A 72,089-nucleotide genomic window follows, 5' to 3' on the forward strand; every position below is an offset into this window, starting at 1 on the left:
GAAAACAAGAAAATGAGAAATCTATTTAAAGGTTACGATTGTGGATATAATATCTTACAATCTCTTCTTAAATATCGAGAAGAAGATGTGCGTTCAAATAATTCTGAATGTGAAAATCTTCGTCGAAATCTTTTTTTTTTGAAAGAAGAATTTGCTGAATCTGAAGCTAAATGTAGCTCTCAACAATGTTGTTTTAAAGACAGAGAAAACGTTTTTCTCTCACGAGAGAAACAATTGGAGGATGAGCTTTCTGCTGCTCTAAACAAGGTAATTATGCTGGAGGAAAACTTGAAAAAGTTTAATCTTAGTTCAACAAAATTATTTACAATGCTGGGAGCTTGTAAGAAACATCGTGATACGCGAGGTTTGGGCTATGAAAGAATAGACGCTCCAAGCAGTAGCAAGATTAATTTTGTTTGTACTGATAGAAATTTCCGACAGAGAACTTGCACTAATGGCAAAAATGGAAAATTACCTTATACGGCAGAAGCTTCAATAAACAAAGGAAGTCAACCTCCTACTCATATGAGAAAGATTAATAACATTCCCTTCGGATGTTATTATTGCGTAAACAAAGGTCATCTTGAGAAGATATGTCGTTTTCGTTTGCAGAATGAAAAACTTCATAGCATTATCTGGATGTCTAAGGAAGTAATAAAACCGGTTTCTCATATTACTAGTCTGAAACGTCCAACTCTCAGAAAAGAAAAGTGTTATGATGAGCCAAGTCTTGCATGTAATGATGAAACAAAGTCTTTCTACAATTGTAAAAATAATTCTGGTATACGAACAAATGAATGCCTTTCTGATCCTGTGAGTATGGAAAACTCTTCAAAACTTTCTTACATGACTAAAAGAAGTGTTGGATCAAAAGTGTCAATCATTCTTGAATATATTCATATCAGTAATCGTGTTTCAAAAATGATGACCAGTATAAATAGACTCAAGTGCAGCATTAAGAAGGCAAGGAAGGCAGCTGCTTGAGGTATCTCTTGTCCTTCTCTTGTTAATTCTCTTGAGACTAACCCTATTGAACTTCATGATGATTTTAAATAAAGAAAAAGGGGAAAATGTCAATACCCTTGATGATCTATATGCTCGTCAAATTAGAACTTGACTGCTTACAAATGTGCATCCTTTTTGAGACCATGTAAGGATGCTCATAATTATCAATAAGGTCTTCTTCTTGACAAAGTGGTCTTTGTTGTATCTTTTTTTTTTCAGTTTAAAAATAAATAGATCATCTTACTGCTGAGCTTTGCTATAGTTAATTATTACACGGTGTAATATAAATGATCATTAACTCTTGAGAAATCTCTCTTTGTTGTTCACTTTGAAAATCGTCATTTTGTTTTCTCAATGACAGTTGATTTGTTGACTATCAACAATTACCTTGTGCTCTATTTCTGAGCTAAGATGTTTAGTCATACCTTTATAATTTTTTTTGATATTATCAAAACATACTTCTAAAAATAGGCTCCATGGGTTCTTGGTGTTGAACCTGGTTCATAACCACGTACGTTATTCCTATGGATACTCAAAAAGGTTTAATCTTATTCCTATGGGATAAGAAACAACGAAGGAGGGTAAGTAATATGAGGCTCAAAAATTCAGATGGTATTTACCCCGCATCTCTCAATATTCATTATGGGATTACATATCACTCAGCTACCGAGCTCTAGGTAATTTCATCCTTGTATCTAACTTGAGAGTTGCAAGGATGAATTTCTGCCAGATGCTCAAGTCTACTGTAGGTTACCATATGTCTTGTGTTTGATTTAGCTGTATTCTTCTGTTGTGAATGTTGAGTCATTTCTTGACTCCTAGTAACTAGTGTATCTTTGTCATATGCTCTGATTTAAAGTAAATCTTTTAATTATTGAGTTATGAAGGAAAGAGATATCTAAAAACAGAGTGTATTTCCTTCTTTTGTTTTTGGGATCTTTTTTATCCATTAACCTTCCACATCTGGACCACGAACGTCTGTGTCTTACTTAGGAGTTCTTCTAGGGTTTTCTTAACAAACTTCTTCTCTTGTTTACAAACATATATATATTATTATTTTTTTCTTTCCCTATAAAAAAAATGGAGAACTCCTCAAGACCTCAAGAAGTGGTGAATCTTGAGATGGAAGAAGACATTAAAGGATGCGATTCAGTTCAAGAACTTGTCTTGAAAAATATGATTGCAAGGAAAGAGTACAAATCCTAGATTGGTGAATCTGTCAAAGATTTAATTCTTTTTCAGAATGACTCAAAGGTCAAATTTGCAAATCTTCAACTGCAAATAAATCAGCTCGTTGATAGCCACACCAAAATCCTTGAAAATCAAAATGTCTTGATACGGAATCAGAAGAAACTCATCGTGGACTGCATCAAAGCTAGGCATCTTTCCCATATTCTTGATCGAAAATTCAATGTTCTAACCCATGAACATGGAGTCTTCACGGTCAAAAGAATCAAGGATATCAGTGATACCTTTTATGATGGAGCCTTCCAAAGGTATGAAGTTATCAAACAAACTTGATTTTTTGTCTAGGAAACTTCTTATGAGAATTTATTCTTGTGTTTTAAGAAGGATAACTAGGGTTTGGAATAGCTTATATTGTGATTACACATAACTATTGTCAACGATTTTCATCTTGCAATGTTTTTAGATTTAATTATTTAAATTCTAAGTTATTTGGAAGATGATTTTGCAGTATTAATCTTTATTGGTTTTATATATTGCAAATAATGTTATGGAATATGTGTGTTAACGTCCGTGAACTATGATTGTCCATATATGTCAAAAGTTAAGTCTATTGTGTCATTATGCAAATATTGATGGAAAATAGAATGAACTTTTGAATTATATGTCAAAGATTGAGTCTATGGTATCATTAAGCAAATTTTGATGAAAAACATAATGAATCTTTGAATATTTCGCAGTATTGATCTTTCCCTAATCCAATTCTATGTGAAGGTACTGTACGGCTCCGTAAGTTTTCTTATGTAGAGCATTTTCGATTAAATTAATCGTTGAGGTTCTTTTGTAATTAATTTAATTGAGTTTGCTGGATACAAATTCATGTTTCATGTGATTTTTTAATGTCTAATGAAATCCTTCTTTTCTTGTAAAAGTAAGGTCGCTCTTGTTGTTCTTTCGGGAATGACATTTTATGGAGGAGAGTTCTTAATTGAACTTTTGCTTAATTGCCAAATCATTACGGGGAGCGCGGCTGTGGAATATTGTAGGAGTTATCTTGTATCTTTATAAACTCCTTGATTAATACGCTTAGTTTTGACTATGTGAAATCATCGAAACAAAGTTGATATGTTCTCTTTAGTCATGAAGTATCTCTTTGAGAATTTCATTATGATCCCTCTAGTTTTCGTACCTTTTCCAATTTATATTAAAAAAAAGGGGGAGAGTTGAAAAAGCGGGGGTATAACAACCACACTCAATATTTCGTTTAGGCAATCGGTATGGACTAACTCCAATATAATTCCAAGAGAATCAACTAGACATCCAGACTCAATCAAGGAAAATATATCCAAGAGTTATATCTCTATTTCTCAAATCAATCTGAAATCGAACATATAGGAATATGTGAGCCGGATCAATATGAGAAGTTACTTGAATGGTACCAAAGACCAATATCCAAGCGTCAATCAATTTCAATCAACAACGAAAGGTTGGATTTACAAATTGATTGAACTACGCACAACCTGTGATATTTCAATTATATAGAAAATATAATGCGGAAAAGAAATAACACAGACACCATAAATTTTGTTAACGAGGAAACTGCAAATGCAGAAAAACCCCGGGACCTAGTCCAGATTTGAACACCACACTGTATTAAGCCGCTACAGACTCTAGCCTACTACAAGTTAACTTCAGACTGGAATTTAGTTGAGCCCTAACCAATCTCACATTGATAAAGGTACAGACGCGTTCCTTACGTCTCTGAATCCCAACAGGACTTTACGCACTTGATTCCCTTAGCTGATCTCACCCACAACTAAGAGTTGCTACGACCCAAAGTCGAATACTTGATAAACAAATATGTCTCACACAGAAAATTCTATTAGAATAGATAAATTTTTCTCCCACAGAAATACCTACGAAGTTTTTGTTCCGTCTTTTGATAAATTAAGGTGAACATGAACCAATTGATAATCCGGTCTTATATTCCCGAAGAAAAACATAGAAATATCAATTACCTCACAATAACTTAATTGTATGGTAGTAGAACAAGTTATTGTGGAATCACAAAGAATGAGACGAAGAGCTTTGTGATTATTTTTTATATCTTACCTATTGGAGATAAATCTCGAGCAAATCTTATAGAAAATAGTACTCAATACGGTTGAACAAAGTAAGATCAGAACACCCAACTACAGAGAAAATAGTTGGGTCTGGCTTCAGGATCCCAATGAAGTCTTTGAGTTGTTAACCTATAATGGTTTTAGGAAAAACCTAGGTTAAAGGAGAATCGACTCTAGTCGCAACTAGTATCACATAGGAGGTGTGGGGATTAGGTTTCCCAGTTTCTAGAGTTCTCCCTTATATAGCCCTCAAATCAGGGTTTGCAATCAATGTTACCTTGGTAACATTGCATTCAATATTCACCGTTAGATGAAACCTGATTCAAGATTCAAGATAATATCTTTCCACCGTTTGATGGTCTTTAGCTTGGTACATACAAATGAAATATACCTTCATTTAGATATGGGTAACCGTACCTAAACGTGTATACTGAGTTGGCTCAATAACAGTTAACCGAAGTTAGACATATGAACACTTTTCTCTTAACCTTGTTCATCTTAACACTTCTAGATCAATTGATAATCAAATGAATCTAATTGTGTTACTCATACAGTTGTTCAAATATTTATATTCTTATAGAAGTATACAAGACACAATTGAAGCAAAATCAGATTGATTCAAAAGAATCAGTTCATGAACATTCTAACCACGGTTTGCAAGGATTGCATTCCTTAATTTATAAATGTATTTGTTCATGAGTATGAAATCATACATAACCTATTTAAGAACTTGAACCACTGAAGTTTGCAAACGGGTACGCGAACTTAAGTTCCGGACATTGGTCACAAGCCGACAGTTTGTAAATGGGTACGCAAACTTTAGCTCCGGACTGAATTCAGTTAAAACCGTTTGCGAACGGGTACACAAACTTGGATCCCAGACTTCAACAGTTAAATCAGTTTGTGAACGAGTATGAAAACTTAAGTACCATAACTTAAACAGTTGAATAAGTTTGTGAACGGGTATGCAAACTTCCGGTCCTGAATTCCGTTAAAACAGTTCGTACACTAAGTACACAAACCGTAATGTATCCGGACATGGGTTTTAGCTCTTAACTCCCATTTTAATCAATAAAACATTCTTAGAAGACGAAAATAGCTGTCTCACAAAAGCTATTAGCTTATAAGAAATTTTCAAGTGATCAAATGATCAATACGAAACATTTCGAGCCTACATCAAATGACTGTCTCACACAAATCATGTAAGATGTTACCAGGTGATTTTCACATGATCATCTTTTGACTTTCGTCAAGAATAATGATGAACGTGGTTAAAGAAAAAAATCTTACTAACACATATTTCGAGAAAGATATAAGCGAGTTAAACTCATCTCGAAATATCAAATGTGTATAATATAAAGTCTATATAGTTATATGACTTTTGTCTCAATAAGAGATAAAATAGAATAGACTTATGAGTGATAGATGAGTCCAAGTCTCCACATACCTTTTGTTGATGAATTTCCACACGCTCCCTTTAGTAGTTCTTCGTCTTGAATTGATGAATGCTGTGAAGTCTAAAGCTCAACTACACATTCTATCCTAATATGAGACATAGCTATAAGTAGAATAGAAACCAAGACTTATAGTTTTGATAACTAAACTTGGAAAACAATCTTAAGATAGATACGCTTGCGAGTTCGACCGAGAAGTGCTCTAACAATCTCCCCCTTTGTCAATTTTAGTAACAAAACTATCAATACATATGGATTAAAAAATAAATAAACTTTGTTGCTTCTCATACAAATGCTTGATTTTCTTGGTTCTTCAACATTCCTTGAATTCTTCGTCACTCCAAGTACTCCAGTGATTCTGAACGTGTTCAACTCAGCATCATAGTTGTTGAAGATCCGTAGCCATAATAATAAGAAAACAATTGTTCTCAATTATTATTATACAGTGTCATAGTATTATTACGCAACATTAAAGTTCAATTGTATCACAACTTTGACAATAATACTAAGTCAATGCTTCATCTCACAATGAAAACTATTCCCCCTTACATAATGATCCGTAAACCATATGTATATGTAGTGTGAACTACAAAATAATTCTCCACCTTTTTGTCAATATAAATTGGCAAAGGTACGAAAACTAGCGGTATCAAAATGAAATTCTCAAAGAGATACTTCATGACTAAAAGGGAACATATCAACTTAGTTTCGATGATTTCACATAGTCGAAACTTAGTTTATTCATCAAGGAGTTTATAAAGCTACAAGATAACTCCTACAATATTCCACAGCCGCACCCCCTACAAAGAGTTGGCAATTAAGCACAAGTTCAATTAAGAACTCTCTCCCATAAAATGTCATTACCGAAAGAACAACAAGAACGACCTTACTTTTACAAGAAAAGAATGATTTCTTTCGACATTAACAAATCTCATGAAATATGAATTTGTATCCAGAAAACTCAATTAAACTAACCACTAGGGAACCTTAATGATTAATTTAATCGGAAATGTGCAACATAAGAAAACTTACGGAACCATACAATACTTTCACATAGAAGTGGATCAGGGAAAGATCAATACTGCGGAATATTCAAATATTCATTCTATTTTTCATCAATATTTTCATAAGGATACCGTATACTTAATCTTTGACATATAATTCAAAATTTCATTCTATTTTCCATTAATATTTGCATAATGACACAATAGACTTAACTTTTGACATATATGGGACAATCATAGTTCACGGACGTAAACACACATATCCCCTAACATTATTTGCAATATATAAAACCAATAAAGATTAATACTGCAAAATCATCTTCCAAATAACTTAGAATTTAAATAATTAAATCTAAAAACATTGCAAGATGAAAATCGTTGACAATAGTTATGTGTAATCACAATATAAGCTATTCCAAACCCTAGTTATCCTTCTTAAAACACAAGAATAAATTCTCATAAGAAGTTTCCTAGACAAAAAATCAAGTTTGTTTGATAACTTCATACCTTTGGAAGGCTCCATCATAAAAGGTATCACTGATATCCTTGATTCTTTTGACCGTGAAGACTCCATGTTCATGGGTTAGAACATTGAATTTTCGATCAAGAATATGGGAAAGATGCCTAGCTTTGATGCAGTCCACGATGAGTTTCTTCTGATTCCGTATCAAGACATTTTGATTTTCAAGGATTTTGGTGTGACTATCAACGAGCTGATTTATTTGCAGTTGAAGATTTGCAAATTTGACCTTTGAGTCATTCTGAAAAAGAATTAAATCTTTGACAGATTCACCAATCTAGGATTTGTACTCTTTCCTTGCAATCATATTTTTCAAGACAAGTTCTTGAACTGAATCGCATCCTTTAATGTCTTCTTCCATCTCAAGATTCACCACTTCTTGAGGTCTTGAGGAGTTCTCCATTTTTTTTATAGGGAAAGAAAAAAATAATAATATATATATGTTTGTAAACAAGAGAAGAAGTTTGTTAAGAAAACCCTAGAAGAACTCCTAAGTAAGACACAGACGTTCGTGGTCCAGATGTGGAAGGTTAATGGATAAAAAAGATCCCAAAAACAAAAGAAGGAAATACACTCTGTTTTTAGATATCTCTTTCCTTCATAACTCAATAATTAAAAGATTTACTTTAAATCAGAGCATATGACAAAGATACACTAGTTACTAGGAGTCAAGAAATGACTCAACATTCACAACAGAAGAATACAGCTAAATCAAACACAAGACATATGGTAACCTACAGTAGACTTGAGCATCTGGCAGAAATTCATCCTTGCAACTCTCAAGTTAGATACAAGGATGAAATTACCTAGAGCTCGGTAGCTGAGTGATATGTAATCCCATAATGAATATTGAGAGATGCGGGGTAAATACCATCTGAATTTTTGAGCCTCATATTACTTACCCTCCTTCGTTGTTTCTTATCCCATAGGAATAAGATTAAACCTTTTTGAGTATCCATCAGAAGGATTTTTATGAGGACTAAATCTAGGACCTCTAGAGATTAGTTCCAGAGGGTCAGAATTTAGAGAATTCCATTTCCTAGACTTAGGTCTACTAGACTTATTCTCATTAGAAATGGGAATGTGTACATTTGTAGCGCAAAAATTAGCACCATTAAGAGGGACACAATTCCTATAGGGATTTCTAGAAGAGTGACTTTGGAAACCTTGTGCACGAGAACTCTGGTTTTCTGCAGGAATGAAATCCATTGTAGATGTCGTCAAACAATTGACTCTGTCAACAGGAAAAAAAAAGTAGATTTTGAAGATTAGAAATCTGTTTCTTTGTAGCAAAACAATGTGAATCATAATGATTTCTTTTCCCGCAGAAGGAACAGGTTCGTGGAAAAGAGACATCAGAAGGAACCTGTTTTAAACTCATAGCCATGTTGGAAGACTGGAAGTTATGTAAACATTTCTTTAGCAGACGCTTCCTTTGGAGTATTTTTCTTCATGTACTGTAATCCCTCATGAGAACTAGAGAATGTCACAGAAGAAGATTTGCTCATTAAGACCGAGTTTTTCTTCTCCAAGGAATTGCACTGTTCCTGGGCTAGGAGAAGAGATGCGACCAGTTTCTCTTTTTCAACACGAATACTGTTCAGATCTGATGAATGAGTCTCGATCAAACGTTTTTCTCTAATTGAATCCTTTTTAACAATATCTTCAAGAAAACTAATTTTTTCACGCTGTATGATAGTTTCTTGAACAAGATTTTCGATATTGTTAGAGAAAGACTTAACAATACTGTAGAGTTCCCGTTCTCGACCAAGAGACTTCTCGAGTTCATCAATGAGCTGAGCATGTTTTTCTTCAAGAGAATTTATTTTACAATCTTGAAAATCAATAATCTCAACAGATTCTTTTAATGTTCTGGTGAGTTCCATTTCAGCTTCTGACATAGTGTCAATTTTCTCATTAGAGAAAATGTTATCATAATTTGATAGCAAAAATTTTCTACCTCGGGATTCGGAAGAATCATCTAAGGAGTTATCCTTTGAGTTAAGCCCAAGATAATTGGAATAATCAAAAAAATTGGAAGAAATTTTTTATGTGCGTAAAAATGAGACAATTTATCCACATAAATCAGATTACTACAAACACAGACTTATGAGGTCGTAAACGTATATACGGAGTTGGCTCAATAACAATTAACCAATGTTAGCCATATGAACACTTTTCTCTTAAACTTGTTCAACTTAACACTTCTAGATCAATTGATAATAAAATGAATCTAATTGTGTTATTCATAGAGTTGTTCAAATATTTATATTCTCGTAGAAGTATACAAGACACAGTTGAAGCAAAATCGGATTGATTCAAAAGAATCAGTTCATGAACATTCTAACCACGGTTTGCAAAGATTGCATTCCTTTATTTATAAATGTACTTGTTCATGAGTATGAAATCATACATAACCGGTTTAAGAACTTGAAGCACTTAAGTTTGCAAACGGGTACACGAACTTAAGTTCCGGACATTGGTCACAAGCCGATAGTTTGCAAATAGGTACACAAACTTTAGCTCCGGACTGAATTCAGTTGAAACCATTTTGCGAACGGGTACACAAACTTGGTTCCCGGACTTCAACAGTTAAATCAGTTTGCGAACGGGTATGCAAACTTAAGTACCCTGACTTAAACAGTTGAATAAGTTTGCGAACGGGTGTGCAAACTTCCGGTCCTGAATTCCGTCAAACCATATCGTACACTAAGTACACAAACAGTAATGTATCCAAACGTGGATTTTAGCTCTTATCTCCAATTTCAATCACTAAAACATTCTTAGAAGACGACAATAGCTGTCTCACACAAACTATTATCTTATAAGCAATTTTCAAGTGATCGAATGATCAATACGAAACATTCCGAGCCTACATAAAATGACTGTCTCACACAAATCATGTAATATTTTACAAGGTGATTTTTACATGATCATCTTTTAACTTTTGTCAAGAATAATGATGAACGTGGTTAAAGCAAAAAGCTTACTAACACATATTTCAAGAAAGATATAAGCGAGTTAAACTCAGCTCGAAATATCAAATGTGTATAATGTAAAGTCTATATAGTTATACGACTTTTGTCTCAATAAGAAATAGAATATAATATACTTCTGAGTGATAGATGCGTTCAAGTCTCGACATACCTTTTGTTGATGAAGTTACACAAGCTACCCTTAGTAGTTCTTCGTCTTCAATCGATGAATGTCGTGAAGTCTAAAGCTCAACTACACATTCTATCCTAATCCGAGACATAGCTATAAGTAGACTAGAAATCAAGACTTATAGTTTTGACAACTAAACTTGAAAAACAAGCTTGAGATAGCAATGCTTGCGAGTTCGAACGAGCAGTGCTCTAACAAGAATTATTTTTGTAGTTCACGCTACATATACATATGGTTTATGGATCATTATGTAAGGGGGAGTGGTTTTCATTCTGAGATGAAGTATTGACTACGGGGGAGTGATAAATATCGCCATAGTATTATTTTCAAAGTTGTGATACAATTGAAATTTGATGATGTGTAATAATAGTATGACACTGTATAACAATATGAAAACAATCTTGGTGATTATTATTATGGGTACGAATCTTCAACAATTATGATGCTGAGTTGAACACGTTTAGAATCACTGGAGTACTTGGAGTGACGAAGAGTTGAAGGAATGTTAAAGAACCAAGGAAATCAAGCATTTTGATGAGAAGCTACAAAGTTTATTTATTTTGTAATCCATATGTATTGATAGTTTTGTCACTAAAATTGACAAAGGTTAAGATTGTTAGAGCACTGCTCAGTCGAACTCGCAAGCGTTGCTATCTCAAGCTTGTTTGTCAAGTTTAGTTGTCAAAACTATAAGTCTTGATTTCTAGTCTACTTATAGCCATGTCTCGGATTAGGATAGAATGCGTAGTTAAGCTTTAGACTTCACGACGTTCATCGATTGAAGACGAAGAACTACTAAGGGGTTTTTTTGGAAATTCATCAACAAAAGGTATGTGGAGACTTGAAATCATCTATCACTCAGAAGTATGTCCTATTCTATCTCCTATTGAGACAAAGTCGCATATCTATATAGACTTTACATCATACACATTTGATATTTCGAGATGAGTTTAACTCGCTTATATCTTTCTCGAAATATTGTTGGAAAGGTTTTTGCTTTAACCATGTTCATCATTATTCTTGACGAAATTCAAAAGATGATCATGTGAAAATCACCTGGTAACATCTTACATGATTTGTGTGAGACAGTCATTTGATGTAGGCTCAGAATTTTTCGTATTGATCATTCGATCACTTGAAAATTGCTTATAAGCTAATAGTGTGTCTGGGACAGCTATTGTCGTCTTCTAAGAATGTTTCAATGATTGAAACGGGAGTTAAGAGCTAAAACCCATGTCTGAATACATTACGGTTTGTGTACTTAGTGAATGAAATGTTTTGACGGAATTCAGGACCGGAAGTTTGCATACCCGTTCACAAACTTATTCAACTGTTTAAGTCGGGGTACTTAAGTTTGCATACCCGTTCGCAAATTGATTTAACTGTTGAAGTCCGGGAACCTAGTTCGCCTACGGTACGGATCTAAAGTTTGCGTACCCGTTTGCAAACTGTCGGCTTGTGACCAATGTCCGGAACTTAAGTTTGCGTACCCGTTCGCAAACTTAAGTGGTTCAAGTTCTAAAATCGTTTAAGCATGATTTCATACTCATGAACAAATACATTTATAAATTAAGGAATGCAATCTTTGCAAACCGTGACTAAAATGTTCATGAACTGATTCTTTTGAATCAATCCGATTTTGCTTCATTTGTGTCTTGTATACTTCTATGAGAATATAAACAATTGAACAACTCTATGAGTAACACAATTAGATTCATTCGATTATCAATTGATCTAGAAGTTTTAAGATGAAAAAAGTTAAGAGAAAAGTGTTCATATGGCTAACTTCGGTTAACTGTTATTGAGCCAACTCAATATACACGTTTAGGTACGGTTACCCACATCTAAATAAAGGTATATTTAATTTGTGTGTAATAAGATAAAGACATAACATGCGAAGCTATATTGAATGCATAACATACGAATCTATATGTATGACACTCTAGTGATTAGACTTGGTCATATTATTGTGATCAAAGTATCAATGAATTATATTAAATTACGAAGTATAACGCTTATCTTTTGAACTTCGTAAATACAATATCAACATAATCTATGTATTTAGTTACTTGATTATGTGTGGGATATAGGTGTGATTTCATCATAGGAAACTATGTATTATTACATTGGTTTAAGAAATAGATGTATGAACTTGTTTTATATTCGAAAAGGAAATCTTAAGTGTATTGGTCCGATTCTTCATTGAATATTATTTGAATGACCAATGCAAGATGACAAGGTAGAGCCAATCTTAACTTTTGTCGGTCGCAATGTGACTTGTGACCGATTACAACTGACTTCCCAACGTGGCTTGTGACTGGTCACACCTTGCTCCACAAAGTAGCTTGTGAACGATTATAACATGCTACATATTATAGGCTATGACCGGTTATACCTCAAATCTCAACATAAATTAAGATAGGTTCTACCTTGTCATCTAGTATTGGTCATTCAAAAGATATTCAATAAAGAACCTGACCAATCATGATTTCCTTTAGGCTAAGAAACAAGTTCGTATATGTACTTCGTTTAAAAAAATGTTATAAAACATTGTTTACTAGGATGAAATCAACACCTATAACTTATATATAATCTAGTAATTAAATACAAAGATTATGTTGATGTCGTATTTACGAAGTTCCAAAAGATAAGCGTTTATACTTCGTAATTTAACAGATTCCTTGACACTTTGATTATAATGATATGAACAAGTCTAATCACTAGAGTATTATATATACAGCTTTGCATGTTATGTTTTCAATATAATACGACTTGAAAGATACGTTAGGAATGGAAACAAATCAAGTCAGTATTACCAAACTCAAGTGGAGAGATGATGTCCTCGCTGCAATATTTACTTCTTATCATTCTTCAGGTCTTCGGAGTAATACTTGTACGTCTCAACATACCTATACTTTCTAGTCTAACCTAAACGAAGTTGACTCTAGTATTTAATCAAGCGACTCTAGATGAGTTTTGATATTAAAATATGACAACCAAACTTGACATACCAAAGCTTGGTGGGTTCAATCGAGCTATGCTCTAACACATTTTATGATGTCAAGACCCTATAAAGATACTCCATTGCGATAAATTTTCTAAGCTGTGTTAGTTTCATTTAATATATTAAGAAGACGTAACATTCGACTATTTAGTATCAGATCAATTATTTAGTCAAATAATTTGGAGATTTTTTGAAGCAAACTGAGATGAAAGATATCCATCATGATTTAAAACTCAATATCTTTCCTTTTACTAATGTTCCATGTTTTAACTTCTCAACAATAGTTTTGTTTAACAATATCTAACGTTAACTAATTCCCCTCTAGCCCCCCTATATCCCCACAAGTCAGTGGAAGATGGTTCATCCTTATATAATTACAATTTGCAAAATATTTGTGCTTAGGAATTTGGACCCATAAAGCTTATTTTCCAGTATCCCATGAAGTTTGACAATCCTTGTAACTCTTTCAATTTTGGATAGTACAAGGTAGACAACCTCTTATACTTTTTTGTTAAAGGATAACTTTCTTTTTGGACCATAAGGAGAAGTTAGATCCAACACGGTTTCCTATGTATCCATTCAAAATGTTATATATGTATTGCTTGTCTCGCATTCTGATGATATATTTTCAAGCCCAAAAGAAAAGTAAAGTGCATTAGATAACCGAATATCTAATCCAGATGGACTACTCGAAAATGACTCCTCAAATTTAAGGTTTGGGGATGCTCTAAACATCCTTAGTAGCATTTTTCGACATCTTGTGGACCATTATAAGTTGTGTATTTTATTGTTTCCATATGAGTCTCCCTTAATAAATGGGTCAATAGTCTTAAGGCTCTGTTGGATAATAGCACATTTACGACCAAATTTTTATAGAAGGCAAACCAATTTTTCATACAGGAAACCCTAACTGCTACTGAACGACTTGATTCAGAATTTACAATAACATAGATTTGGAAAAATAAAATGATAATTTTATATAAGTTTCAGAACGGAGCAGGATTTTGGGTGTATGTTATCTATTGGGATAGAAAAGTTTGATGTATGAGTTCATTCCAAATATCTTGAAGTCCAGGAAAACACCAATGAACAGAATGAGCATAACTAAAATAAAACCTTTATATAAGAATATCCTAGGGACCAAAAAAATTTATTCTTATATGGAGGTTTATCTTGAAAATATCTAGAAAAATTCGTTATACATGTTCCTAGGAAAAATACGTAAATACGCACGGTAAACATCAAAGTGTACCTAGGCAATACAAATACTAGTTAAATCTTGTTTAGTGTCACATGTATGAATATGCTAAGTTTGCTATGTAAGACAATCCACACAAAGCTCAATCATTGACAAACAAAATCATATGACCAAAGATACTTGTATGGGTTTTGCAAAAATAATAAATACTTCAAACCCGTTAAAAGGTAAAAAGGATCTTGCAAAATGGTTGGAAGAATATGTTCGTCTTAAACTTTGACGTATGATAAGTCCTACATTTATTTATATAATAATGTCGATTATTCTTATACGGAGGTAAGTTTCTTAAGACGGAACCGGAAAAAATATGACTTATTCCAATATGGAGTTTATTCTTAAATACAATTGGCCCAAATCGGGACCATAAACTTATATTCTTTTATGGAGGTTATTCCTATATGGAATATTATTATATAGAGGTTTTACTGTAGTTGGATTAGCTATCTGCTCTTTTATTAAGGGATTCTATTGCTTCTTATGTATTGTTGTATTATGTTTAGAAATATGATTGGTACTTTTGATTTTCTTAATTCTCATTTAACCACTTCCATTAACAACATCTGAGGCCCTACTCCCCGATATTCTAGATCTTCCATTGGAGTCGTTTGGTTGATAAAATTCTCATTTGGTTCCCCACCCCATTCGCTGCTCCAGCAAGTAAAACGTTCAAGTTATTAAAAAATTATAGTGAATACACAAAATAAACGGGACACAGTAACACCTTCGAGATGTTTACTTCTCATGGAGAGTTGACCTGGCAGTGAACATAACCCTATTTTTCTTAGGATTTGTATTTTCTTCAACCCACTCACCAGACTCTTCATTGCCACACGATATGCATCTTCCGTCTTCATCTTCTCAGTTACTTACTCTTCATCTTGGAATGATACTTTTCTACATGAAAAGAATAAAAAGTCATTAGACTTCAATTTCTTTACATATATGATTGTTAAGAAAAATGAATCAGAAACTTGTTTCCAAGGGTTTTGAGATTATAATAATTTAAACTTCATCCCAGTGCACCATCAAAGATAGGTATTGAACACCAAAACGCCCTCTCCCTTCGTTGAACGTGCTTGTCGATAGAATTCTTACGAACCAATCTATTTGGAAACCTATGGATTATGGCGTCATCGGAGTTTGATTCTAAAATAAATAGAATCCAATAAAACTCAACCGTCTCATTATACTCATAAATGTTTGAGCAATGTAGTTTAGAAGATATGACTAATTATTTATGTACAAGAGTAACCATATAAACACGTTAATTAACTGTTATATTTTAATAGGTGTTTCCTTAGTAAATACTTCTGTAGATTTCTAGAGATTTAACAAGAACCATGCAAATTAATAACTTTTTATGAGAGTTCTGCGGAACTGGAAAATATTTAGTAGAGATAACTAACGTCTCACAGATATCTGTAGAGTCCCGGAGAGTTAAATAACTTATTTATTATACTAACTTCAACTAAGAAAAAAAAACAAGTTTTATGTAGAAATCTAAAGAATTGTATGAAAGCCTGATATAATAAATACAAATATATACTAGCTTATTTATTATACTAACTTCAACTAAGAAAAAAAAACAAAAAGAAAAAAGAAAACTATTATTATACATACAACATCTTTCTTTTGTTCAATAAAGTGCAATAATAATGATAATACAATTTATTACACATTTTTACATAATAATGAAAATAAAAAGTGTTTAATCATATAATATTATTTATATGCGTCTATGATAAGGGTTTTATAAATGGATCAGGATCGTCTGTACCCAAAATGGTGTACCCTCTGTGCCCGCCAATAAAATGTTAACATCCGTTTTACCTTGTTAACATTTCCTAATTCCATATATTCTTTCCATATATCACTCATACAGGATAGGGATAGGAATGAAGAATCACTTAATACCAAAGTTTGATTTGTAAGTTGTAACGGAAACAATGATTTGAACATATATACCAGATTAAGATTTTGTCTTTATTTGGAATGAAAACAATAAAAGGATAGATATCAAAATGACGATCAAACAAAAACTAAAATTTACCTGTGGTTTGTTTTAGATTTTATATATTAGAAAGAATATAATCAATTAACCACTGTCTGGATTCGTTCCTTAAGCTTGGAGAACTTATTCTTGATTTATAAGGATCATAAGTCAGGACAATATACAAGAGTGAGACCATCGTGGGTATACTTGATCTTTTGAATGAGATAAGATTTAGATTTAGTTACAAGATCAGACGCAAGTATATATACACATATATGCATAGTATGGTCTATTAATTAAAGAAAAAATAGATTCGAAACTATATAGAACATGGTTTGATACTAATTTCCTGCAAACATATTTTGAAATTATTTTTTAATTTCATTAGAACCCATAAAATTAAATGATAAGTGATTGTCCATGGTGCCAATTAACTCCAGTTATAATGAGTCAATACCAAAACGAACTTAACTAATCGTCCGACTCCTGTTTTAAGACGGTAAACGCAAATTAAAACGTGGTTTTTTCAAACAGAGATAAGGATATTTGAAGGATAATGAAGATTAACAAAGAGACCGGTTTTTTATTCTCTATCATTATTTTACATGGGAGATATATGGAAAGAATTTACGGTTAATTAGATAAAACAAATGTCAAAATCTTATTAGTGGGCACAGAGGGTACACCATTTTTTGGGTACGGAGGATCCAAAGCTTTTCTAAATTGCACATTGAAGAAATAAAATAAAAGAGAATAATAAATATGTTTAAATTTTTGGAACTTTTTCAAACTCGTATATATTTTGCAAGACTATCAAAAAGGCAAATATATATACAAAAGTCATTCAAAGTCTTAAAAATAGGTAAATGTACAAAGTCTTTGAATTTTCAAATCTACAACGAGTAACAAAAAATTTAGGAAACTCTTTTACAATCTACAACCAGTAACATAAACTTTAAAATTATACAACCAATACACAATACAAAAAATCTATTAAAGCCTTTAGATATCATTAAAATATTTTTGGCAGTGACTGAATACAATCCACGCTTAAGCTAAATGCAACCATATCTAAGTATTTTGAACCCATCTTTATCTTATTCACTCTACGGGAAATTTGTTTCTCTTTTACTCTGGGTCTGAACATGTCAAGCAGTTAGCGTCTCGCCCTAACATCCCGTTCCGGCATTCAATCAAACAATCAAATTCCACTAGTCATATCACCAAACTTTGTATATTAATACACAACGACACCATCAATAGTAAAATCTCACTTACAATATAAACATGAATTTTTTCTCCCGAACTCAAAATCACATCTTCTACGGACGTTTAATTATTGCCTTTTCCACCTTGCACCATTAAACAATTTTAATACGTCTTGCAATAATTGAATATAATTTTAGAATTCTTAAACGTTTCAACAAGATTGAATCAAAGAATAAACCAAAGTAGAGTCTTAATTGTTCAATCTAAACTGAAATCATTTCAAAACAGAGTGAAAATAAATAAATAAGAACTAAGTTAAAAGGAAGAGGATAAGTTGCGTTTAATTACCCACTTCAAATTTCAAAAAGGCGATAAAGACTAAAACATAATAATAGTCGATTTTTCTGCCACAACAAGTGCACCTCGAGCCATAGGAGATCTACACTTCGTTCTTTAAAGTACATAACTTGACTTGCACCAGAACACATCGACTATTACTATGTTTTAGTCTTTATCGTCTTTTTGATATGTTTCTCAAGTCTTAGTTTTACAATATTTAGGCAGGGAAGATAAGATCTGTGACAGAGAACACTCAGAATACTGTCGCATAAATTATCGCAAAAAAAGAGTCTTAAACTTAGTATAAACGATGGTTTATTAACGGCTGTCTTGGATGGTCTGTTCTCTGTGTTCTTCAACGGCAGAATGATTTTCTCCGCAACTTTGAATTCCTCACTCTGCAGCGTCTCCAATCACTCCCCAAACTCTCTGTATCTCTTCTGTCTACTCCTATCAACCTATTTATATCCATAACACCTCAAAATATCTCGATTAAATGCAAATAATTCTCTCATTACTCTCTTTGCAAAACACGGGATTTTTTTTTTGATCGGTCAAAAAGAAATTTCATTGAAAAAAGGCACTTAAGGGGGGTACTTTAACCCAATGATTACAACCAAACAAAAAAGGGGAACCGAAAGGGGATTCGGCTACCCAAGAAAACCAACACAAATTTTACCGAGGCCGGTATAATGAATCCCATAAAAAGATCACCATATTTTCCGTAAGCCCTAACATTCTTGTATTTGATTCCGCCCAAAAGAATTCTTGTAATTTGATATCTCTAATGAGGTTTGCCAAAGTTTTCTTTTTGTTATCGAAGGTTCTTTCATTTTGCTCTTTCCATATACACCACCATATAGCTAACGGTATGTTATTCCATATTCGACTAAGTCTTTCATCTCCCAAATTAAACTTCCAAGTCTTCATAGATGATCTTCAGCTGACACACTCCAAATTGGTTGAAACACGTTTCTTGATTGAGTTGAATTCTGTCTTTCCACACGCCAATTACCAAATATAACCATATAACTCGGGAAAGAATGAAAATACCCAAAATATTCTTGTGGCTTTTTGTGTGCAATAATCTCCTTTTTCTTCGAACCTAACGAACTTACCAATATTTTGTGATGAAACGGGATATCTCCAATTAATTCACGTGACAAAATCTCCAAAAATATCGCCCAGTCTGTTTCCAGAAAAAATACGCAGTTAAAAACAGAATTTCCCTCCAAAAAAATATTTGAGTGAGGAAGAAGAAGGGTGCCCTTATCCAAATATTGGGTAACGATATCAATTGGGGTTCCCTTAGTAAAAACTATAGATACCTTTAGCTATTTTGATGGGTTCCTTTAGTAATTTTCTCCGGGGGTGCAAACACCACTTTTCGAGCCAATTTTTCCAGAAGAGTTTATTTCTCCCACAACACTTACAAAGACATAAGACACCATAATAAGTACAAAAATGAGCACTAATAAAATAGATAATTGAGATCAAATCATACTCAAAAATGAGTCAATCAATAGACTAAATCCTTTGTAACAGTTTAACTGTGACGCTTATAAACGTTACAGTCTCACTGTTTTATTTTTTTTCTTATATTTCTTATTTTCAAACACTTTTGAGCTATGTATCAATATTTTGAGAATGTTTTGAACATGATGTTCTAAACCCCATCACTGGGACCACGTACAGAGCCATTTTATAACAATATTATTTTTTATGATTTTTTTCGTTGATTTTAACTGATTTGTGATTTTCGTTAATTAATTATGATTTTGTTTAATGGTGTATGCTTAGACTTAAATCTTTTGATGCATCATACTTATGATTTAGAGTTAATATTTTAAAAATCTACTTTTGGCAAAGAATCAGAGCCAATAATATGAGCGATAATTGCTTAGAATCAATGTATTTATGAACCACTTGAATATGATCAATTGTGGAATCCCAAGTTCAAGTCTTTCCCAATTTTATTATCATCCTTTACATATTTTCTAGTTGAAATCAAAATTAGGTCTAGAACAAATCTTCACAAGTCTAAGTAAACAAACAATATTTTCACCACTATTCTACAACCATCAATTTTTGGCGTTGCCGACGCGGATTTGTTTCTAGGTTTAGTTTTAGTAGTAGTTTTATTTTTATATATATATATATTTTTTTTGTTCTATTTTTCATTTTTTGGTATTTATCTTTTTACTGCGGGTTTTGGATTTTGGATCGAGAAAAAAGTTGAGCCAAAGATTTTGGTGGAGTCAAAAGATAAAGCGAAAAGAACGGAGAAAAGAAACAAAGAATTTTATATTTAATTAGATTTAATTTTTATCTTATTTTAGATTTTATTAGGTTTTATTGTTTTAGAAACTGTATTAGGGTGTGGTTATATTTTTTTTGTAATTTTTTATTTTATTTTTGGACACTTTGGACATTATTTTTATTTTTAAACCCTAAGGAATGATTAATTTAAATATAAATTGCAACAGGGAAGGATGACAATTATAATATTGTCTCCTCCCCTCGGGTTCGTACATTGACACAGTAGTTAGTGACCCGAGTCGAATTCAACGGTTCATCGAATGGAACGAGAGGTAAGATTCTAAACGCCCATGAATTCCCTATTAGTGGGTTTTCTCGACGCCTTTGAATGCATATATGTCAAGATTTGAAAACAGACTTAAATTTCTAGTAAAGGGCAATAACTGATTATATAAGATAAGAACTCAGATTTCATCACCATTTCCTTCTTGCTCGATTTAGGAACACTTTGCCAAACGTGAACCGATCCTAAAACTGGAATAGAAAGAGACCGATAGGTAACGAGCTTGTAAGAAATTCGTTCGAAAGGATTTTAAGTGCTGATTACTTTGTTAGCTTAACTCAAATATCAAGAAGATTATTTTAATTCGATCATTGCCGCCTGGTAACCCAAGAAACATTTTCACAGAGGTAGGGTTATTCAAGCTCCCTAGAGCTTATCCTGTTTCTTTTTTTCGACTTAATCTATTTCGGACCGTTATAAGAGGTTTGCTAGAACTGTAACTAGTTGCCTTTTGGAAAAATAGAAGTTGGTCTACAAACAATCAAGTGGAGTCATAATGCATTTTTTTTCGGTAGATTCAATAGGTTTGATTTGGTTGAGTCGGCTTTGTTTGTGCTTGTTTAGAATCCATTCAAGTTATGATGTCGAACTGGTATTACGATAGCCAATACAATGAATATCCGAATGAATTTCAAAATGGATATTACTCATACTATAACCATAGTGTGGATAGTGTTTGATACTACCAACCTTTCGAGGGTTATGCCTCATACCAACTATTTGCACGTGTAGTGGTCATACAAATAGGAAAATATGGAATATTATAGTACTAGTACCCCATCTTTGGAGGATTCAATCAACTAGTTGCAACCTAATACTTTCTATGATCCTTTTATTTCTCTAGAAGAGTCCCTCAAGCAGTTAAATGAGTGGACACATAGGTTTGGCTTAATTATGAAGGAAAGTATTGCAACGATGAGTATTGCTCAGAATAATCTTAACCTCCAATATTTCCCTTGAAAATGAGGACAGTTATTCATATAATCAAGATGACGAGGTTAGAATTGGTAACACTATTTATTTATATAAGGTTCGACCATCTTATGAGGATAATGATGATGAAGAATCTGTAATATGTAGGCATAGTGATCAAGAATTTGTTAATCCAATAGAGCTTCATGAGGATATTTTTATTTCTAGTTAAAATCCTAATAACTTTAATGATTATTCACCTATTCAAAAGGAAGAGGATTTTACTAGAGATACCAATGTTTTAGACGATAGAGTATTTCCTTGTTCCGCAGCCGATGATGGTTTAGAGGAACTGGCTTATCCTGCGAATATTGTTTTGGAGTTCAGTGATTTAGAAATAATAGTCTTAGATAAAGAAGATATACTCGTAGAGATTTTAAATATGAGTGAGGATGTAATACCTGATTATAACCTAGAAGAAGCAGTTGGTCATTTTCAGGAATCTGTGGATCTAGAAATTAATAAAATTGTGACTAATCTATCTAGAGACGGTGAAAACTCTAAGTTTGAGGGTGATTATCATTCTCCATATGATCTACCTTTAACTCTTAGAAAGATCCCTCACTTGGGACTTGAAATATGTGCCTCAACCATTTCACAAGTGTATTTTTACACCCGTTTTCTCGAACCTAATGATGTTCATAAAAAAGTTTAGTTTTTAGAACTCATTCTCTCGTTGATGTTGTTTACCGAGGCGATAATACCAAGATTGACTTTGTTTTCCCACCAAAATATTTTATTCAAATTGTGGGAACGTATGAGTTTCAAATATATCAGTTATTAAGTTTTGAGACTTAAGACTAATTGATTTAGGAGATTAGAGTCGACACATTTTCTTAAGAATGACTACCACTTTTATTGTAGTCAACCGTGGGAGTCAAATATGATCGTCTTTGAGGATCCACAATTATTCAGGTTATTATTATGTGTTTCTGAGTTCTTAGTTGAGTTTTTTCAGACTCTACAACGCGATCCTCGAGATCTTGTCAATGAGAAAATCCTGCCCACAAAGATTTATCTATAGACCCTATGAACTTGAACCACAACTAGATGTAGTTGTCTTAAACAAAAAACTAGATAAAGGTGTGCTCAGTTTGTTCATTTTCTTGTCTTATTACAGTTTCTTTTTATTTGTGATAACATTATTTGATTCAGATGACCCATAGTTGTTTAGGCTATTGATATATGATTCAATGAGGTGACTAATCCTTTCTTAGTCTGGATGAAGACTTTAAATTTATCACTTGCTGGGAGGTAACCCATGCTCATGTGACACAATAATATCCTTCCTTATTTCCTTCCTTCAAGTGGTAACAGTTTCTCCTTGTTCATGCTTTTAATTTCATCTTTAGAACATTGAGGACAATGTTAGATTTAAGTTTGGGGATATGGGAGAAACTTTTAGTTTTATTATGAGACTTCACATTCTAGAAAATTTGTGTCAATTCAGGATAACACTAACCAATCTAAGTGGATGGAAATAAACCCCTTGGTTGTAGGAGTTAAGGTACCTAGCTAAATGGTCTATTCATAAAAGGACGTTGGCCTAAGTATTATAAATAACATGATAGTTATCAACATATCTCGGAGTCGTCACCATATCACTTTTTTTTTTTTTTTGAATTTTTTTCTCTAAGTAATTTGGTAGGCACTAGTATCGCCGCTGCGATGAAGTTGAATGATTGAGATCAAACCCCATTATTGTATTTTATTCATTTAAGACCAAAATAAAAAACATCAAAGGAAATGATGTTCTTAATGCACAACATAAACTTGAGATGATGATTCGTTGATTAGAAAGATGATTGTTGGCATCCTTGATGAGGAAAGTTGCAGTCATTTTCCTTGGATGCTCATACTTCATATCCATGCGTTCGACGTAAGCATGCACCAATTGTGCATTAGGCATAGACTGGAAAGTAAGCTAAACCGGTATGCAAGTTAGGGGAGATTGCATAAACCATTAGCGTCACATGGATGATGCCAGGAAAGTACAACATGAGCCTGACTGATGCACCCTTTGCACGATCAAGATAAGTGCATGTCTTCAGAAATGCCTAAGCTAAATAAATAGGTATGGTTAGGCTTGAAAATGATATATGCACATGTTTAAGGCATGTACTATGCTTGTACAAGATTTGGTAGTCAGTAATGCATGATAATGCATCGACATTAGCCCTTATGGCTTTATACCCTTGTTCTACGAAGGGTAGGTTGGAACGGTGTGTAGATGATCTCAAGGAATCATGCTTATTGAGCATGCTTGCAAAGGCAGATGGACTTGCATTTTCTTGGCACGAAGTGGAGTTTTAAGGACCGACAGTTAGCATCAGAGTGGCGCATCAGGGAGTTATAGCATGCACACCCTTGCGTGTTAGACGTAATTTTCCGGTCTGTCACAGTATTGTGCTAATTTTTTTGCTTGTCATTCCAATGACACTTACCAAATTGCGAAACTTAGGTACTCCTGAGTGTGTAGTATAAGATGTCCACCTAGGACACCTTGTTGAGATATCCTTTTGGTTTGGAAAATGGATATTCTCATTAACATTGTGGGCACTTTTTGGATTACTTGGCATGTGGTATGGTACGGATACTCAAAAAGTCCTAATTGTTGTTCACGACAAACTGAAGAAACCTTACGATTTCTGAGTATCTTGGTATGATACTTGGGCGTAGGAATCCAAAACGAAGAGTTTGTCCATAATAGTTTTTGTTTTGAATTTCGGGAACAAAATTATTTAAAGGGATGAATAATATAACACCCGCATCTTTCACATGGCGTATGCTCAAAGACACGTCATTGTCTTGAGCCGAAGTGTTACATTGTGTGTCAAGAGGGTCAATAATGCACCACTAGGTGCATTACGTGGGTTACATTGGCCTAGAATCAATATCGTGCTAGTATGGCGCATTGCTTAGGCTATATCGCACCATCATGGTGCATCACGTCACGAAGGTGGCTGGCCTAAAACAAAGTAGCGCCACTATGGCGTATCAGGCCATAACAGGATGACCGAGGAAATGCAACACCATCATGGCGCAACATTGAAGTTGGCGTACATGCCACAGACATAAACACATCCATCATGGAGATTTATTCAGAGATACATGACAACGACCACGAATAGTGAAGCAAGCACATCAAAGTACTCCCCAAATTTTATTTGTAGAAATGTCAATAAAATATGGATAGGTAAGGGTAGTTAGTTGAAGATACAGTAAGGAGGAATTTTCTTAAAGCTTCATAGCTTAGCGTATATGATGCTGAAACATCATTGTGGCGCGTGGCTTGGTCAAGAGAGGTTTATGATGCTTAGGCATCAAAGTTGTGATGTTGCAAACTAATATTGCGCAACCATGGTGACACACAAAAGAAAGGAAAATAATGCACATTCTTGCGCATCATTTTCCAAGGGTCCCTTTTGGCCTATATAGACTAGACCATTATAGCTTAACCACGGCCTTGCAACACGAGTTGTATTTAGTTGCTTGTCTCGACGTGGATGAACTACGGTATGTGCTTGATCTATTCTCCATAGGGAACGTAGGTAACTGCAATGAGTTGCAACATTGATGGTCCATCACTTTGCTGCTTATATCATCTAACTGTGAGGTGATTGTAACATTATGGTAACTCATATAATTTGGCACGACATGGCGATGTAGAAGATGGTTGTTTCCATACTTGATGAGGCATGTTGCAAGTCCATTTCCTTGGATGCTCATACTTCCTATGAAGGTGTTAGACGCAGGGATGAACCAACTGCGCATTGGGCACAGACTGGAAAGTAATCTAAACCAGTATGCAAGTTAAAGGAGCTTTCATAAGCCACTGATATCATGCGTATGACGCGAGGCAAGTATGGCATGAGCCTGACTGATGCACCCTTTGCATGATCAAGATAAGTACATGCTTTCATCAATGCCTAAGCTAAGTAAAGAGGTAGGATTATGCTTGCGAATGACCCATGTGCAAGTCCGAGGCATGTACTATGCCTTTATCGCTTTATACCCTTCGCTGAACAAGCGTAAGTTGGACATTGAGATATCTAAGTTCAAGGAATCATGCTTACTGAGAATACTTGCAAAGGAAGATGGACGTTCATTTTCCTGGCGCGAAGTGGAGTTTCAAGGCCTGGTACTTCGCATCAGAGTGGAGTACCGGGAGTTATAGACTGCGCACCATGACGCGTTAGGAATAATTTTCCTGTCTGTCATGATATACTCCTCAAGTAACATGGAAATCCACATAACCTTAGTTCCAAGAGTGGATAAACCATTGTACTCATCCTCAATTGAGGATCTAGCAATACATGGAAGATTATTTGAGGACCATGAAATTATGTATTCACTAAGAAAGATATAATAACCAGCTATAGACTTTCTTATGTCAGGAAAGTCTACTCAATCTGAATCATAATACCCTGCTAGAGAATAGTCACCATCACGTAATAGAAGACCACACCCAAAAGAGCATTTCAGAAATCTGAGAATTCTATTGACAATTTGAGATGAATATCAGCAGGTGTCTGCATAAAACCGACTGACATAACTGAGAAAAATTGTTATTTTAGGTCTAGTCATTGTAAGATACTTAAGTGAACCACTAATCTTCTATACTTTGAAGGAGAATCAAAAGGGTCACCTCTGAATCTGAAAGTGAAACTCTTTGAACTATAATAATTGGAATGTTGCAAGGTCGTGCTTCTAGCATTTCAATTCAAGTTGAGTGCTCAATCAAGATATAAGTGAGTTAATCAGTGAGGGGGAGATACCTGTAAGGAGTATGTCATCTATATATAGAAATAGAATTAACCAATCTTTACTAGAGATGAAGATGAACATAGAATTGCCAGAGGTTTATTTAATGAAATCGTTTTGAATTAAGAAGTTATTGAACCTCGTAGACCAAGCTCTGGGGATTTGTTTCAGACCATAGAGTAATTTTTGTAAGTGACATACGTCGCGAAGTTTAGAATCATATAAACATCTTCATGCAGAATGCCATGTAAAAAAGTTGTGGAACCATCAAGTTGCTTAATAATCCATTTCTTGGTGAAAGCATGTATTAGAACAATTCTAGTTGTAGTATTTTTGACAACAATAGTATATGTGTTAGATAATGCTCGATTGAACCCACCAACCGTTGGTATGTCAAGTTTGGTTGTCAAGTTTTTTAAACTCGAAGTCGCTGATTTGATTACTGAAGCCAACTTCGTTAGGTTAAACTAGGAACATATAAATATTGAGACTTGATCTTGTTACTCATGAAAAGCCTAAAAATGTATGGGTATTAATGAAGACATCATCCTTCAGTTTGAGGTTAGTAACAATCGACTTAACTTGTCCATTTCTATCATTTGTTCTTCAAGTCAATATTTATTGAAAGCATAACATACTAAGTAAAGTTCGTTTACAATGAGTTTAGTATTGGTGACTTGGTTATTATACTATGATCAAAATATCTAGGAATGATATACTGGTTGTCTTATACAACCTAAGTATATGGAGTTACGAAGTATAATTTATCTATTGACTTCGTAGAAACGACATAAAACTAATTGGTAATCCATTATTATTTGGTGTTTTTAACTTCTAGATGAATACGTAACTAGGAACTATGTTTAATTACATAGTTTAAGGAAGTATACTTCCGAAACTTGTTACGTAGTTGAAAAAGTGATTCAAAGATCTATTCTAAGAATCGATCCCATGTAATAATCTCAACTAGCACTGATCCCTAATAAGGATCTCAACTAGGACCAATCCTAAGATCTGTGTCTGGACCGATCCTTATATGTCTGATCGAAACTTACATTTTTGATATTTCTAATATCTCGGGGTTTTTATAGACATCAAGATGTATTTTAGTTAGATTGAAGTGTTCAATTAGTAATTTAAACATGTGCTAAACCTCAATATATTAATATTCAAGTATTTTCCTTTGATACTCAAGGTATGATCCTGAAACCGAAATTTCAATATTGTTTAAGATAAAAAAAAATATATGCATACTGTTAGAGCATTGCTCGGTCAAACTTGCAAGTTTATCTATCTCAATCTTGTTGTCAATGATATATGTACAAAAACATATCTTGATTTCTAGTCAACTAAAAGCCTCATACTAGGATTAGAGCATGGTAGTTGAGTATCAGACATCACTAAATAACCCCCGAAGTTTGAAGACTGAAGAAAAAACGAAGACCTTTACAAGAACTTCATCAACAGAGAGGTATGTGAATACTTCCTAAAGTATTTACTCACCATATCTACCATTTTATCCTATGCTTTGTTGTCGTATGATTTTAATAGATTTAGTATTGCAAAGAGAACATTTCGAGTTCAAGATTGTCTTAAGTAAACTCTCGAAATATGATTCGAACAATGAATTTTTATAAATTATTAGTAATATTAGTTAGAATTATTTATTGTTTATAAACTATTATTTTTTTTCAACTTGATCATTTAGAAATTGCCCAATCAAACAATGCAAAATATTTATGGCTATCGAGAATGTTCCAAGTTTAAAAATGAGAGAATTTAAAACTGCTTGGAGGAAGATAGACCTACCCAGTATATACACATAGTCAGTATGAATTCCGCGAACTGCAGCGGTTTGTAAACCCGGTTTGAATACCCTTTACATCTGAATTCGAGAATAGAAGTAGGTTCATCAGTAAAAGCCAATTACTCTCGTTCCGTAGAATCAATATAAGTCTCTTCTTTAAGAGATGACTATTCACAAATATGAAAGCCATAAAATGCCATTTCAGCAGTTCTTGGTGAAAAATGCTTAGAAGAAGTGTACCTATAAGAGCATCTAACAACTGAGTGAACTATTCTTTTGCATATTTAACATTGCAATGTTGAATTATAAAAAATGAAGCAAGAGATTTACCAGATCCATAACTTTTCTCTAAAGTAGATTTAGACAAAGGTTATGACTCTTTAGAAGATGAACAATTATGAAATGAAGGTTTAAACTTAGAAGATGCTGACCTTTTGGTGTAAAAAGCATTATTACTAGAAGTATCAAGAAAAAAACCAGGAATTATAGAATCATGTCGACTTACAATCCACTGCTCGTGATATAATAATCGAGATCTAAGACCAACAAATGAAAAAAAGGGACATCTCGATTTTCAACCATGATAATAAATTGATCAAAATCAACACCTAAATCATTAGGAGATCAACTGAAAAGGGACATCTCGAATTTCAACACCTAAAAAGGGACATCTCTATTTTCAACCATGATAACAAGATATGAATCTGAAAAATTATCTCCTATAAGAATTAAGTGATCAGAGATCAACTGAATCTGAAGAAAATACTCCATAATGGAAAATAAGTCTTCTTAATATTATGAAGTTTGTTTTTCAACATAGACTTTCTTGAAAACGATTCCTCCATAAAATTATTCTTCGAATAGGTTAGTATTTCTTGCGCAAAATGCATACTAGAAACTTCAGCTTGTAGAAAATCACACAAACTAGATGTGAGAAAACTGCTTATACCCAGAAATATTTCCAGGCACTAAATACAATGATTTTGCTGATGATGATCAAAACTATGGTTTTACAAAAAAACAAGCATAAATATAGTAGACGAGAATTTAACGTGGTTCGGCATGGTTTGCCCACATCCACGGAAGAATCCCCGTAGGGAGAGATATTTTATTGAAGTATGGGTTACAATGATTTCTGATCCCTTTTAGGGTTTGCTGGTGTATTTTTCTCTATCCGGTGGTATGCCTTTAGGGTTGAGATTCCCATCTATTTATACAATCGAATACATGGGTTAAACCCTAATTTCGAGATAAACTTCCTCTGCAAGTAACTTGGCTAGGAAGACATCTGAAATGTTCCAGAACTTTCTCTGCAGCTTGGTCATCAAGTCATCCAGCAACTTCCAGAATCTTCTTCCAGGGTTTATGCACTGGATCGGTGGAAACGAGCCAAATCGACATGGGCTTACGGTTTTGACCAGTGACCTTGACTTTGACTGGCAGGGTTGACTTTCGTCGTTGACTGCGACTGTCGATCTTTGACTGGCAGACAGTCTTGACTGGTGACATGGCTGGAGACTGGACGGAGGCTGGCTGACTACACAACTAACAACATGGATGGAGGCTGGCTGGCAGCGCGACAGAGTACTTAGATGGAAACTGGTTAGCAGCACCGCTGGCAACATGGATGGAAATTGGTTGGCAGCATCGCTGGCAACATGACTGGAAACTTCCTAGAAGCGTGACTGGCAATTTGGCTTCGTCAGTTGACCGACGGTTGACTTTGACCATTGACCGGATGTTGACTTTGCCCATTAACCGGTCGTTGACTTTACGAAATGCTGGATTAGCTGGTAGCTATGTCAGTTGTCTGGATGGCAGGCTTGGATGAGGGACAAAAGGTTATTCAAGTAGCAATTTGGCCCGTTATGTGGAATTTTTACTCATGGTATGAACATCTCCCCCTCTTAACCTCCAACTTGTTGGGGGTTAAGAAAATTTCGTTTTCCTTGGTCAATGACAAAATTCACCCCCAAGTGTGGATTATTGTTGCTGAAGTGATTGGCAACCTTCCCTTGCTGTTTGTGGAAATCATAGTCAAGACGCCCCCAAGTGAGGCTATTTTGATTGGAAGATCGGTGGGCAACAGTTGAGCATGAACCATTGTTGTATACAAAAACTGGACTGAAGGATGAACTGGTCTGCAACGGAAGCGTGATACTGGAGCTGAGTAGTGTTGAAAGTGAGTTGCAGCTGTTGATGTAAAATTGAACTGTAACAGTTGCGTAGAACTAGACTGTTAACAGTTGTTGGAAAATACAAGCTATATTTGAAGTCACTCAGCTGGAATCTGTGTCGGATGTTGTTGTAAGCGAAACTTGTATTTGCTGACTGATAGTAATTTCTAACCAAACTGGGTAGAAGTGGATGTTAGTACTGAACTACTATCAACATTAGGATGAGATGCGGCAGCTTTGAGCGAAAAGGCGACAACCATTGGTGAGACCCTTAAAATATTGAGATGGTAAAAGACTTTGTGTTCCGCTTGACCTCCTAGCGATCTTGGATTTTCTACTGTCCTTGACAACGATCTTCATATGTCGCTAATAGTTATATGAATCAGGATAACAACGGCGATGTAAAACTAGACCACAACAGTCGTTGTGGAACTGGAATGCAATTACCGCTGTAAACTGGACTGTGACGGCCATATAAAGCTACCCTTTAGCAGTAATAGGAAAAATTGGATTGCAACAGCTTCGAGCAAAGCTGGACTACAGCAGATGCGTTCAGCTGGACTGCAGGAAATGTGAGTGAAACTGTACTGCGGTAGCTGCAATCATATGGTTTGCGGGAGATGCGATCTAAGATGCACTGCATCAGCTGGGATCATATGGACTGCAGGAGCTACGAACAAAGATGGACTGAAGCAGCTTCGATCAACTGGGCTGCAGCAGCAATAAGTAAATCTACACTGCAGCAGCTGCGATAAGCTGGACTATAGGAGATATGATCAGTTAGATTGCAGCAGTTGCCATGGTACTGGACTATATCAGTTCGATCAACTGGACTATAAGAGTTGCGATTAAAACTGGACTGAATCAGTTGCGTCCAACTGAATGCAGCAGTTGCTTAGGAACTGTACTACAACAGTTCGATCAACTGGACTGTAGCAGTTATTAACCTTTCTGTTTGCGATAATTTCATCAAAATATTAGGGTGTATGCTCGCCCCCTATTAATCATGTAACTCGGTGGAGGATTAAGAAGTCCGGGTTACCTTTTGTTTCGATTTACAACAGCTGAATTTCGCACCGCATTTAGGTGCTACGTAACTCGCCCCCAAGCGTATGGAGTGTTACACAGCTCGCCCCAAAAGAGTCACTTTAGACCACGAGGTGTTACATATCTCTCCCCCAAGTGATGGTCATCCACGTTCAAGTGATATGCAACTCGCCCCAGAAGATAATGATTTTCATGTTGCTCAATGCTCGCACAAGGGTGCACTTCCTTGCTCTGTCTTGCTCGCACATGGAATGAGGTTGAAAGTTTTTCTGCTATCTGGAATTCGTGCATGGGGTAATTCCACTATTACAGATTCGCACGGAATTGAGATGTGTGCATCTCCTCATGCCTTGGCATGTGAAAACGCTTGCCACATTGTAGGTGCCCCAATGAACAAAAGTATGCATGATTATATGAAATGATGCAAAATATTTAATTTGTATTCGTACCTTATGAGAAATGGTATGGAAACTCTGTGTATATGTGGAAGTTAGGATGTCTAATGTCTATGTTGTTGTTTCTCGGTGGTGATGATTGTCGATTAGTGTGTTACCAAAAACATTCCAGGCAACAAATCTTCTGAACTATAAAATCAATTGAGTTCCTCAAGATCGATCCTGCTGCTGACGAACTCTCGAGGGAAAAGTTGCGACGATATTATTCTTGTGAATGGGGGTAGCTTCACGACAACGTCATGCTGAAGAAGACGGTTCGAGCATCACAGCTCTGTAACAACGACCTTTTTTGGTGCAGTTGGCTCAGCGTCTTGACTTGGCTCGACTTAGCCACTAGATTTTCTACCATACTGGATTGCACCAATTGAATCAAAACTGGAGTGCAGTTGTTACTGCAGAACTGAACTACAGTAGTGGTGACGAAAACTGGACTACAGCAGTTATGATCAATTGGACTGTAGCATTGTTGAGGATAACTGGATTACAACAGTTCGAACAATTGGACTGTAGAATTTTGCACTAGCACCGAACATGTGCGTGTTGAGGTTTATGAATCGAACCAGCACCCACGAACTTCGCACACGGGCATGTTGTGGGTGGAAACTCGACGCAAGAGCGTTCACGAACATTGAATATGATATGTAGTTTTCACTTGATAGTGGTCAGTGTGCCGCTCAGAACCTCTTTTTTTTTTTTTTTGCAAATATCTCACTGGATTCAGCTGTTTGCAATCAGCTCACTGGATTCAGTATTTTAACAGCACCCTGAGGTTGCCTCTTCGAATCTCAAAATACATTTTTTCAAACTCATGATGTCTCACCTCCATGTTGTAGGGAATTGAAAGGAGATTCCAACGAGCCAAAAATCACTCAATTCGGACTTAAAACGAAGAAGTTATGGACGAAACAAGATTCCACAGAGCGCGCGTACCGTAGCATAGCTGATTGGATAAAAATGATGACATGGCGGTCGCTGACTGGACCGACAGTGCTGACGTGGCACCAAACTTCTGCTGACATGGCAAACAAACTTTGTTGTTGTGGCATGCTGACCGAACATTATGCTGACTGGACCACCTTGCTGACATGGAAGTCGCCGACCGGACCATTTTGCTGATGTGGCGGGTGCTGAATGGATTCACTTTGCCGACTTGGAAGTAGCTGACTGGACCCATTTGCGGACGCGGGGAACGCTAACCGGACATGTTGATGACATGACAGATTCTGGTTGCTGATTTGGCAGTAGTTGCTGCTGACGTGGTGTCCACTATACGCTGGTGTGGAAGATGACATGGGTGAACAAGACCCTGACGAGGGTGTAAACTTCTAAACGAGGGTGACAACAACATTGAAAAGGGTGAACAGAACCTTTACCGTGGGTTAAAAGAACCTTGGACGTGGGTGAAGATAACTATTGATGTGGGTGAACGCCACCTGAACGGATCTGCTGCCGGGCATGGCCGCCAACTTTCTGTTGCTGTGTGTTTTTTTTTTTACATTTGAAACCTTTTGCCACAGTTTTGCTGAACCGTTGTCTTTAGTCTTGAAGTTTCTGCAACGGTTGTGGAAACTGTCATCTTTTATCTTTGACTTTTGTAACAGTTTAAAAAGTTGTTGTCTTTTCTCACGAACTTTTCCGCCACGGTTTGCTACCCTTTTGTGGTCTTTTCTGAGACTTTTTGCGATGCTTTTCTGGACGTTTCTTCTAGGGTTTTCGCCTCCCATCTTTGTGGTACGCGTAGATGGTGCAAATGGCTAATGGAAGCAGTTAGAGATAGGTAGTTTGACAACCCGATAAACATGGTGGTGGTGATTTCGACAGACTTCAAACTCGAGCATCTTTCCACTTCGTTGTCTAGCAATCGATTTTTTTCAAATTTAGACTTGTTCATGTTGCGGATCGAACATCCTGGCATTCCATCTTTTGCTACAGACCAAACGTCCTGGATACAGTTTCATCGAACTTCGTAGTGATGCAGTTTTGGTGGCTTCTAAAGGTAATAATCTCATCAAACCTCAAACTGCGAAGTTGGGATGCAGCAGTTGCAATCAACTGGATTGCAGTAACTGTGATTATCTGGTTCGCAACAGCTACGATCAGCTACACGGAAACACTTGTGATCAAACTGGACTGCAGCAGTTACGATCAACTGGACTGCAGCAATAAATTTTGACGACGTCCAAACAGCTTTTTCACGGACACGGTTTTGAAACTTTCTGGACTACTTTTCTCAACGGGAAAACATGATTTTTTCTCTCGAAATCCCCTTAGTCGGCGCCAATGTTTGTACCCAGAAATATTTACAGGCACTAAACACGATGATTTTGGTGATGATGATCAGAACCAGGATTTTACGTAAAACAAGCATAAAGATAATAGACACGAATTTAACGTGGTTCGGCATGGTTTGCCTACATCCACTGGCGAATCCCAATAGGGAGAGATATTTTATTGAAGTATGAGTCACAATGATTTCTGATCCCTTTTAGTGTTTGCTGGTGTATTTTTCTCTATCCGGGCGTATGTCTTTAGGGTTGAGATTCCCATCTATTTATACCATTGAATACATGAGTTAAACCCTAATTTCGAGATAAACTTCCTCTGCAAGTAACTTGGCTAGGAAGACATCTGGAATATTCCAGAACTTTCTCTGCAACTTGGTCATCAAGTCATCCAGCAACTTCCAGAATCTTCTTCCCGGGTTTATGCGTTGGATCGGTGGAAACGGGCCAAATCGACATGGGCTTGCGGTTTTGACCAATGACCTTGACTTTGACTGGCAGGGTTGACTTTCGTTGTTGACTGCGACTATCGATCTTTGACTGGAAGACAGTCTTGACTGGTGACATGGCCGGAGACTGGACGTATGCTGGATGACAGCACAACTGACAGCATGGATGGAGGCTGGCTGGCAGCGCGACAGAGTACTTAGCTGGAAACTAGTTGGCAGCACCGCTGGCAACATGGATGGGAATTGGTTGGCAGCACGGCTGGCAACATGACCAGAAACTGGCTAGAAGCGTGACTGACAATTTGGTTTTGATAGTTGACCAACGGTTGACTTTGACCGTTGACCGGATGTTGACTTTGACCACTGACCGTTCGTTGACTTTACGAAACGCTGGACTAGCTGGTAGCTACGTCGGTTGGCTAGATGGAAGGCTTGGATGAGGGACAAAAGGTGATTCATGGTACAAACAAAAACCCATTACAAATTTGTCAAGACGCTCAAATTTGATAAAATTTGGATTTGAGTTTGGAAAATATTATTGAGGATGAGTTACAAAACTATCTATAATTCCAAGAAAATCGTACTGATAGTATGTTTATGAATTGATTCTTCCAAATAATATAGGTTGTAGAATCAATTTTAGTAAAACTAAAATGTTGAATATTATAGAGTGAAAGAGGAGAAAGCTCTAAATGGGTGGCGTAACCAATAAACTGGGAAGCTACTTAAAATCATAATATTTCACGAATCTTGAATGTAAAGAACGAAAAAATTATTCAGAAACAACCAAAACAAGATATGAGAAAATGAACTAAATGAATTTGAAAGAATTGTGAAGTTGTAAAAAGTAAACTTTATGGAATCGAAATTGCATAAATGAAGATTCTTAGAAATTGTGATAAAGTTACAGAAAAGAAGTTTCTAAAAATTAGTTTGAGGATAAAAAATAGACGGATATCATGAAAACTAGTGTAAACTAAGTTTCTGATATTAAAATGGAAAAGATGAAAAATAATTATAAGACTAGACACATTATATAGCAAAAAAAATGACTTATATTAACAGGTAAATAGGACAGTGACCTCCTAATATCGGTACAAATAGAATCTAAGAGAATATTTTTGATGGATGCTATAACGGAAACGAGATAACAATACAAACTACAATAAGATACAATTATAGACAGTTGCAGAAATTGTCAGACTCTGGTCCTTATAATTGGTTCAATTGGGAAAATATTATCCGAAGAAAGTACGAGTACTTCCTGCAAGCTTAATGGTCGGTTTTCCAGGAAAGGGTTTACATGTTCTCACTTTTCGTTTCCTGAACTAGTCGACACTGTTGATTTGTTTCATTCTTAAACTTCGGTATCCACCAAATCACTCGAAGTATTATACTGATGATGATACAAGATTTTCCAAATAAACATAAAAATAAAAAGTAGTATTTGGTTCGATTTAAAGTAAACTTGAAAGACGTCATTTCGTTTTGTGAAGAGAGAGAGTCTCTGAGGATCGGTTGGTGACTCAGTCATTAATCGCAAAAAAAATATTCAATCTTCTCGATCTTCTCAGGTGGTATCGTCAATCGAAACAAGTTCAGGTGTTTTCTCGCTTTTTAATCATTATATATCTGGTTTAAGTTTTTTCAACGGTTTAAATCATGGTTTTAAATGACACACCTGAAAACCCAAATAGGGTTTCACCTGTTGTCGATATTTCAAAAATTTCTGAAGAACTACCAACGATTTCTTTCCTTTGTGATCTTGATGGTGAAAGATATGCTCAATGGAGATTTTCTTTTATTGGTCGTTTGGATTTTCTCAAGATTAAATTTGTTGATGCGGTAAAAAATTTAAGAAATCAGTGGAAATTAACTGGATCTTTTCTTTTAATTCCCTTGGGAAGAGGTTTCTTTACCATCAAATTGGATAATGAAGTAGATAAGCAATATGTTAATAATGGAAAATGGGAGGTTGTTGATCAGTTTCTTATGATTCATAAATAGGTGCCAAATTTTAGGCTAGAGAATCAAAAAATTTCGACTGCAATGCTATGGGTTCAATTTCCAGGTATCATCTTAGAATACTGGGATGAGGCAACTCTTTTTAAAAAAGAAGGTTATTGGAAATCCAATTAAGGTTGATAATGCAACACTTAACTATGCAAGTGGATATGTAGCAAAAGTACTCATTGAAATTGATTTATCTAAACCAATTCCAAATAAACTTTGGATTATCACAAAGTATGGTTCCTTTTCTCAAGGAGTTCTTCTACCTAATTTACCTAAATTTTGTAGTAGTTGCAAAATTGTGGGTCATTTTCTTTCAGAATGCAAGTTTAATCAACATCAGCAGGAAGCTCCATCTCAAGTAAGTGCCACACAGAAAGTTGCAGAAAATAAGGAGCAACAGAGTACTAAATCACCTCCCAAAATTATGGTGCCTTTGGATATTTGTAATACACCAACAACTCAAGTTTAAATCAATAAGGAAGTCATTGTTGAAACTTCTGAGATTTCTCACAATACTGGTAGTAGATTCAGTCCTCTTATGGAGATGGAAAAGGGTGTGGATACTAATGTTAATGAGGGAGTACCAAATGAGGTATATGCTTCTAAAATTCTTCAAATTATGGAAGACAATTCAGTGGAGAAGAGAGTAGTGACTTTTGTGGATGGGAGTACAGGGTTAGTTTCAGCAACAAAAGTGCCAGTTACTTCTTGGTTTAGGGATGTTCAGAAACCAGCTTCTTCATTAGTTCAAACTACAAGTAATACTGAAATTTCAAAAGAGGTAATTGGTTCAAAAGGTAACTCTCAAGTTCCAGCCAAATATAACTTTAGAAAAGCTCAAGGAAAAGGAGGCACAAAAGGCCTCCATTCCAATCCGTGAAAATACTTTTTTGGAATTTAAGGGGCCTTAGAAGACCTAGGGCTCAAAATAAACTTTGATCTTTAATTAACCAATTTAATCCTTCATTAGTTTTTGTAGATGAACCTAAAGTTTTTTGTAGTTATTCCTTTTGCAATAAATTGAATCTACCAGGTATGCAGTCCATGGTGATTCATAATTTAGTAGAAAATAAAAAATGGCAATTTATGGTTATTTTGGAATAAGAATTTACCAACTCCAACGGTCATTTCTATGTCAACCAAATGATCACAGTCAGTGTAGGTGATGTTCTTGTTTCTGGCATTCATGCTCAAGTGGGTGTTATGAAAAGAAGATTTTTATGGGATGAAATGGAAGTTATAAGTGTATTGAAGAAGCCTTGGTTAGCCATTGGTGATTTTAATGCTATCATTTCCTTGGATGAAAAATAAGAAGGTAGAAGTCCTAGTAGAAGAGCAATGATGGATTTTTCTAATTGTTTGGATAGTTGTGAACTACTACAAGCTCCCAAATTTGGATTGCAATTTTCTTGGTCCAATTGTCAGCAAGTTAGTAATCGAATATTATGTAACTTGGACAGAGTAGTTTTTAATCAAGCTTGGCTGCAAAAGTATAGTGATTGGGGTTACAAGGTTGGTTTGAGGGTAGCTTCTGATCATGATCCTCTATTAGGTGGTTGTGCTAACATTCCCAAACCTCTTAATGTGCCAAAGAAGTTTCAGAAAGTATGGTTATCTCATCCTCAATTTATGGAAGTTGTTCAAAACTGTTGATCTGAAATTGTCATAGGGGATCCAACTTTTGTGTTTCAAAGTAAGCTGAAAAAGTTAAAGAAAGTTCTTAATGATTGGAACTGGAGTGTTTTTGGAAATTTAAATGCTCAAATAAAAGAAGTTGAATTTCAAGTCAAAGATGCAATGCTTGAGTCAGATGCTAGTCCATTTGACATTAATGCTCTTAATACTCTTGTGGATGCTCAAAATAAGTATAATACTAAAGAAGTTCAGTTGAATACCTTATTGAAACAAAAAACAAGAATAAGATTGGTTAAGGAGGGTGCAACTAATACTAATTTTTTACATACAAGTTTAAAGATAAGACAAGGGAGAAATTTTATAAGTGAGCTTGAGGATGGTAATGACAACATTTTATCTGATCAAGGAAAGATAGTTGAAGCATTGGTTAAACATTATGAGCAAAAAATTTACATCTCAACCAGTTTTAATTGAAGATTCTTTACTCAATGCAATTCCATAAGTGTTCACTCAAGAAGATCAAGAAATGCTTGATAAACTTCCAGATGAAGAGGAAATTAGAACCACAATTTTCAATATGGATCTGATATCTCTCCAGGTTCATATGGTTTTTCAGGATGCTTCTACAGAGCTTGTTGGAACATAATTAATAAGGAAGTTGTGCATGCCATTCAGTTTTGCTGGAGTAGAAAATTCATTCCTAAAGGTTTGAATTCTAATTTCTTGTTTTTGCTGCCTAAAACTGAAGGTGCTAGATCTCTCATCAGTTCAGACCTATAGGTCTAAGCAATGTAAGCTACAAAATCTTTACAAAGATAGTTACAGCAAGATTAAGTACATTGTTTACAAAATTGATTTCTCCTCAACAAGCAGCTTATGTGAAAGGTAGATGCATACAAGAGAAAATATTATTAGCTTCAGATCTTGTTAATGAAATGAAGAAAAAGAGAAGGGGTGGAAATGTTGGTCTGAAGTTGGATATATCATAGGCATATGACTCAGTCAGTTGGGAGTTCTTGTTTAAAGTTTTCCAAAAATTTGGATTTTCAAGTGCTTGGTGTGATTGGTTGCATACTTTATTCAAATCAACAAAACTCACAGTTCTTGTAAATGGTGGACCCAGTGGTTTCTTCTCAGTAAGTAGAGGGTTGAGGCAAGGGGATCCTCTATTTACCATTTTATTTGTCATTATGGAGGAGGTTTTGAGTAGGAATTTATCTGAAATGGTTAACAAGAGAGCAATTCTTCCTATGGTTACAAGAAATGGTATAAGTCCATCTCACCTTTTGTTTGTAGATGATGTATTCATCTTTTTAAATGGTTCAAAGAAGAGCATAGAGAATTTATTAAAACTACTCAAAGATTACCAACTCAGTTCAGGGCAATGTGTAAATACAATGAAGAGTAAGTGCTTTGTGGATGGAACTTCAGATGTAAGGAAAAAACTAATCTGTGAACTACTTCAAATGGAGCTGAGTGTTTTTCCTGACGAATATCTAGGTGTTCTTCTTTGCAATGGTAGAGTTAAGTCTGCTACAGTTTGGCCAATGGTGGAGATGATGCAGAAGAAACTTGCATCCTGGAAAGGGAAACTCTTGTCCATTTCAAGAAAGATTGGTTTTAATCAAGTCATTACTTTGTAACATTCCTCTATACAACATGGCAATCTATAAATGGCCATCATTAGTCATCAAAACTTGTGAGAATATCAATAGAAATTTTCTTTGGTCTGGAGATAGTGAATCAAGGAAAACATGATTTTAGGCTGGAAAAAAGTATGTACTCCTTTTAAGGAATGAGGGTTGGGGATTCAGAGATTGGAAATTATTAATAGAGCATTCCTTATGAAGATGTTATGGAAAATTATGATTTATGAAGAAGACTGGGCTTTATTTTTTAAAGCTAAATACCAAGACCAAAATAATCAATGGATTTTGAAATGGAAACAATCTTCTGTCAGATCAGGTTTGTGTTGGGCATGGCAATCATTGCATGAGAACTTAAGATGGTGTGTTGGAAATGGAAGGAGGATTTTTATATGGTTTGATGTATGGATTGGTGATACTTCCTTAATCAATATATGTGGTTCCAATCAGTATGTTCAAGATAATATTCATTTGAAAGTAGCTAATCTCATCCACAATGGAAATTGGGCTATTCCTAACGAAGTTCAAAATATTCTTGCTGCTCTTAGTATGCCTGAAATTGGTGGTGGAAATGATGAGTTAATATGGAATGCTTCCATCTCAGGGGAAATTCTAGTTTCAGCCGCAGTTGAAAAAATGAATTGAAGGAAAGGAAGGTTCGATGGTCAAAGTACTTGTAGAATGCTTATCTTCACCCAAGTACTACTAGCAATGTCTGGAAATTACTTCATGGACTTTATATGGATGATATTAAAAAATTTAGCCATGGTTATGATATGGTATCCCAATGTTGTATATGTGGAAAAGCTGAAGTAATTGTGATTTTAGCTTGCATATTTGGAACTGGTTGGGTGCCATCTTCAACTTTGCAATTCCTACATCTTTTAAGGATGTTTGGAAAAGAGCAGCTCATAAAAGTCCTTTGGTTCAACAAGTCTGGATAATTGCAGCCTGTAGTACATTGAAGGAGTTGTGGTTCCATAAAAATAGAAGATTTTTTGACAATGTAAAGCCAAACATATCCTCCTTCAAATGTAGAAGATGGTGTTTGAAGGTGGTGTTTGAAGGTGGTATGAGACTTACATGGGAGAAATGGGATCAAGCTTATGATCTTCACTTAATATCATTCTTTAATCTGGGTACAAGAAAATCTAGAATTCAGTTCATTATACCCTGTTATTGGTCTGCTCCAGAATCTGATTTTACTCTATTTTGCTGTGATGGAGCTTCTCTTGGAAATCCAGGTGCAACTGAGTTAGGAATTTTTGTCAGAAATCAGGCATGTCAGGTAATGGGTGTTGTATCTGGAGGCTTAGGTTTTGCTACTAATTACATTGCAGAAGTTTATGCATTAGTGGTTGCTGCTGAATTGGCTGTTGAATGGGAGCTTCAGAAGATTATCATTCAGTCAGACTCCAAGACTGTGATAAATCAGTTTGCCTATAATCAAATTCCTTGGTTTATAAAGTTAAGATGGTATAATGCAGTCAGGAAGTTAACTGTTATCAAGTTTAATCACCGTTTCAGAGAGATTAATTTTTCTGCAGATTGTGCTGCTAAGAGAGGAGCAAGAATGTTAACTGGTGAAAGAAGTGTTTGTCTTGGTAGACCTATATGGCTGAGAAGAGTAGAGATGCCTGAGAAGAGCAGAGATTCAGCTAGTTGGGCTTTCATGGACTTGATTTTGTAAAAAAATTAGTGGATAGTTCTGGGCTGGGTTACTTTGTTATTTTTTACTTTCTTTCCTATTTTGTATATGTAACTTTCGATTTTTTTAATAAAATTTGAGTGATTCATAAAAAAAAAAAAAAAAAAAACAGAATCGATTTAAAGTGTGTTATAATTGTGCAAAAAAAAAAACTTCATGTTGTACAGTTTGAAGTTTAAAGCCTTAACCCTTATTAAAATTACACAATGAGAAATAGTTTTACAGCTGGATCATCCAATAATTGTTATTTACAAATAATCACGATCAGTTCCATAGTAGTGCATGTCCAAAGAGTCCGAAGTCCAAACCAGGTGAAGTGTGGTTTCCTCACCTTTGTCTTACTTCTAGTCTGTACATCTCCCCACATTAAAATGCGAGATGGTGATTAACACAGATTTTAACGGGGTTCGATAAAGCGTAAAAGAGTAAAGTCAGAGTAGGACCGGACGAAGTAAAATACCCGCGAACTTGACTAAATCGGTGAGAGCTCAGAACTTTCTTTTCTTTCTCTCTCGCTTTCTCTTTCTTTCTTCCTTGTTAGTTGCAGAACTTCGCAAGGGAAAAGAGAAGAGAAGGGAATTCATAAGAAATCTGGATCTAATTCCTGAAAAACAAGTTAGTAAATGGATCAGATACTGAACAAGGTAGGAAGCTACTGGTTAGGCAAGAAAGCCAACAAAGAAATCGATTCAGTTGGAGATGACATCACTGTAAGTCTCCTTTCCCGTTTCACTGGAGTTTTCATCCTCCACCTTTATCTTTATTTTGTATGTAGGAATTCCATTCCTTAAATCGTCTTACATGAGATTTGATAGTATAATTGTTAGTCTCTTCTTGATTAGGATTTGGTAATTACTTAGGACACTTGTGAACCAGATTAGATCTATGTGATCTTAAATTAGAAGCATATTGGTTGAATTCTTGAAGAGTGGAAATAGTGGATGAGATTTGTCCCCGTTGCTCAAATTGGTTTAAAACAAATTATGACCTAATTTTAGAAAAATTACAAATTTCTGCCTATTTTTGTGAAATTTACAAATTTCATACGTGCAAGAGATTTCTAAACGGCTAATGACGAATTGGCTGTGAATACATTGAGCGATGAAATAAGCAGAATGTTGACCTTTAGTGTACTAAAGCAGTCAGATTTTAAGGAAATATAGGAACTTGATGTGTAAATCTGTGAACGAACAAGTTGCAATTTTGGCTAAGACAATTAAGTAAAATATTTATTTATACTGAATAAAACGATGGTAGTGTAAAGGAGTAATATACTTAGAAGCTAGATGGTTATATACTGACAGACCCGGTAGAATGACTTGAGATGTACAGATGGATCTAGTGATGCACTAATATGTTATCCACATTCTTATTGTTGTTACATATGGTTGGCCATGGATTTATTTGAAAATTTGTTAATCATACTAATTATATCCCCTGTATCAGTCATTGTCAAGTACAATCGAGGGAAGCGCCAAATGGTTTGTCAATAAACTCAAAGGTGAATTCTCTTTCTACAATTCCTTTTCATATTAACTTTACAATGGGGCTCATTATAATGTTATTTAAGTTCTAAAGTTGTAAAGCTATGGTTGGATATCTTAAGTTGTGCTACATATAAGGTCTCGTTGTATCAAGTCATAAAGTCATTATAGACTCTCCTTGCAGTCTTGCAGAAACATATACATTAGCACTCTAACAAAATGTGACAACACTGATACAAGTGATGGTGGGGTAATTCATGATTATGAATATGATATTACATTCATAATATATTTTTCTCGTGTATCATGCAAACCATTTAGTTAAAGAGACGATCCAGTTAAGTGCCGATATATTGTCCATTTACGTGCAAATTGGAGGCTTTTTTGTTAATGGAATTTTCAAAATTAAGACGGAAATACTATTGGAGCAAGTGGTTTCTTCATTCTTTACAAGACTGTATAATCACTGGGATCTGTGCAGCATACATCAGTTTAGAAAGTTCAGTTTTCACGAACAAGTTCTGATGACTGGAATATCTTCATGATGTCAACGTAATTCTTGAAACTAGTTGCTACTCACAATAAGCAGAGTGTCATTTGAATGAATGAAACTGGACCTTTTTATATGGCCTGAATCGTACTGTTTTTTTAGGTTAGCATTGTCATTTTGGTTTAAGCTGTGAAGCCTTAGCTTTCACTTTACAATTGTTTACTTACAATTACAAATAAGATTTGAGGTTTCTCGGACTGAGAGGGAATCTGGGTGTTCGCAGGAAAAATGCAGAAGCCACTACCAGAGCTATTAAAAGAGTATGACTTGCCAGTGGGCATCTTTCCTCGAGATGCGACCAACTACGAGTTCAATGAAGAGACAGGTAAGTTAATCGTATACATTCCCGCTATTTGTGAAGTCGGTTACAAGGATTCATCATGCTTGCGTTTCTCTACTACTGTGACTGGGTATTTGGAGAAAGGAAAGTTAGCTGACATTGAGGGAATAAAAACAAAGGTAATGATTTGGGCAAAGGTAACTACCATCTCAACCGAAGGCACAAAGGTTTATTTCACTGCGGGTCTGAAAAAGAGCAGGGGTAGAGATGCATACGAAGTCCTTAGGGATGGATTTACCATCGACAAGTTCTAAGGTGGTTGTTTGATCCCTTGAACTTGTAGAGAATTATAAAATATCAGCAGCTTTAAGATAATTATGAACCCTTGTTGCACTGATTTCCATTCAAGAGTCTGTAAGTAAGTACCTAAAGAAAACCTGTGTAGGAATTGTTCTGTTCGATTGTTGCATGTTAGCTGTAAATCTTATTTTTCACACAAAATCTGTGCAGTTTTTTCTGAAATTTTCAGTGTGGAAACTTCCTGTTAGAGATAATTCAATCAGAATACATATAAATTTGCATAGGTCAAAATTGTTTCAGAAAACCCCTAAGAACTTTTAGACACTGAATTACTTTCAAAAGAAACACACTGAAGATTAAAACCCTCAAACGTCTTCGTTGTTTTTCTTCTCGCCGCCATCATTATCGACTTTCTTCCTTTTCCTTGTTCATCATCTTGAATTTTAAAACTGCTTCTTGCATACTTAGATACCGAGCCAATATTTTCGATTCCAACTGCTGTCTCTTCTTCTTCTTCTTTTCGTCCACCTCCTTATTAAGCCGGTAAATCTTTATGATTAAATCAGCACATCCAATAAAACTAACTGTTTAGCTCAATTGTTTACCACAATTGTTTCAAGATCCCTGTCAATCTGTTCGTTTAGCTCAGCTAAGGCTGCGGCTACGATTTCGTCTTCTACCTTTCCCATTATAATTTCGTCTTCTAGGTTTCCCACCGCAATTTTACAGGAGATGAGACAAGACGCTCTCGTATTTATTTATGCAAGAAAAGAAGAAAAAGAAACTTCAGGTGAAAAAAAAGATGCACCAGCCGGAAATCGAACCCGGGTCTGTACCGTGGCAGGGTACTAATTCTACCACTAGACCACCGGTGCTTTGTTGAAAGAAGTCGTCATGCAAATATTGTCAGTGGATACTAAATACCCAGCGTTCTGTGAACAAATATAACTGGGTTCGGTGGATGTCGTGTCGCTGCATCAAAATTGACAGATGGAATTATTTTTTATTTTGTTGATTGACAGATGGACATTTCAAACCGAGGTGTTGTTATTTTTAAAACCAAATCAGTTGGAAACTTCAGTTTAGTTTCTGTCCATCTCCAGAATCTTGAGTGTTTGAAGGCTCTCAAACAAAATAGAAACATGACAAAGAAACTGGAATCGCCCAGCACTTCAGCTACTGACATGGATTACTCTTCAAACTCGGTTATTACTTTCTACTTTCACTCTCACTTTTTATTTACTTTTACATTATTATTCTTTATTAGATTTTAAAATGTGAAGTTCATTTCTTTTTATTTCTTTTCTTGTGTTGCTTAAGATTTGTTTATTCTGCCGATTTATCTTTACTGTAGCCATGTTTTATGAGAGCATGCATTTTTATATCACATCGGCAGAGCATATTGTACCATGCATTAGAGTTAGATGACTATCAACTGTGTATTCTGTGCCTGGTTAAGTAACAAGATATGTTGGGTCGTCTTAGGAAGAGTATCTGGTTGAAGGATTTGAAATTTATGTCTGAGTAGGTTTCTGAACATACATGCATACACAACTGGGGATTCAGAAAGACCAGTAGAAAATCTTGTTACTTAGTGTTGGTTTGCTCAGCACATCACAGTATGCACCCACCAACTTGATCTGGTTGTAAATTGATCTAATCACTCTAATCTGAATTACGGGTTGTCACTTGTTGTTGTTGAGCAGGTAGTTGCTTATCCTATGAAGAATAAATCAAGGTCAGTTTATGTTCTGGTACCAACATTTCCTGCACATTGTTTGTTTTTAATTGTCTTAATTTGAGAGGAAATGTTGTCTGCAGCAGAACTAGATCGGTGAACAATATTTATAGGCCTAAATCAATAGCCCAAGAGCAAGCTGAAGAAATCCAATGGAGTTTAAGTCAGAGATATCCAAGCTTCATTAAAGTTATGCGCCAGTCACAAGTTAGTGGGGGTCCATGGATGGTAATCCCAGTTTTCCATTTATCTAGTGAATATTTGGATTTCAGAACCAAGTTACGGTGTTGGTGATTCTCATGATATTGTCTTGAATGTTTTATTAACAGAAAATTCTGAGGAACTTCTGCTATTCCAACTTACCTAGAGAAAAGGTTGATCTTACTTTGTTGGTTGAGGATGGGGATGAGTTCATTGTAAGATTCTATCCGCGGATGTTCACCCTAAGTGGTGGATGGGATCATTTTGCCACTGCAAACATGCTAATTGCAGGAGATGTCTTAGTTTTCCAGTTAGTCAAGGCTACCAAATTCAAGGTGATTATTATTTGATTTTGGGTGATTTTTGTTGTAGTAGCTTGTTTTATGAATTTGAGTTTATAGTGATCACAATGCGAAGACATATTTTTCACAGTATGTTGGTATCCATATGCAACATTGTGGATATATGTCAGAAAAATGTGCTCCAGCCCTTGTTAAACTTGCATACTTGTCCATCTTTTAGATTATTTATAGCAAGCGGTTATCAGCACCTTTTCAGTAACATTCACTATTTTATAGGTTTATATTGTAAGAGGAAACGGTTCGATGGATGTTGATGTTGCTCTTGACCCTTTGGAGTCCCCTCTTCCTGCAAAAGAAAATGACTTAGGTATTTTCTATGAGGCTTCTCATTCTTCTTTTATTTCTTTTATTTTTCAAATACCACAATTCTAAGAGGCTTAACCCGTTCTCTTTCTGCATTTAAAATTTGAAGAAGATGATGTATATATCAAGGACATGATGCCAATTCAAATGTATACACGAAAACGAGTGAAGTCTCATCCTTCAGTTTCTCTTCTCAATGATGCTAAAATGTGTGTGCTTGCTCTGGAACCACCACCTATGGACCATAATAATGAAGTGGTAGATGATTCAGAAGTTTTGAAAGGCATGAAACTTTCAGACTCAATTATTGAGTTTCAGGACGTTGGGAGTTTTGGAGATTCCGCATAGCAGTGAACGGTTTGATTACTGATTCTGAGATACCTGAATATGTTCGAACCAAATACTACGAGCTTTGCTGCAGTCAAAAAGCTTTCCTTCATAAACATCTCGCGCCCAGGCTGAACAGTAAATTAGTCGCAGGAATCATTTCTGAAACAGTCAATATAGCTGATGCCATCAGAACAAGTACACTCGACACCCCAAAGGATGAATTTGAAACATGGGCAAGGGGTTTAGAAGCATTTGGACAACTTGGAATGAATGTCGGGTTCTTGGTTTCCCGTCTCAACAGACTCATGAAACTAGCCTTTGATTCAGAACAAGCATTTGAATATAAGAGGTATCGTGACATTATGAGTAGAAAGACTCAGGTAGATGAGGAGATAACAAGTCTGGAAATGAAAATTCTGTACCTGAAAAATGACTCCAGAAGGCTAGAGAAAGATATAAAATGTCTGGAACTGGAAGCATATATTGACATTCAAGAAAGAGGCTGCCTCTCCTTGGTGATTCAGTCTCTTAAGAAATCGTCTCTTTTTGCTGTCACTATCTTGTATATGTGCTCGTGCTGTATGGGTTTTTTGTGCAATGAATACACTTTTTTGAAGGTCTTTTGTGTAAGGATGTCATTAGCTGAAACTTCAGCAAAAGAATAATGGCATACAAAAATTCACCATCCGGGAATCGAACCCGGGTCTGTACCGTGGCAGGGTACTATTCTACCACTAGACCACTGGTGCTTTGTTGATAAAGTCGGCCCTCATAAATAAGAACTTCTTTTATTTATACTTCCAGTTTTTTTATCAACACGTGGCATTACCATTCGACAAATGTGGCATTTTTAGCCATGGAACGGGCTGAGGTATTACAAATGTAAGCTTCCGATAGTCGGGCCATTATGACTTCACTTCACTCCGCAAGTTCCAAAAATCTGAACGGAAAAACCCGAAGGAAAAACAGTATGGAAGGCAAGCAGAAAATTCCCAAAGGCAGGTTTCTCAAGAGAATGACTAGAAGTTCAACTAAGGAAACGGATTCTTCTCTCACTAAGGTTGTCCCTCAACAGGTGGTTCACAATCCTACAAAGGAAAAGAAGAGAACAAGGTCAGTTATCAGATTTTGTTTTTGCATGATTGATGTTTTCTGTTTTTATGGTAGCAACGTTGTCTATGTGACACCTGAAGTGCATGCAGATCAAAGACATTGTTAACCGCCACTGAAGATCATCGTAATAAATCATTAGCCCAAGTGGGAGCTGAAGAAATCCAATCGAGTTTGAATCCGAAATACCCTAGCTTCATCAAAATCATGCTCCCCTCGCATGTTAGTAATGGGTTTTGGCTGGTAATAATCACCCCATTTTTCTGTTTATCATGTAAGCATTTAGGGTTCAGTACAAACTATGGTGTTAGAGTTAGACTGTCAAGTTTCTTCTCTGTTAACAGGGACTTCCTGCAACATTTTGCTCTTTGAATCTACCGAAAGAGGACTTTGATTTAACTTTGTTGGATGAAGATGGGGAAGAGCACACTGTAAAATGTCTTCCTCGGAAGTTTGGACTAAGTGGTGGATGGGGAACATTTTCCAGGGTACACAAGTTGGCTGCAGGAGATGCTGTGGTCTTCCAGTTAGTTGAGGCTACCAAATTCAAGGTGATCACTATTCGGTTTGGCATTCAGTGATTTTAGAGCAAATGGTTTAACATTTTTAAGTTTCATTTTTGTTCAATTTATAGGTTTACATAGTAAGAGGAACACGCGGTTTGGCATGTGATATTCCGGAAGAAGGGAGTGACATTGCAGGTAATTTTATGCCTTCCCTCATTAAGCTGAGTCTGTCTGTCTGATTGTTTCTAGTCTTGCAATCTCTTGTGATTCTAAGTTTCTTTACTGCCTTTGTTAATGGATTTCAAACTGAGAAGACCACTCAGATGCTAAGGAAAGAAATAAACGCAAGCGCGTATCATCTCATCCTACAGTCCCTCTACCTGGTGAAGATCAGGATAGTGTTCTCTCATTACCTGAAGATTGTAATGAAATGGAGATGACTAAAAGACGTGGACAGAAACAAATTAAGTCTGATCCTTCAGTCCCTCTTCATGGCGAGGATCGAGATGTTACTCTTCCACTAGAAAGTTCGATACAGCCAGACGACAATGGTAATAATGAAGTGGAAATTGATCTAAATATTATGCTTTCACCAGAAAGTTCGAGACAGCCAGAAGGCCGTAGTGATGAAGAGGTAATTGATCGAAATATTACGCTTCTACTAGCAAGTTCGAGGCAGCTAGATGACCATAGTAGTGAAGAGGTAATTGATTCAGAAGTTTTGGAACGTATAAAATTTTCCGACTCCACTTTTGAGGTTCAGGATGTTACTAATTTAGAAAGTTTCACCATAGTAGTCAACGGTTTGATTATAGATTCCGAGATATCTGCAAATGTTAGAACTAAGTACTACGAGCTCTGCTGCAGTCAGAAAACTCATCTTCATAGACATCTTATACAAGGGATGAACAGTAAATTAGTTGCAGGTATGATTTGTGAGACAGTGAATATTGCCGATGCCATCAGGGGAAGTAAGCTTAGTACTCCTAAGGATGAATATAAAGCATGGCAGAAGAGCTTAATTGGATTTAAACATCTAGGAATGAACGTTGAGTTCTTACTTTCTCGGTTAGACATGCTTCTGAAACTAGCCTTGGAATCAGAACATGCACTCGAGTACAACGAACAGGATCGTGCCAAAGAGGAGGAGTTATCAACTCTTGAAAAGAGAATTCTTGAACTCAGAAATGAGTCCACAAGGCTCGAGAAAGAAGTAGAAACTTTAAAAGTCAATGCAGAGAAGCATGAGGCATTCCATAATGTGGTAAATTCTCCTTGGTGATTCGGTATGAATGAGGGGCGGAAGGAAGATTCTTGGTTGTTTCTTGGTTGTCTGTGTTTGAATGTACAATTTTTTTAACCGTGGAGTATGTACTCTAGTTGGCCTACCTCTGTTCAGCATCTCCTCTATAAGTAGTTAAAGACGTGCTGATTGTTGTCAAGCGTCTGTGATTACACATAACTCGTTTAATATTAAGGTGTTGTCTGTTTACCTATTATAATTGTCTCTAACCTTTATCATCCAACGTCTTAGAAGCCGCTTGAGTGGGAAGTCATCCCGCAGAGTCGTGCGGGATAGCATTTGTCAATGCAATTAGAGCCATACTATTCAATTAGCAAGGTTCCATTGCAAAGGAGTGCACATTGATTCCGACGGTGAATAATAATCATATAAAAGAGACTAAGAGTACTATTTCAGTTGCTTTACACCTTCATTTCATCTCAAAACTCTCGTAGATTATTTATTTCGAAAAAGAGAAATATATAGTGCAAAAGCGAATTAGAACCTAAAGATAGGTGGTAGTCTAAATCTTGTTGCATCGTAAAGTGTATACACTAGACGGACACTGCTGCAGTTGTTAAAAGGCCATGATGCTTTAGAAGTGCCTCAGGAGATGGTTCACGCCCTCGGAACTGAACAAAAACCTGCGAGAAAAAGGAATGATGAAAACCAGTTGCAATACATACAGTGTGTATCTGTTTATTGCTTAGTCTACTGGAACTAACCTCAAGTGCCGGTTTTCCACCTCCAAGAGCAAGAACCGTGTCATGAAACTTGTGCCCAATCTCTTTGACAGCCTGTTGTAAGGTTTTTTTTACAATGAAACATAAGTTATGTTATTCATCATCTTATACTCCCAGTAAGATGGGCGTAATTGGTTTACAGCACCGAACAATCACATAAGGTCCTTCCACACAAACTGATTTCGAGACAGTTGTAACAACAATAGCAATAAGAGGTGAATAATTTTCATTCACAAAGGCGATTCTAAACCATGGCACTGATAAGAACTCTATTGATCATGCAAGTTTAAACTCACTTACGTACCTTTTCATTATCCAGCCCAGCATCCTCAAATGCGGAGAAAGCATCAGCTGATAACACCTCAGCCCACTGTAAAAATTTGATCAATACAAGTAAGCTTTAGATAACCTTGAAATGCACATTACATAGCCTGAAATTCGATTGTAAAACAATGAAAAGAATGAGTCTGAGCAGAACAAAAGGAAAGTTACCATGTAACCGTAGTATCCTGCTGCATATCCACCTAACATGTCCAAAAATATAAGTTACTAAAGGCGGTTACATAACGCAGTTAAGGCAATGAACTGAAATGATTTACCTTCTGAACCTGCAAAAATATGATCGAAAGCACAAAGGAACCTATTTTCTGGCAGTGGTGTGAGAACTTGAGTTTTTTCGCTCATTCTGCGATAAACATCAAAAATGGACTCTGAACCACCAGGAATGTACTTCCCATGCAGCTCCAAATCAGTACTCGCAAATAATATCTGCGAAACAATGAATAACGTAAAATAAATTTACACATCTCTTCATATATGATATATATAAACATATGCAACGTTATCAGAATTCTTTCCCTAAATTGTTCATGAGCCAATCTTACAATTTTACCACCAACAGGTTCCCCAGACATACATAAACCACAAAGTTCCCTCCATCTTCAACAAGTGCTTATTTCATTTGGATCTTTTTGTCTTATACTATCTCTTTGGGTCCATATATAGGCCTGAACAACATGCTTATTTTTTGGGTCCATATAATATTGTTTCAAAACTCTAAATTGTGTAAACAACTAAATCAATAGATCACCTCAAAGACCTCATCTGTGCCAAAGAAGATCTAGGCCCCTGTAAAAATGTAAGTATGCATCAAATTATTCAGCACCAACTAACCTGGCGAAGGTTTAGTGAGCCTGCACGGAATGTCTTTGCTGCAAGGAGTTTCAAATAAACTTCATCCGGGAGCGTCTCTCCAGTTTCATAGTGTTTTGCAATGCTCAACAAAGTATTCCTGTAGGCACCAGGTAAAGGTAATCGTAAAGAACGAAGTGGCATATAACCAGCAGACCTGCTGGCAACTTGAATGAAATAGAAGAAAAAAAAACTGCAATAAATCATGAAAGCATAGTGGGTGCCGTCACTAATTAGAAAGGTAGTACATACGAATGTTAGATCTCAGTGTATTATGGTTCAAATTTTGTTGCCCAACTTTAGAAATGAAGTAATGCTCGTTGTATCTAAAACCATTAACTGTAATCTCATAAATATTATAGTGGGTTAGTGAGAACGACTTCAACGATTTACTCTCACCTCTGGTAACACCAATTCTCCATGAACTGAGAAGGCAATTTAACAGCGTCCCTTTCTATACCCCGAATACCAGAAACCAGACTCTCGTCTTCCTTGGTGAGCATATGTTGTAATGCATGGCCAAATTCATGAAAAACAGTCTCAACCTGCATTTATTCAATCCAAATACATTTTATTGTCCGCTACAATATATGGATCAGTCCTAGGGAACCTTCTGACAAAAGTTTAGGATAATACGCATTCATATTTCAACACTCTATTCATTCAATTTCTGACACCACCGTTTGCGTGACAAGGGCATTTGCAAGAACCAGATGCAGCTTAGCCTTTTGAATTAACTAAACCCTGACTGCAATATAGCTGTAGGGTTACACGAAATCTAAGTTTGCTTCCGATGTGAGTTACATTAGATTTTAGCAGTCTCATTGCCTGCCACCGTGATTTCTGAGTCTGGATTCTGGAAGAAAAATAAAGTAATTAAATTGGTTGATTGAATATTACCTCACGGAATGTCATAAGGCTTGGCTTATCCCCTACTGGTGGTGATTGATTGCACACCACATAAGCAACAGGCAATCTAGCAGAGGCACCGTCACATGCAAGAGCACGACTTCGTGCAACAGCAGCACCCATCCATGCCCCTCCCTGTTTTTCAGATGGACGAAAATATGGATCGAAGTATGCAACAGAATTGCCAAAGGAATCTTTCACCCGGTAAAATCTAACATCATCGTTCCATACCTGGACAAAAGTAAGTTAGAAGTGGACAAATAATTGGTGTTAGAGTAAACAAAGTGGACAGCAAATGAAAGTGGGAACAAGATATTACTGGAGCTAGGCCATCGGCTGCCTCAATATCAATTTCGAATAGTCTCTTTACAAGACCGAAAAGACCATCCATAACCTTTGGCAAGGAAAAGTACGAGCGCAACTCTTCCTGCAAAGTACAACAACAGGTTAAGGTAAATACTCCTGCACAAAGTCACCATATAGCAAATATAACTTGTCAGCATGAATACAGTGTACTTTGATCTTCCAGTTTATCATTCAAGCAAAAAATAAAGAGTTTATAAAGAGGCTATTCAGGGAGGAACACAATTGAAATTCTTGAGAAACGGTGAAAGCATTATTATTCGAGTTATTTGGTGCATTATTTTGGAGTGCTTAGGATAACATCACACTAATCTATATGTATTTGTTGTGGATTTCTGCAGTCTGTCTTGAGTAAACCATGCAGATCTTTCTGTGCCACCAATATTGGGTTTCAGATTAACTTTGATATCGAGGTTAATTGTCACAGAACTTGGAGTAGGAGAACGAAATCCACCATAAGCAAGTGAGATAATCGGTTTCTTAATAAAAATCAAATGCAGATTTCCAGTGTTCTGTTATATTTGTTTATTGATAAAAAAGCTCAAAAGTGAAAGACTGACTCCCAAATTCTATAATCAGTATTCCTGCGATATAGACCTGTAAAGAGCAAACGCAATCCTTAAGCAGCTTAGGATGATCTAGATGTAGTTAACTGTGCCATTAAAAAAAAGAAGACATATGCATGTTGTATTACTTGAATGAAATTCCGAGAACATCTATTGGCACCACTTCAACTTATAGTACAAATTCTTCTCATATTGTAAGAAAGCCAAACAGAGTGCTGAGTTTCTAATTAAAATGGCGAACCCATCAAGCTTACCTCTTTTATGTCATACTTCGACTCGCGCAGTCTCTCACCCCAAAAGCTAATATCCCAGTCACACAAATCACTGGCTTCTACAGCACCCTGCTCTCGCGAGAATTTCTTAAGGTCTTCCATATCTACAACGAGTTTAAAGAATATATATACACTTGGTTAAGCCTTTGTCCACTTTACGAAAACTTACAGTTCAATCTTCATAATAAGGTTACTTCGATAGTACTCTTTGAGTCTTTGACTACTAAATTTCGCATCACATAATTCAGGCCTTGAAGCCCAACACTATTAGCACAAAAGGAACCAATAGTCTCATGCAACTGCCAAACTAAGATACAACAGACAAAACCATATAAAACCGGCTGCAATCTACAATCCTCAATTTTGAAGAATTAACAAGTAAAATAAGCAAGTGATGCTACCTTGTACTGCAGCATTCCATGAAGCAGTCCGGATCTTTTCTAGGAATTCTTCTGCTTTGTCAACAGTAGCCATTCTCATTGCCATGCTAACCTGAAGAGAAAATTAATGTGTTGGTTTAACATTCTGAAAATGAAGTGTCCTCAATGACAGATAACAAATCATACCTCTGCATAGTTGTTGTAACCAAGAAGCTTAGCCTTCTCCAACCTGAGCTTCAGAATTTCGTCAATAATTGGGGAATTGTCCAGATCTCCATCAGAGGCACTGAGTTATATGGGCTCAATAGACTTCCTCACGCAAAGAACGATTCCGCGAGTGGCGCATAACTGATTGAAAACTTGGACGATCTAATGTTATCATCCATGGACCATCTTCAGCAGTGGCTATTTCATGCCCCTAATGAGAGAGAAATACTTAACTGATGCCAGAAATTCAAAATAAGAAAACAACTAAAAGGGAAAGTCCGTAAGAAAGTTAGCACTTCAACACACCTTGGTGGCTGCTATTTGTGCAGCTAGCGCAAGTGCTGAAGCAGGCAATCCATCGATATCTTTTTTACCCGTAATCAACTTTTCAAATTTTTTGGTGGAATCCATAACGTTCTCCATAAACTTCTTGCCACACTTCTCTAACTCCTGTTGCACTATATTAAACTGTTCTCTTTTATCATCTTCAAGCGACACACCATTAAGAACAGCCTCTTTTATTTTCCATTGGACGATACGTTTACGAGAATCGCTCAAAGTCTGCCAATCAGACGACTCCTGGATGGCCTTGAACGCATTGTAAATGGGTTTGCTTTGTCCCAGTCTAAGCAGAAACTTAACTTTCTCTGGCTGCAAAACATATAGGTATATAAAAACATAAATCAGATACTGCATGCCTAATTTCACTAACTATTCATGCTGCATAAAGTTGAAGAATCTTAGCAAAATATTAATATAGCACCTGAACTTCATCTATAGCGGAGCGAAGATCAGCGGAATCTTTAACATTCTGAAGATGATCAATGATCCCCCATACTAGTTGTAGTCGATCCAAACTCTTCTCCAATGGATCAACTAATTTAGACCATGTTGGTTCTACTGATTTCTCTAATACACCCAAATCATTCTCGAGTTGTTTCAATAAAGTTTTAATGCCAGGCCGAACATGTTTGGGTTCAACAACATCAAAAGGAGGGAAAACAAAATCCTGCAGTAAAGGATTATTTTTAAGCTCCAAATTTTCTTCTTTCGAAATCATTATAGTAAAGAAGAACAGATGTAGAAAAATAATGTATGGCTGAATTCAATAAATACAAGAAGAAGATGCAGAAGAAACGGGAATTTTAATAGATGTTCAAAGTATAAATATATATAGACATAATTTTGAAAGAAGTTCACCGCTGAAAGAACTCCTATCTTAGTAGAATATTAAGAATCCTAGAAAAGGTATTTATATAATCCTGAAGTAGTTGTGGTAGTTATATGTTAAGAGAGTCTTGACAATGCTCTCAGATACTCATACATCAAGAGAAGTAAAGAAATTTGTACCTTTGATTTGAGCTTCCAAATCCTCTTTGAAATCCTTTGAAGAAATAGCAACAACCTTCTTCCCTTCCATCAACATAAGGGGTTGAAACATTAGGGAGAAATCTTCCGTATGAGCTTTCATTGCGGACAGAGAAGATCAATCCACTCCGCCCCTTATATTTTTGAGTATTTTTGTTCATTGAGGAAATCGGGGGTGGAAAAGTCAGTGTTGGAAACAATCAATTGAGACCCATCCCTCGAAATACATTTAGAGAGAAGAGAATCCTCCCAGCCATGACTGGTTTGGAAGTTGGAACATGGAAGAACACTGACGAGAAAAACCCTGAGCGACACCATCGCCTGGTCAACTTTGGCTGTCTCGGGTCAAGTGGTTGAGGCTAATCCTTTGCTCTTTGTAGCGCTTGTTGCGTCCTCTTTGCTTTTCCCTAAAAAGAAACAAAAAAAACGAAGGCTATTATTGGGGCGTCACACCCCAATAGAGGAGCTTCACTTGGATTTTTACAGGAATGTATTGAATCAGAATTTATCTAAATAAAATTAGATATTAGTTTTCCCGGAATCTAGTGGATTTATAATGTTTCTTAAAGAATCTATAAGATTATTATAGATACATGATTCTGGATTATAATGGATTGTCTTAGGAGTAGTTTGCTTTTTAAAAATTGAAGTATATTACCAATTATTAATATATTTGAAAAACCAAGGCCATTATGATTCCCTTAAAAAAAAATATCCAAAAGTGGGGGTGGTGGTGGGCGGTGGTGGTTGGTATGTGTGGTGGTGGCGGTGGCGGTGATGTTGGTGGGCGTGGGCGGTGGTGGTTGGTGTGTGGCGGTGATGGTGGTGGAGGAAAAATTGTTGGTGATGGAGGCGGTGGTCGATGGTGGTGGTTGTGCTTGGGTTGGTTTGTGGTGTATGGTGGTGGTGGTTTGTAGTGGTGGTGGTGGAAACATATAACATGTTGTGATAAAAAATAAATGTCCATAAGAATCCATGAAACTCTTGTGGTTTGGGTTAAGATTGATATGAGATAATAACATACATATTTTGCCTACAAATATCCAAAAGAATCCATATATATCTTGTCCCTTAACTATCCTAAGAAATCTTAAATAAATTGAATACCTAGGATATTTGTGGAATCTAAAACAATCCTAATTGAATACCATGGATAGTTAATGATTCCTTACACATCTTAATTGAATACCTAGGAGTTTTTAGGATTGTTAAATATCCATATAAATCCTAATCCAATACACCCCTATTAATGTCCAAAAAAGTGGTTATGGAATATCCTAACACATATACAAAATGTCTAGATTACCCTTCAACTAAAATAAAAATTTAAAAACCGTAGAAGTGATTTTACGTCCAGGTTTGGATTAATTCCAACCGTAGAATTTTATTTGCATATAGTTTTACGTCCAGGTTTGGATTAGTTTCAACCGTAGAAGTGATTTTACGTCTAGGTTTCTTTTAATTCCAACTGTAGCATCCGATTTTACGTCCAGGTTTGGATTATTCCAACCGTAGAAGTGATTTTACGTCCAGGTTTGGATTAATTTCAATCGTAGAATTTTATTTGCATGTAGTTTTACGTCCAGGTTTGAATTAGTTCCAACAGTAGAAGCTCATTTTACGTCCAGGTTCCTTTTAATTCCAGCCGTAGAATGTGATTTTACGTCCAGGTTCCTTTTAATTCCAACCGTAGAAGTGATTTTACATCCAGGTTTGGATTATTTCCAACTGTAGAAGTGATTATACGTCCAGGTTTGGATTATTTCCAACCATAAAAGTTCATTTTACGACCAATTTTTCTTCCCACAAAAACTTCGTCTCAGAATTCACCGAGTATACAACAAAATTCATTAATTTAATTTGTATCTAATTAAATTAAATTAAAATTAACTAAATAAGGGTTGTTTAGTCATTACAAAATTATTAGAGATAAGGGGTTTTTGATATTACTTATGGGTGACCCGTTTTTGTCCTATTAGGTGATGCCCCTCTAATGGAATGTGACGCCCCAATAATAGCCTTCTAAAAATAAGAAAGATTTCTCCTTTTGGATTTGGTTATTGCTTATTTCACTCCTCATAATGCCCAAATCATTCAAAGCGTCAAAAGACTCAAAACAGATTAATCTGGCCATTTTTTTAAAATGGTCTATTCCCTGTCAAAACAACTTGTAAGCTTTTGTCGGTTAATATGAGTTTATTCATAACTCTCAAAATCAAAACCTTATATACAAGTCTCTTTGAAAGCTTCCAGCGCTTCCCAAGGTACAGTTATTTGCTTGGACATGCTATGTGGTATAATAACTCTCATGATGTGAATTGTAATTTGTGTGGTACTGTGGTGCCTAAAACCCCTGAGCATTTCATCTTATATTGTCCTTTTTCTCAGGTTGTTTGGTCATTAACCCTTTTTACAATGAAGTTGCACAGGTTAGAGATTCTTTTATAAATCTAAAAGAATGGGTTGGACATTGGTTATCCTACGATGCCCTTAAAGATAAAGTTATTGTTATGTTTTCAATTGCTTGGAGTTTATGGAAGGATATATGTTTCTTAGTTTTCCAGGGAAAATTTTTAAATCCTAGCACTATTGCGAGACTAGCTCTTAAGCTTGTGACTGACACAAAATCCTATCTTAGAACTAAACATCTTGTTTACATACCTGCTAACGAACCTTCAGTTAGTAATGACCTTAATTATTTAGTTTCTTCTTTGCCAGATGATTGTATTATTATTTACAATGATGCATCTTTTGACATTAATATTAATATATCGGGATCTGGTTTGATTATGAATGATACGTCAGGTAACTACATTGGATGCAAAACCATCCCAAGAGTAGCTAGGAATGTTGAAGAAGCTAAATGCTTGACCTTACTGGAAGCTTGTATTTGGGCGAAAGCAAGAAAGCAAGAGGAAAATATGCTTCATCAGCGATGCTCAATTAGTAGTAGGTTCTTTCAATTCCAATAATAACCCGTTGTTATGATATAATATAACACTATTTTAGATGATTGCAAGTTAATCCAATCCACTTTTTCATTTTCTGGAGTTGAGTTTCGTAAAAGAATTCTCGATACCATGGAAATATAACAGCTAAGCATTGTAATAAATTTAGAGTACTGAGAGAATGGTGGGGTATCATCTCAACTTTCATGTTGCAACATTTGTAACTTCCATGGTTTAATGTCATTCATCTTTCTTAGTAAAAAAATAAAATAAAATAAAGAATAGTTTTACCTACTTAATTCCTATCTCCACTTTTCTTAAATCCCATCGCAATTCCCAACTACTTTCCTAAATCCCATCCAAACTACACAAATTATATTTTGTATAATCCTTTCTAAGTTAGGTAATCGAAACACACCATATCACAGTCGATAGTTAACCTTTGTTTTCATCAACCACCGTATTCTTTTTCCTCTCTCTCAAATCTAAACCTAATACCTATGATTACTGCAACATGCGTAACTCAATGCTAGCACCATGACGCCACTTATGTATTACTATCATCACCATTATAAGTGTGTTTTTTTTTCTGCTGACTCAACGTCTGAATCTGACTCGGCCACTGACTTGGCTCGAGTCAGATGTCAAGCCGGTTGTTTTCTATTGAGTCATATGTGACTCGCGATCTGAGTTAGACATAACTCCTAACTCGAACCCATTTGAGTCAGGGAATAAAATTCCCGTACTCATGGGACCAAGCCATTGACAAACATATTTTTGAGTCAGATCCAGATGAGTCATGTGATTTCAGTCAAATCCAGACGAGTCAAATCTAAGAAAAAAACAAACATGTTGTATACCCAATATTATTCCAACAACATGGTCTAATAAAGGTTTGATACCCAAAATAAGAACTATAGTTTGAGCATGGAATGGGTTATTTAATTTTTCTTTTTTGATCAAACTGTTATCTTTTATACTGATGCAATTCAAATTAAGTGTAAAAGAACTAGAACTGGTTACATTTGAATGTTTAAATAAGCATACTCAATGATATTCTCTATTTGTTCTCGTTAATACTTTGTATTTCGATTAGGTTTAGTATTCAATTCCACACAAATTGATGTTAATGAATTTTTGTTACTTTAGTTGTCCTCACTATCACAATATGTAAGTAAATATAAATAATTTTTAAAATTTGATCTCCAAGCCTTATTAAGATGGTGATTTCAAATTAATTTCTAGACCTAAATATATGGTAGTGGTGGTGAGAGTTTAGGCTAAATATGGAGATTATGATATATTAGAGTGAGTTTTGTTTACCCAATCTAAAAAGAGTTATACAAAAATTGATTTTTGTAGTTGGATGGGATAGAAGAATAATTTGGATGGGAAATAGGTAACAACAACAAAAAAAAATATCTTCGGCAATATTAAGGAGAAGTCCAGAACAAAAATAATTTGGTATTGCTAACATAGGGAAAGATGACTAGGTAGTACGTCTAACCTTGAGTGATGAAGGTATTCATCAAATCATGAGATTAGAGTATTAAGTCACGACTCACGATGTGGCTTTAGAGATTTTGAAAGTGATTCCTTTGTGTTTTAGTTATTCTGAAAAGTGTTTCAGACGTCAACTTTTGAAGGTCGGGTAATGAATTTTCGACACCTTGGCAACGAGCAGTAAAACATGTCTAATGTCTAACTTAAAAAATTTATCTCTCGAAAGTATGGTACCGAACATGTTTTGATAACTTGTCAGTTCTGAAAATCAAAGTCTCAATTTTTAAACCTAAGGAGCCTTCGAAAACTACATATATTTTATTTTTGAAACTTCAACAGTAAGGTCTAATAACATCTTATGTTGTCTGGATATGGGTTTTTCGAAAGTTAGGCAAGTTTATATGCGAAAACCATACAGTAAATAATGTAACACTAAGATATATTTCATTTCATCCACACTTTTGATCAATTCTCGTTATACTCCATTCAGGACAATTATTTGATACCTTTTTTTTTTTTGAAAAACCAAAGAATAAGCACCAAACTATAACAAGCAGAAGAAGCCATACTCCTGATGCGATGAGTAAAAAGGGGGAGGGGGGGAGTAAACCACACATCAGACGAGTGGTTGGAAATTATGTATGATATTAAGGAATGAGCCACATTACTGGCCTCCTTTATAATGTGGTGAATCCCTACATAATTCAAATTATCCAACTCCTTTCTAATTCTATTAATACTATTTAAATTTTCAAATGGAAATGACTATGTCTATCCTTAAGAGTGTTGATAATTGTTAGAGCATTGCTCGGTGGAACTCGCAAGCGTTGCTATCTCAAGCTTGTTTGTCAAGTTTAGTTTCCAAAACTATAAGTCATGATTTCTAGTTTACTTATTTCTAAGTCTCGGATTAGGATAGTAAGTGTAGTTGAGCTTTAGACTCCACGGCATTCATCGAATGAAGACGAAGAACTACTCAAGGTAACTTGTGGAACTTCATCAACAAAAGGTATGTGGAGACTTGAACTTATCTATCACTCAAAAGTCTATCTACTTTATCTCCTATTTGAGACAAAAGTCGTATTGCTATATAGACTTCAATTATACACATTTGCTATTTTGAGCCGAGTCTATCTCTCTTATCTATTTATATATGTTGGTAAGCTTTCGCTTTAGCCAAGTTCATCTTTACTCGTGACGAAAGTCATGTTGATTATTTTAATAACTTGAAAATCGCTTCGATGAAAATAGTTTGTGGATAACAACTATTTTAACATCCTCTAAGAAAGTTTCAATGATTGAAATGAGAGTTTAGAACAAGTAACCATGTTTGGATATAAACATAGTGTGTTCTCATATTTGTGTAAAAGTCCAAAACCGGGAACATAAAGTATGCGTACCCGTACGCGTACCGGCGGTTGTTGGAAATCCACGTAAGTATGCGTACCCGTACGCATACTGTCGGAACTTTCACGTCCGTGAATTTCTGCTGGATTTTGGAAGTAAAAAAACAAACTCAATCCGGGTACTTAAGTATGCGTACCCGTTTGCATACTTAAGTAGTTTACTTTCTAAAATCGGTTTGTTCATGAACTAAAACATTTATACAATAAGGAATGCAATCTTTGAAAACCGTGGATATAATGTTCATGAATTGATTCGAGTGAATCAAAATCGATTTTGCTTGAATTGTGTCTTGCATACTTTTATGAGATCTAAGCAATTGAACAACTCTCTAACCAGTTTCATTTAGTCATTTGAACTAGTTATGGTGAAGATGAATAAGGTTGATATGAAAGTGCTCATATGGATAACCATTGGTTAACTATTGTTGAACCAACTAAGTGTATACGTTTGGGTACGGTTACTTAAACCTAAATGAAAGTACATTTCATTTGTGTATAACAAGCTAAGTTCGATCTAACGGTTGAAAGATATTAGCTTGAATCTAATCAGGTTTTCATCTAACGGTGAATATTGAATTCTTTGTTACCAAGGTAACTTAGATTGCAAACCCTGATTTGAAATCTATATAAAGGAGAACTCCAGAAACTGGGAAACCTAATCCCCACACCTCCTGTGTGATACTAGTTGCATAGTGATAGACACATTTATGTATCTAATATGTCTCAATTGTATGTATTGTTAGTTCTCGATTTTCTATTTATTTTTTTATTTTATGTCTTTATAGGTATTTTTAGAGAAATAAGCTCTTGCGGCAAAAATTGGCTCAAAAAGTGGTGTTTTACACCCTAGGATAAAGTACTAAAGACACTCCAGAAATGCACCGAAAGAACCCCAGAAATGTCCTGGAGGAACCCCAGAAAAATTATTGTTTCAGCCCCAAAAATTACTATTTCCGCCCCAATTGCTAAAGGGACCCCAGGAATGGATTAGGGGGAGGTCACTTTCTTCCCAGAATTTGAAAATATTTTTGGCGGGAAAATTATTTCATACACTGGCAGATTTTACGGGCATGATTTGAAAGGGTTATGAGTAGACTAAAGAGCTGAAATTCAAGGGATAGACTCCTTATGGGTATATGAATATATTTTGAGTGTTGGAATGGCCTGAATTGGGCCCAATCGCCGGATATTTTTCACAACAGTTCAAAAAGGAAAATAGGGTTTCAAGTTGATTTATGGAAATTAAAGGAGACTAAAGGCAAGAAAAATAATTCTGAGGATTCATATACATATTTAGAAGATATTGGAATGATCGAAACATCTCAGAAACGCGTGGAGAAAGAAAATATAGAAATTAGTGCCCGTGGAAAATATTTGTGTTCAATGAAGATTATTTGGAGTTATGACGAGATTCAATGCATGATATGGGTATAAATAGTCTCTTAGGGTGATGTAGAAGCGGTGTCGAGAGTTGGGAGGAGAAGAGAGGAAGCTGCAGAGGAAGAATCACGAATTCTCTCTGCTGCTGCTGCTGTTCGTGATGAAAATGAAGAACATGAAGAACGGACCTGCACCAGCAGTCGTTTATCAACAGTGAAACAGACTCACACCCGTGGGTCGTAAGTGTGGGTCTTAGAGCTACAGTAACAATAACACTTCTTCTTTGTCGTTCATTTTGGACGCTTTCTGTGGGTCGCACATTCACTGTTTTATTATTTCATCTCCATTTTCATCCTTGTAAACACCCTTTGAGCAATAAATAAATATTTTGAGCGTGTTTTTATCATGATGAGCTAAACCCAACACTGGGACGACGGAGGAAGCTGTTTTTCACCCATGTGGTAATTCTATTTAATTTCTTTATGACTATTTGCACTATTATAATTGATTTATGATTTTTCTTGATTATTTGTGATTTCGTTTGATGTCGCATGCTTAGTCTTAGGTACTTTTGACGCGTCATGCTTGTGATTTACATATAATTCTTTATACAATCTACCTTGGCAAAGATTTAGAGTCGATGTTTGCTATTTTATGAGCTTTAACTGTCCGGAATTAAATATTGAACTGCATGAATGTAAGAATTGGTGGAATCCCGAGTCCCGGTAACTCTCTTCATCTTGTTAATATTTTTGTATATATAATTTTATTAAATCTAAAAAATCTGCTTTCACAAGTCTTAGAGTTCGAACCTTTTTACTACAATCTCAATCAAAAATCATTAATCACATAGCTAGAGTCGATTCTCCTTTAACCTTAGGTTTTTCACGAAACCATGTAGGTTAACGACTTAAAGACTCCATTGGGATTGTGAAGCCAGACCCAACTATTTTCTCTGTAGTTGCGTGATCTGATATTGCTGTTTTTATCGTGTTTGAGTACAATCGTAAGATTGGCTTGAGATTTATATCTCCGATAGGAAAGATTGAAAAGTAGTCACAAACATCTTCGCCTCATCGTTTGTGATTCCACAATATCTTGTTTCGTTAAATGATTAAGATTATTGTGAGGTGATTGATAATAATAGGATGTTCTTCGGGAATATAAGTCTGGGTTATCAATTGTTTCCTGTTTACCTTGATTTATCAAAAGACGGAACAAAAACTAGTAGGTATATCTGTGGGAGACATATTTATCTATTAAATAGACTTTTCTTTGTGATACAGATTTGTTTATAAAGCCTTCGACTTTGGGTCGTAGCAACTCTTAGTTGTGGGTGAGATCAGCTAAGGGAATCAAGTGCATAGTATCCTGTTGGGATCAGAGACGTAAGGAGAACGACTGTACCTTGAATCAGTGTGAGATTGATTAGGGTTCAACTACATTCCAGACGGAAGTTAGCTTTGTAGTAGGCTAGTGTCTGTAGCGGCTTAATACAGTGTGATGTTCAAATCTGGACTAGGTCCTGGGGTTTTTCTGCATTTGCGGTTTCCTCGTTAACAAAACTTCTGGTGTCTGTGTTATTTATTTTCCGCATCATATTTTGTTATATAATTGAAAGATCACAGGTTGTGCGTTGAATCTATCAATTGGTAAATCCAACCTTTGGTTTTTCATTGAAATTGATTGATCCTTGAACATTGGTCTTTGGTACCGTTCAAGTTATTTCTCTTATATTCAATCAGGCTCGCAAATTCTTATTTGTTTGATTGTGGATTGAATTGAGATATTGAAATAAAACTCTTTGATATAATTTTTATTAAGATTGAGTCTGACTGTCTAGTTGATTTTCTTGATAGTATATTGGAGTTGGTCCATACAGATTGCTAAGAGAAATATTGGGTGAGGTTGTTAGACCCTCGCTTTTTCAGTTGGTATCAGAGCAGGCAAACACGTTTAAGACCTCATAAGTATGTGTTTGTAGCAATATGACTCTATGGACAGAAGTGCCATCTCTGATAACGCAACACCAGTTCAGACTTTCTCTGACTTGGCTCAAAATCTTGAGACATCTGATAAATCTCCTTTATACTTTCCTTTGACTGAATCTGCATTCAATTGGGAAAAATGTCTAGATGAACATTTGGATGATTTTTCGTATGAAAGTGATTCAGAAGAAGGACAAAGTTTTGATGAGGAAGTCTCTCAATACATCAAGCTATTTGTCCATGTATTAAAAGGAAAGAGATCAACAACTTGTTTGGATAAATATCTATCACCTCTCTGTTAAGAAAACTGAAAACTAAGAAAACTCTTTAAAGGTTATGATTGTGGATAGAAACTTTTACAGTCTACCTTTAAAGATCGAGAAGAAGATATACGTTCAAAAAGGTCCGAATGTGATAATTTTCTTCATATTCTCTTTCTGTTGAAACAAAGGCTTGAAGAATCTGAAGCAAGATACGACTCTCAACAAAAATGTTTTAATGACAGAGAAATTGGTCTTCTCGCGAAAGAAAAACTATTGGAGACTAAGCTTGCTGCTGCTCTTGATAAGGTAAAATCACTCGAAGATAATCTGAAAAGATTCAATTCTAGCTCTACAAAATTATCTTCTATGCTGGGAGCATGTAAAGTGTATCGTGATACACGTGGTCTGGGCTATAAAGCAATAGACGCTCCAAGTACTAGTAAGATCAATTTTGTCCGTGCTAATGACAAGCCTCTATGTGAAAAACCTTCCTCAGCAGTTAATGTTCCTAGGAACAAGGATTGTCCATCCTCTAAATCAACTCACATGAGAACAGTCAAGAACAATTCCTTCAACTGTTATTATTCCAGAAACAAAGGACACCTTGAAAGGAGATGTCGTTTCCGACTGAGGAATGAAAAACTTCCTAACATTCTTGTATGAATGTCTAAAGAACTAATTAATCCTGTTTCTCATCTAGCTGGAGTGAAAATCCTTGTCTGCAATCAAGAAAAATGTTGTGATGAGCCAATTCTTGATTATGAGACAATAACCGCCGACAATTATAGAAAAAAGAACGTCAGGTGGATAACAGACTCTTTAAATTACTCTGAGAAGAGAAAAAGCCATAGGAGGAAGAAAAAATGTTCAAACTCCCTTCCTCTCTCTGAAGAAAGTCTTGAATCCAAGATGTCTACTCCAGACTTCGTTCATATCAATAATCGAGTCTCGGAGCTCAAGACAGTATAAACAGACTCAAACGGAGCATTAAGAAGGCAAGGAAGGAAGCAGTTTCAGGTAACCCTTGCTCTCCTCTGTTTAAATCTCTTTCGACTAACCCTATTGATTTTTCTAAAAATCTTCATGAAGAAAAGAGAGAAGAAGTCAATATTCTTGATGAGCAAAATGCTCATCAAAATACAACTTGACTGCTCAGTGTAGCATCCTCTTTGTAACTGTGGGAGGATGCTCATAATTCTCAAGAAGATCTTTTGTCTTGAGAAAGTAGTCGTTGTTATATTATTCTTTTCATTATCCTTTTCCTTTTACGTAATGATGATCATAATACTGTCGATCCTGGCTCCAGTATATTACATGGTGTAATATACTTTGATCATTAACTCTTGAGAATATTTTCTTGTTGCTAGCCTTGAAGGATTCCTGTTTTTCTTCCCATTGACCAATTAGTTGTTGTTCATCAACAATTATCTTATGTTCTTTTGAACTAAGGATGTCGTCAATTTGTTTAAAATGGGTCTTTGATTTTTGTCAAAACTACTTCTAAATTTGGCTTCATTACTCTCTTGGTCTTGTACCAAGTTTGTAACCATTTGTGCATGTTCACCTGACCCGCACAAAACATATACGAGTAACCCTAGGGTTTTCCTATAAAGATCTCATATATATATATATACTCCCGTGAAAATTTTCATATGCTCTTTTTGATACATACACGTTCCGTAACGTCAAAAAGTTCTCTTGATTTTTTTTTGTGGGTGCACAATGGATGGATACAACAAGGAAGACGAAGTTGAGAAGGGCAAGGCTATCGAGTTTCACGAGAACCATGTTTTCATAACCTGCTATCATGCTGTTGATCATGAAAAGAAACTGCCAGTTCAGATGCCATCACAACTGGTAAGAAATCTCCTTCGAGATTTTGATGTCGTATGTGAACAACTTGGAATTGCAGCAAAGAATCTTGAATTTCTGAAAAACGAACTGAAGAAAGCAACTAATGAACTCGTCTATGTTCGATCTCTGGTTGATTTCCATGTCTGATGTTTTTCGAATTATGTTCTCTAAGAGTTGTTCCATTTTGTCTTGGAACTTCTTATGAGAATTTATTCTTATGTTTTAAGAAGGATAACTAGAGTTTGGAATAACAATTATTGTAAGTACACATAACTATTTCCAACGATTTTCATCTTGCAATGTTTTTAGATTTATTTATTTAAATTCTAAAGTTTATTTGGAAGATGATTTTGCAGTATTGATCTTTAAGGTTTTACATATTGCAACTTGTTATGGGATATGTGTGTTTGCGTCCGTGAACTGTGATTGTCCCATATGTGTTCAAAAGTTAACTCTATCATATGTCGAAATGAAAGTATTGATAAAAGATAGAATGAAATTTTGGTAAACAAAAGTTAAGCCTATTATGTCATTATGCAAATATTTATGGAAGATAGGATGAGCTTTTGATTACAGTGATTAAGTCGATTATATGTCATTGTGCAAATAGTGATGAAAGATAGAATGAATCTTTTTTTATTCCGCAGTATTGATCTTCTCCGATTTATATCTTTATGTAAATATTGTGCGGCTCCGTAAGTTCTCTTATGTGAGCATTTCCGATTAAATTAATCATGGGTTCTCTTGCGGTTATTCATGTTTCATGTGATTTGTTAATGTCCAAATAAATCCTTCTTTTCTTGTAAAAGTAAGGTCGCTCTTGTTGTTCTTTTGGGAATTCCATTTTATGGGGGAGAATTCTTAATTGAAATTGTGCTTAATTGCCAAATCTTTGTGGGGAGTGCGGCTATGGAATATTATAGGGGTTATCTTGTATCTTTATAAACTCCTTGATAAATGCATTTAGTTTCGTCTATATGATTGCATCTAAAAAAGTTGATATGTACTTCTGTTTTGGTCATGAAGTGTCTCTATGGAAATTTCATTAGGATCCCACTAATTTTCTTACCTTTGCCAATTTTATTGACAAAAAGGGGGAGAATTAATGTGTAGTTCACACTACAAACACATAGGGTTTACGGATCATTATGTAAGGGGGGATGGTTTTCATGTGAGATGAAATATAGACTAAAGGAGAGTGATAGATATCACCATAGTATTATTGTCGAAGTTGTGATACAATTGAACAATGATTGAGAGCTATTGTAATAATACTATGACATTGTATAACAATGATTGAGAGCTATTGTTTTCTCATTTTTATAGCTACGGATCTTCAACAACGATGATGTTGAGTTTAACACATTTAGAATCATTGGAGTACTTGGAAGTGACAAAGATTTCGAGTAATGTTGAAGAACCAAGGAGATCAAGCATTTGGATGAGAAGCTACAAAGTTTATTTATTTTGTATTCCATATGTATTGATAATTTTGTCATTAAAAATGACAAAGGGGGAGATTGTTAGAGCATTGCTCGGTCGAACTCGCAAGCGTTTCTATCTCAAGATTGTTTGTCAAGTTTAGTTGCCAAAACTATAAGTCTTGATTCCTAGTCTACTTATAGCTAAGTCTCGGATAAGGATAGTAAGCGTAGTTGAGCTTTAGACTCTACGAAGTTCATCGAAGAAATACATATAACTACTCAAGGGAACTTGTGGAACTTCATCAACAAAATGTATGTGGATACTTGAAATTATCTATCACTCAAAAGTCTATCTACTCTATCTCCTATTTGAGACAAAAGTCGTATTGCTATATAAACTTCAATTATACACATTTTCTATTTCGAGCCGAGTCTATCTCGCTTATCTATTTCTCGAAATATGTGTTGATAAGTTTTCGCTTTAGCCAAGTTCATCTTTACTCGTGACAAAAGTCATGCTGATTATTTCCATAACTTGAAAATCGCTTTGATGAAAATAGTTTGTGGATAACAAATATTTTAACATCCTCTAAGAAAGTTTCAATGATTGAAATGAGAGTTTAGAAAAAGTAACCATGTTTGGATATAAACATTGTGTGTTCTCACATTTGTGTAAAAGTCCAAAACCGGGAACCTCAAGTATGCATACCCGTATGCGTACCGGCGGTTGTTGGAAATCCAGGTAAAGTACCCGTACGCATACTGGCGGAACTTTCACGTCCGTGAATTTCTACTGGAGTATGGAAGTAAAAAACAAACTCAATCCGGGTACTTAATTATGCGTACCCGTTTGTATACTTAAGTAGGTTACTTTCTAAAATCGGTTTGTTCATGGACTAAAACATTTATATAATAAGGAATGCAATCTTTACAACCCGTGGGAACAATGTTCATGAATTGATTCGAGTGAATAAAAATCGATTTTGCTTCAATTGTATCTTGCATACTTCTATGAGATCTAATCAATTTAACAACTCTCTAACTAGTTTGATCTGAGTCATTTGAACTAGTTTTGGTGAAGATGAATAAGGTTGATATGAAAGTGCTCATATGGATAACCATTTGTTAACTATTGTTGAACCAACTAAGTGTATAGTTTGGGTACGTTTACTCAAACCTAAATGAAAGTACATTTCATTTGTGTATAACAAGCTAAGTTCGATCTAACGGTTGAACGATATTAGCTTGAATCTAATCAGGTTTTCATCTAACAGTGAATATTGAATGCTTTGTTACCAAGGTAACTTAGATTGCAAACTCTGATTTGAAATTTATATAAAGGAGAACTCTAGCAACTGGGAAACCTAATCCCCATACCTCCTGTGTGATACTAGTTGCATATATAGAGTCGATTCTCCTTTAACCTTAGGTTTTTCACGAAACCCTGTAGGTTAACGACTTAAAGACTTCATTGGGATTGTGAAGCTAGACCCAACTATTTTCTCTGTAGTTGCGTGATCTGATCTTGCTGGTTTCTATCGTGTTTGAGTACAATCGTAAGATTGGCTTGAGATTTATATCTCCGATAGGCAAGATTGAAAAGTAGTCAAAAAACATCTTCGTCTCACCGTGTGTGATTCCACAATATCTTGTTTCGTTAATCGATTAAGATTATTATGAGGTTATTGATAATACTAGACTGTTCTTCAGGAATATAAGTCCCGGCTATCAATTGGTTCATGTTCACCTTGATTTATCAAAAGACGGAACAAAAACTCGTACGTATATCTGTGGGAGACAGATTTATATATTCAATAGACTTTTATGTGTGATACAAATTTGTTTACCAAGTCTTCGACTTTGGGTCGTAGCAACTCTTAGTTGTGGGTGGGATCAGCTAAGGGAATCAAGTGCATAGTATCCTGCTGGGATCAAAGACCTAAGGAGCACAATTGTACCTTGAATCAGTGTGAGATTGATTAGGGTTCAACTACATTCCAGACCGAAGTTAGCTTTGTAGTAGGCTAGTGACTGTAGCGGCTTAATATCATGTGGTTTTCAAATCTAAACTAGGTCCCGGGGTTTTTATGTATTTGCGGTTTCCTCGTTAACAAAACTTCTGGTGTCTGTATTATTTCTTTTCCGCATTATATTTTGTTATATAATTGAAATATCACAGGGTGTGTTTTGAATCGATCAATTAGTAAATCCAACCTTTGGTTGTTGATTGAAATTGATTTATCCTTGAACATTGGTCTTTGGTACCGTTCAAGTTATTTCTCTTATATTCAATCAGGCTCGCAAATTATTATTTGTTTGATTGCGGATTGAATTGAGAGATTGAGATAAAACTCTTTGATATACTTTTTATTAAGATTGAGTCTGACCATCTAGTTGGTTCTCTTGAAAGTATACTGGAGTTAGCCATATAGATTGCTAAGAGAAATATTGGGTGAGGTTGTTAAACCCCCGCTTTTTCAATAATATTAAGAACCCGTCATTTTTCAATAACTATATCCCTGGAACCTTTTCTTTTAGCATCTCCACTGTCTGTAAAGCTCTACATGCCTCAGCCTCAACAATAGAAGTAAAGTTAAGCACTTTATTCTTGCGGAACTGAAAGTCAGCAACACTATCTCTTGCAACAGCACTACACGCAAACCTCTTTGTCTATGTTTTTCCACCAAAATTGATCTTAACTTTTTTTGCACCAAGAGGCTCCCAAAATCCCTTTTGAGTCCTCGTAATGTGTGTTTATGTAAGGATCACATCATTTTTCATCAGTGACAACTTCCAAGTTAAACCAGTACACATGGATTCCTTGATGACAGACTGGACGCTAAACATACCATTATTGAATTATATTATTCCTCCACTTTCACATAACCTAGAATAAACAAGCACCCATTTTGATCTTAGAGTAGTCGCCTCCTTCTATGATATAACTTGCAATATAGTGAAATAAAGCTTGTGGAGATTCACATGTTATAAGATTCATAATGGATGTAAACATTACAGTTTGTATATCATGGAAATGAAGGCAGGAATGCTCAATTATCTCT

The 72,089-nt window shown here is 35.5% G+C and overlaps 2 protein-coding genes, 2 non-coding genes and 2 pseudogenes across 4 annotated transcripts; 3 read left to right on the top strand and 3 right to left on the bottom strand.

Moving 5' to 3' along the window:
* Window positions 1–42,291: 42,291 nt before the first annotated feature.
* LOC113338947 (uncharacterized protein At5g01610-like) lies at window positions 42,292–44,648 on the top strand. Its single transcript, XM_026584336.1, has 3 exons — window positions 42,292–42,526; window positions 43,263–43,317; window positions 44,074–44,648. The coding sequence occupies exons 1-3, from the start codon at window positions 42,440–42,442 to the stop codon at window positions 44,442–44,444; spliced, it is 513 nt and encodes a 170-aa protein (XP_026440121.1). The 5' UTR covers window positions 42,292–42,439; the 3' UTR covers window positions 44,445–44,648.
* Window positions 44,649–44,790: 142 nt separating this feature from the next.
* LOC113338907 lies at window positions 44,791–48,029 on the top strand (annotated as a pseudogene).
* TRNAG-GCC lies at window positions 45,234–45,305 on the bottom strand. Its single transcript has one exon. It is a non-coding gene; the product is annotated as a tRNA-Gly (tRNA).
* A 13-nt stretch (window positions 48,030–48,042) lies between the features above and the next one.
* On the bottom strand, window positions 48,043–48,113 carry TRNAG-GCC. Its single transcript has one exon. It is a non-coding gene; the product is annotated as a tRNA-Gly (tRNA).
* A 221-nt stretch (window positions 48,114–48,334) lies between these two features.
* LOC113338908 (B3 domain-containing protein Os01g0234100-like) lies at window positions 48,335–50,360 on the top strand. The gene is made up of 5 exons (XM_026584303.1): window positions 48,335–48,477; window positions 48,567–48,717; window positions 48,819–49,025; window positions 49,109–49,175; window positions 49,295–50,360. The coding sequence occupies exons 1-5, from the start codon at window positions 48,335–48,337 to the stop codon at window positions 50,260–50,262; spliced, it is 1,536 nt and encodes a 511-aa protein (XP_026440088.1). The 3' UTR covers window positions 50,263–50,360.
* A 272-nt stretch (window positions 50,361–50,632) lies between these two features.
* LOC113338419 lies at window positions 50,633–55,953 on the bottom strand (annotated as a pseudogene).
* Between the last annotated feature and the right edge of the window lie 16,136 nt (window positions 55,954–72,089).

This window comes from Papaver somniferum, unplaced genomic scaffold, assembly GCF_003573695.1.
Source record: "Papaver somniferum cultivar HN1 unplaced genomic scaffold, ASM357369v1 unplaced-scaffold_19, whole genome shotgun sequence".
Taxonomy (NCBI): Eukaryota; Viridiplantae; Streptophyta; class Magnoliopsida; order Ranunculales; family Papaveraceae; genus Papaver; species Papaver somniferum.

Excerpts from the sequence above, each read along its gene's own strand:
- LOC113338947 (XM_026584336.1), top strand. The coding sequence starts at position 42,440 with ATGGATCAGATACTGAACAAGGTAGGAAGCTACTGGTTAGGCAAGAAA. Across the intron at positions 42,527-43,262 it reads CAGTTGGAGATGACATCACT|TCATTGTCAAGTACAATCGA; the intron begins GTAAGTCTCCTT and ends CCCCTGTATCAG. Across the intron at positions 43,318-44,073 it reads GTTTGTCAATAAACTCAAAG|GAAAAATGCAGAAGCCACTA; the intron begins GTGAATTCTCTT and ends GGGTGTTCGCAG.
- LOC113338908 (XM_026584303.1), top strand. The coding sequence starts at position 48,335 with ATGGAAGGCAAGCAGAAAATTCCCAAAGGCAGGTTTCTCAAGAGAATG. Across the intron at positions 48,478-48,566 it reads AAGGAAAAGAAGAGAACAAG|ATCAAAGACATTGTTAACCG; the intron begins GTCAGTTATCAG and ends AAGTGCATGCAG. Across the intron at positions 49,176-49,294 it reads AGAAGGGAGTGACATTGCAG|ACCACTCAGATGCTAAGGAA; the intron begins GTAATTTTATGC and ends CAAACTGAGAAG.